This window comes from Candoia aspera, chromosome 3 (assembly GCF_035149785.1).
Source record: "Candoia aspera isolate rCanAsp1 chromosome 3, rCanAsp1.hap2, whole genome shotgun sequence".
In the NCBI taxonomy this organism is placed as follows: domain Eukaryota; kingdom Metazoa; phylum Chordata; class Lepidosauria; order Squamata; family Boidae; genus Candoia; species Candoia aspera.
Window position 1 is genome coordinate 1,325,272 of NC_086155.1, and position 60,948 is coordinate 1,386,219.

The following is a 60,948-nucleotide window of genomic DNA, read 5'->3' on the forward strand; positions in this document are numbered from 1 at the left end:
CATCCACACGAGGCCACGGCCTGGCAGTACAGCCAGGTTCTGCAGTGAAACCGATTTGTGGGGGATTTAGGGCAAATGCAAAGAAGACTTTCTTCACACAGGATACGGCTGACCCCTGGAACTCCATGCCACCAGGTCCATGGCGCACCACCTTGGAAGACTTTAAAGGAGACGGATTGGCTGGGGGCGGCTAGCAGGCCCAGCAATGGCTCAATTCCACCTCCGGATTCCTGCTTTTAAACCCCCACCCTAATTTGGCTGCAGGCTGAGCCGCGGCGCCAGCCCAGGGAGGAGAACCAGGGCCGGAGATGCCCCGCGTGCCTCGCCCCACGGCCGTGGGGGGTGGGGGCAGCCCTCTCAACGAGACCCCGCGAGCAGCGCCAGGGCCTCCTGTCCCGCGCAGCGTCCTGGGCTCTTCTCTGGTGGACCCTTTCTCCCCCGCCCCCGGGGGGGGCGGCGGGGCAAACACGGCGGGCAGGGCCGTCAGGGCCGGGGAAGCTCGGCAAGGGGCGCCCCCCCCCCCGCCTCGCCGGCTCCCAAGAGCAGCAGCCAAACGCGCAGCGCTTTGCGTCCCCCGCCCCGCCGTTGGAAACGTGCAGAACCCCGTCAGTAGCCGGACTGTCCTGTCACAAATGATACACGCGGCAGCACCGGGTTGGGAGCGGGGTCGTGGGGGCTGTTTAGCCAGAACCCGGAGCCCGCCGCCGCCTCCTGCGCATCTCCGCAGACGGACCGCCTCGCGGCTCCTGCCGGGCGTTCATCTTCGCCGGCGGAAGAGGGAGGGGAGGAAGCCGGCCGGCCCAGGGCTGGCTAAGGGCCAGGACGGATCAGCTGCGGCCGGTGCCCACCCCCATCCCTAGTGGGGGAGCCAGCCATTGCAAGAGGAGATCGATGGAGGGGCAGGGAAATAAAGCAGCCCCCCCCGCCCCCCAGTTCTGCTGGCTGGGCCTTTCCAAAGGGAGCCCCCGGGGGCAAAGGCTCTCAGATCCACGCATAAGGGGGGAGGAGGAGGAGCCATTTCAAACGATCAGACGGATTAATATTTCCACCTACGCGCCGGTGCATTAAAACAGGAGTCACTTCAGACTCCCCAACTACTGGCTATTCATTCCAAGGGACAGCAGCAATGGAGGAGAAAGGACACGGACCCAGAGTGTAGCTATGGGGTGTCTTTGTATGTGCCCCCCTCCCAACTCTCCTGAAGTCTCCCAGGGAGCCTTCTTACTGGAAAGGCTTAGAATTTTTCTTTCAGATGCTTGCAAAGACTGCAGGGAACCTGCATGCCCTGCAGCAGAGGGGGTGGCTGCCTATCTAAACCCATCACCTGGCAGCCCAGTGGCTCCCTGCTTTGCACAGCACAGAACCTGCTGGGGCTCCCTAAACTGAAGGCTGGCTTGGGCTGAGCTGGATCCCCCCCCCCCCCGGTTTAACTTTAAAGCAATGATAGTCGCCTGACCCATAAGGGGATTGATTCCCCCATTATGGCTACGGCCTTCCTTGTCCAGGAAGGAAGATGTTTCTCTAAGTTTATGGCTACACAGACGTTTCCTGGGAAGCCGCAGGCATGGCCCATGTTTCCTTTTTACCGTGGTGTGGGTGTGTGCTGGGGAGACAAAAGACTCAAGAGCTTCGTTATCACCTTGGCTTTATTACAGGCAGAGTAAATTGCTTTTGTCTGAAGCAACATAATGGTCAGAAACGGGAAATGGCATTTTCACGCTGCCTATTTATTCTGTGCTGGTGCTTTGCATATTGAGTTTTCTCTCTCTGCAATCAGCACAATCAAAGCTGGGGCTGCAAAAATCTGGGACACCTGCGGCGGAGGCGGAACTTGCCAGCGTCTGCGCCTCCCTGCTCAAATTTTGGCATGGGGCAAAAGAAGGCAGGAAGCTTTCAGTCCCACCCTCCACCTGCATCTTACTCAGCCAGAGCAACTGTAACATGCAGCAAACCAGGAAGAGGAGCCGCCCTGGGATCCGTGTCTCCGTGCTGGGCCCAGCCAGGGATAGTGCACGGTCACCGTCTGTGGCTCGCTGTCAGCTGACCAGAGAACCACGCAGCTCCAAAGGGGCGGAATGCAGCTGCCCAACTGCTCATGGGCAAAAGCCACTGCAGGAACAGTTCCGGCACTGCCTTCAAGCGCCCCTCAAGGTTCAGGTCCCAGACGCCGGAAAGCCTCTTTGCTCCAGGTGGAATCCACCAAACCTGCGTGGACAAGCCAGGAGGGTCTCCTGTGGATGCTTGGAAGTCTGGAAGCTGCCCTTCTCTGTGGTGGCCCCAGCCCTATGAAGCCATTGCCCCTGAAACCAGGACGGTAAAGCGATGAATTTTGCAAGAGCGTTTGGAGAGGAGCCGACAGGCCCCGAGCAGCTGCTTCCCTCTTAGAGCTGGCATGGATGCCCTGCATGAGTCCTCAGGGTCCATGACTGAGACAGCAGCTAAATGATAGAGAGAGAGAGAGAGGGAGGAAGGGAGGGAGGAGCGAAGGATGGATGGGTGGACTTGGGTTTGGGACATAAGCCCGTTTCTCCAACGTTCTTAAAAAGAGGCTTTCAGGGCCAGCCATCGCTCCTCTGATTGGTGGGGAACACCCTTCTCACGATCCGAATGTTACGTTTGTGCTAATAGTTTGAGGCTAGGTTGTTTATGAGCTGCATCCTCATCAGCTAGAACCCGAAGCCAAACCAAGTTCTCTGCTCACCACCCATGCAGACCCACAGGCACGTTTCCAAACCCAGAACTTGGGGCTGCTTTTGCCTCCCCAGAAGGAGCCGGGCTGTTCTCCAGCCCTAGCCTAAAAGGCGCTGGACCCCCTCACCTGCCAGGTGCAGAGGGGGAAGGAGTGCCTCGCCTTTAGACTGCCAAGCTGTCACCCAGGCACCTTTTCCAAAGAGCACACAGGCACTGTGCAAAGCAATCAGCTCCACCGCCAGAAAGTTCAGCTTCAGCTTGTGCTTTGGAGGGTGGGGGTGGGGAACAGTGGTTTTTTGGCACTCCCCCTTGGGCATATATCCCTCCCCATGCACCCTTCCACACGACCTCCCAGAAGCAGCCTCGTGGCATACAGGATCTCAGCATTATTTGCACCAACCTGTAGGCTAGACCAGCATTATCACCCACGCGTTGCAGCTGGAGAGGCCACCGGAAGGGACTGAAGGCTACGCACTAAGGTACAATTGTGTCTGAATACCTGAGTTGATTTAGGATACTGATCTGACCCAGGAACCATTCAGACAAAACCTCCCAAAGGGTTAGAGTCCCTGGATGCCGCGGGGATGATGCCACACCAGCCAAATCTTTGCTCCAAAAGCAAAAGAGTTTTGCAGGAGCCTGGAGGTAGAGATGTGGCTTAATTCTGCTTGCACCTAATGCCTGTCTCACAACCCCCACCGACCCCCAAAACCCAGCAGGCAAACCCTCTGGCAGAGGGAGACCAAGAGAGCAGAGATCCAGACTCATCAGAGCTGCAAAATTGCTTAGATGAAGTTCCACAGCAGGAAGTCCCAACGTCCTTCAGGCATGAATGCCCAGGATTTATGGTGCGGGAAGGGAGCGCTTCCCCAGCTGTTCTCTGCCAATTCACAGTGGCCCCCTGCCTGCCTTCCCTTTCAGTCCCCCCCAGAGCGGCCCTGGGCAAGCCTCCTACCTCCGCAGCTCAAGCTTGGCGCCAGGGTGCTGCTTCCTCCCCTCCACCGCACAGCTCTTCCAAGAGGTGCTGCACGTTGTCCGTGAACTCGTTCCGCGTCTTCTCGCTGCCCCCCAGTTTCACGGGGTGCAGGCTGGGGTGGGGGGCCTTGAAGTTCCAGGGGCACCAGACGTTGCAGAGAAAGAGCCAGACGGCATCTGGATCGACCTCCATCAGGTGGCGGAAAACGCTGCAAAGGCAGGAGGAAGGAGAAGATGCAGGCAAAAGGGCTGTGGCTTGCAAGCAGAACCAGGGCCCATTCCCAACACCTGGGGAATCCGCCTTTCTGGCCTCCTGGGCTCAGACTGTGGTCACAAAACATGCTAAGCTAGGCTAATTTTTGGTGTGGTTCCGTGTATTGTGCAAATCCAGTGCATGTCATTAAGTTTATGAGTCAGCGTATCATGTGAATCCCAAAAATGGCTTATTCATTCACCCACTTAAGTGTGTGTGTTTATAAACAACATCTGGTGGCTTAAGGAACATTTTTTAAAAATTTATATATTTATTCACTGCCCATCTCCCCCTCATGGGGTGACTCTGGACGGTTTACAATAAAACAAAGTTAAAATTTAAAACCATTCCAATACAATAATACAATAAAATAGAAATACAATAAAATCTGAATGGCAAGACATTTTAATCAGTCCGTGAGTGTAATAGGCCCTTCAAAATCACTTTAGGGTGCTAGCCATCCCCAGGTGTAACTATTCTCCCTCCCATTCCAAGCCTGCTGACAAAGCCAGGCCTTTAATCTTTTTCGGAAGTCCAGGAGCGAGGGGGCCGGTCTCACCTCTGGGGGGAGGATGTTCCAAAGGGCGGGAGCTACAGCAGAGCGCTTTAATTTTGGCTTCACTTCCTCACCTCTGACTTTTGTCCCTGATGTGCAAGATACTTTTGGGAGCAATGGGACACAGCAGCTGAGCCTACAAACCATCAGTGCTGGGTGTGTCTCCTGGGTGGGAGACTCTTTCCCAAATGGTCCTCCAGTCTCTGTTAAACCCATGATCCCCTGAGGCACCTCAACCCCTTGTGCTGCTTCACCAAATGCTTTGCTGAAATCTGTTTTCCCCGCAATCTCAATCTACGGGCTCCAGTTTGGAGCTACAGAGAAGCACTCTGCTCCACTGTTGCATAACCACCTCCAGGTATTTAAAGACTACACCACTATCACGTTCCCTGAATCTTCTCTTCACCGGGCTTAAAATACTACCCGTTTCAACTCCTTCCCTAGTACCCAATTCCCACTTCCTCAGCAGTCACTCCAATTGTCCAACGTCCATTTAAAGCAAAGACAAAATTCCCAAAGCAGCCTAACACGGAGCTACTATTTCTGTGACATACTCATTTCTGAATCTTATCTGTTTGCATCCTGCCCATCCTTGCTTTAGTTTTTTTTCCAACTGCATCATGGTCCTGGGTCCTATTGCCCTTGCCGTCCATGAAGACCCCTGAAATCTTTCCACATGCGCTGCTTCCCCCATCTTATACCGGCTGTCTTGGACTTCCTGTAACCAAAGACAAGACTTTGCGTGGACCTCTGGTTAATCTCCCCTTGCTGTGTTTCAATCACCTGCGGTGTCTGCTTTATCTCATCTCGAGATCTGATAGGCAGCCTGCATCTTCCATGAAAACTCTGAAGCACCCACGACAGCGATACACCCAAAAACTCCCTCATGCTCTCAAAGAGACTGGTATTGGTTCCTGATCCACCTAAGGGTGGTAGCGTCCAACCAACATTTTATCATCTGGCTAATCAAGATGTAATGAATGTCAAATGCTTTGCTGAAATCTAGGTATGTTTATGGCATTCCCATGACCACTAGGCACTCTATTAAAAAGGGAGATGAGGTTCGCTTGGCATGCCATAACTCTGACCCCATGGGTGTCATAGCAAATTGACACACTCCTGATTTCATAACTACCTGCTCTATAATCTTTATTGGTACCAACGCTAAACTGAACAATCCGTAGTTTCTTGGGCCCACCTTTCTCCCCTTCTGGAACTCTCTGCAGGGCACCCTCCCCCCGAGCATCTCTGTTTCTCTGGGGCCGTAACATGGTATTTGTCCCCTTATTTTGCATTCTCCCCCCACCCTCCGTACCGCACTGCATCACCCATCTTCATCCATACAGAATTCCCCATAAACACCACTGGCCCATCCAGACCAGGCTGCCACCCTCTGTGAACACAACTCCTCTCCAGCAACTGTCCTGGAAATCTGCTTGGCCCCGGGATTTGCAGGCCAAGGAACCTGGTAGGGACGGCTGAAACTGCCAAAGGTTTTCTGCTGCTGAACCTCCCCTCTGCCAGGCTTAAAGCAGGGCGCCCAAAGGTCCCCGCCATGGCTCCAAAGAATGAAGTTGCACCGCCCTGAGAATAAATGCCAAGCGGTGCCTTGGTCTTTCACAGTGTGCCCCGTGAGCTTTTCTCCATTTTCTCCCTGGGCTGTGTTTAATTCCAGGAAAGATGTCTTTATCGCTGAAGCCATTTCCCAGAAGAAGAGCCCTGCTTGACCGAAATGCTGACTTCCTAGCCATGACTGCCCCAAGGAAGGCCTCCCCACATTTCCTTTGCACCTCCAACTGGGCAGAAACAGGCCGCCCGGCCGTTTCTCCCCCGAAGTGTTGCAGAAGAATCCCCTGGAGGGCAAGCAAACCGTTCCTGCAGGACCCTTGACTCCTGCGGCGGTCTGGGGGAATATCCTGGAGGGACAGGGGAGGGAGGAGGATAAGCTGACTTCTCTGATCACAGAAGACACCTCTCTAGTTTCAGACTCAACCATAGTTTCAACTGGGAAACGGTGAGCATCCTAAACCAAGCCAAATCCAAAAACGCCAAAGAATTCTTGGAAGCCTGGCACTCAGACAAAGTGCCTCTACATACCATTCAGAAGAGACAAGAGAAAAGCCAGAAGACCAGGACACTCCCTTGCCAGCAATCAACACCCAGATATGCAAAAATCAACACCAGGATTTACACCAGATGAACCATCAAACAGCACAATACACCCTAGTCAAGGAACTTTTAACTCAGGCAATCAGCCCAGCAGCAAACAACAGCCCAATCAAGGAACTCCCAAGGACAGAACAACACCCCCACCAACACAAGCAGGGCCAGCCACAGTATATAAACTGAGAGCAAGGCCCACTCCCTCTTTGCACTGAAGAGGTTGCCTAGTCTGGCAATGAAACGTCGGCAAGAAAACAACAAGGCTCAGAGAGCACCGAGGACTCCACAGACACGATCTACATTTCTTGCTGACTGGAAACCCCTTATGGACTTTCTTATGTAAAAATGAAAGAAACGAACTTGTGATTTATGGCTTTGATGACTGACAGGATCAATTATAAAAGAATAGCGTTATGATGTTGCTTTAAGAGAGAGCGGTCAAAACACTGTATAATTGTGCTTATAAGTGCTGTGAAGAATATCAGAAGCCACTGCTTTCTATCTTTTTTCTTTCTTTTGTTTTCAACTTTTTTTTTCTTGCACTTTTTGCTCTTTCTTTTTCTTTGTTAAGAAAAAGAGAAAAATTTGTTAAGGCACCCACATCTTCAAGCTCCCCTGTGGCAGGCTGAGCTGCCCAGATGAACCTGGGGGTGTTGCAATTGCTCTCAAGATTTAAAGATGTTTGTCCATTTTGCTACCTCCACACAGAATCACGCAGAACTTGTGAGCAGGCACGTCCACCTTTTGGTGAAAATATATAAAAGGGCAGATCTGCTAGGCAACGGAGGACGCTGTTGGTGGGTTTGTGCTGTGTGGACTGCTGGATGGCAGCTGTTGGAAGGAGCAGGCAGGGAGTTGGGGAGAAGATGCTTGGAGGAAGGAGGAATCTGCCAACAAAGACCCAGCAGGAGCAAGCGGGGTCAGAATTGGCCCAGGGGGGTGGGGGGGGGGGGAAAGGACTGAAATGTTTGGAAAGAGCAGCCCAGGAAGAGCGAGCAAGGGTTTGACCAAGGGGCGGGATGTCAGAATCCACAATCAAATGACTGATGAGCCGTTTGGCTGTGTTCATCTGCCATGTTGCGTCAATGCGTGTCAAGAACCAGTGGTGAGGGGGAACCATCAAGGAGCGTGAAAGTGTGCTGTTTGGGCTAATTGGGGAAGTCAAGGTCATACCGTCAGAAGGCATCTGTGCTTGGCATGCATGGCTGGTGGAATTAGGTGGGAACAGTAGAAAGGCGGGGAGTGGGGTAACAGCCTGCTTTTAATTAGGAAGTTTAGGTGGGAATTTTCAGTCACAGCCTTTTCTCTTGATCTGTACACATTCTCAATAAATCTGAAATCTGCATATTTTACCTGTGCATGAGTCAGACTATTGTTGGGATTAAAAGCGTCAGCGGACACTGGACTTCTGAGAGGCTCAGGAAAGAGTTATTTATGCCTCTTCCCCTCCTCCTTTCTAGGGGGAAAGCAGCTTGAAAGGACTCTTAAGCTGCCATGAATGAGTGGGCATAGCAGTGTAGGGGAAAGTAACCCTTGTGTAAATTAGGGAAGGACTAAGGGAGACAGTTAAAGCCCTGTGTGCGTGTGCATGCATGTATTTTAATCTGTTCAATCCTGTCCGATTCTCGGAGACTGCCTGGACGAGTCCCTGCAGTTTCCTTGGCAAAGTTTTTCGGAAGTGGTTTGCCATTGCCTGCTTCCTAGGGCTGAGAGGGAGCGACTGGCCCAGGGTCACCCAGCTGGCTTTGTGCCTCAGGCAGGACTAGAACTCAGGGCCTCCTGGTTTCTAGCCCGGTGCCTTCACCATGACACCAAACTGGCTCTCTAGGTATATAAATGTATACAAATCTAAGGGTTTGCTAAGGCCACAATACAATAGCAATAAGCACAATGCACTAAGAAGCACTGTGACAATACACCACACTCAGGTTTAGAGAACAATCTCCCTCTTTGTATTCTTCAACAAGGCCCACTCCCTCTGGTGAAAACCCTCACCGCCTGGAAAAAGAGGCGGAGAAAAGCCGCTCTGGAAGGGAAGGGAAGCATTTTCAAACCGTGAACCACCTTATGGATTTCTTGCTTTAGCAGAAGGGTGTTTTGTAAAAAGGGATGCAGGGTGCTACCACCTAATGTCACCATGGCAGAACCAGCTGAGATTTGTATTGCCAACTTTTCTCTTGAATAGGACTGCCCCCAACCCCCAACACAGTTGGGAGATCTGAGAAACCAGGTTACAGGGACAGCTTGCCACAGAGAAAATCCATCTGTGTGGTCGCTGGGAGTCAAAAATGACGTGATGGCACATCATCAATCAATCAACCCGCAACCTCTGTATCGCAGGATGCCTGTTTTAAATCACGCTGCTTCGTGTGATCCTGCCAGATAGATTCCGTTCCTTTTTTAAAATTGATTGGACAACTGGGGACCACGAAAGATGTTTCCCTGTCAGGCTGCCACAGCCCAATCGATGCGGCTGTCAGATGCAGATTTGGCCGGGCTGCTTTGCAATCCAGGCACACGATGCTGAACGTGCAGCCTGCGACCCTGTCCTGCCCCCCTTCGGGCCCAACCTTACCCTCGCTGTTTTTCACACACACACACGCTATATACGTGTGGCTCCTCTTAGTGTACGCTTGGTAGGAAGCCCACGCTCGCGTTTGAAACAGGCCCAGTTATCATTCTACTCAACACGGGCTGACTTTTTTGCAAACCGCTTCCACTAAAACTGAAGTGACAGAGAGAGGGAATTAGCTGTGCTGCATTATCTTGGGGTCACCTGCCAAATGGTCCCACAATGCCAGCAGAGGTTCAGGACGCCTGTTCGTTGGGACTTGCCTCCTCCGTTTCATTCTCTCTTCCCCAGGCAACTCTGCAAAACTTTTCCTCACGCAGCCTAACTTCTCATTCATTTTTATTGGTTATTTCTGGAAGGTAAGACTCTGGTACAGACTATCCAGTCCTGCAATGCTGACCTGAGCTCAGGAAAGGAAAGGTCTGTGCCATCTTGACCACCTAGCGGGGAAGGGTGCCATTTCAGAGAGGTATCGACGTCTGATATTGGATGGGGCCCATGAGACCATGGAGTCTACCCTTCTGCTCAGGCAGGAATCGACCTGAAAGCATCCCTGAGAGGGGGCTGCCCAATCTCTGCTTGAACGCAGCCAGTGAAGGGGAGCCCACCTCCTCCTGGGGTCATGGCTTCCATTGCTGAACTGCTCTGGCTTTTTCTAACATTTGTTCCTGTAACTGAAATCCCTTATTCCACATTCTGCACTCCGATTACTCGGAACAGGCTTTGTTCTTTCCAGCTGGAGGTGCTCGTACCTGAGTTTCTGCAGGTAGAACCTCAGGAGAGCCCTGAGGCTGGATCAGGCCAAGAGCCCTCTAGCCCGCTTTCTGTGCTGCACAGGGGAGCTCACATCTACGGAGAGGCGCGTTCTCTCCCCCCTTCGCTGTTGTTCCCCATCAGCTGGTGTTCAAGATGCACCACCTGGGATTCTGGAGGCAGCAGAGCACCATCAAATCTAAAAGACACCTGGTCCTCCCTTGAAATTTGTCCTGCCCACCTTAAAGTTGCTCAGCTGATCAGCACCCTCATATTTGATGGAATCCAATTTTATGACTGAACTTCCTTTTCAGGACCCTGAATCTCCCTGCGCTGAATTCCAATGGCTCAAGCTTTAACCTGGATGGCAGGGGCCTTCTCCTTTGGCTTCTCCAGGAGATGCAAATATAAGCCGCAAAAAGCAGCAGCTGCTGAAGCAGCAGCCCAGTCAGCAAACAGATGCACCAGGAGCAGGAAAGCCTGTGGGTCCCTGAACTGCAAGAGCCAGGCTTCCACCTGCTTAGGGATCCGGGCTCTGACGCCGACTGGAGAGACTAGGATTCTGGGCGTAAAGGCAAGAACAGAAAGCATCTGCCTAGGAGAGCAGCAGACACCCCTTTCTCAAGGCTTCCAAACAGGCTGGTTGGCCACCTCTGAAGGATGGATGCTTACCAGCGATTCTTACTCAGTAGATAATATATTTTTTGTTTGAGATAATGCTGACCAGACGGGCCTTGCCTGAAGGGATATATGAGGTATAACAGATTTTAAAGGCTACTGATAGGATAAATCAGAAAGACCAAAGACTGGCTATGATTTTCTTTGATGCTGAAAAAGTCTTTGATAGACTGAAATGAGTTCTTTTATTTGCTGTTCTTAAAAAAACGGGCTGCAGCCCTAACTTTTTTACACGGACACACAGGACTCATAAAGAAAAAAAAATCTAAAATTATTCTGAACGGTTTTACTTCACAGCAATGCACTATGTTGAAAGGAACAAGATGCAAACATCCTCTCTCTCCTTTATTTTTGCTAAGACTGGAACCCCTGGCAATCCAAATATGCCAGGAAAACAGAATCCTAGGATTTAAACCAGCCATGCAAAAACATAAATTGAACTTATCTGATGATATGGTGTTAACAATTGCTCGACCTAGAGCCTCTTTAATAATACTGATGGGACATCTATAACAATAAGATTCGGTGTCAGATTATCAAATTAATAGAGAGAAAACTCAAATGTTGATATGGGCAGAAAATGAAAAGTAATTTGTATATTGACTTGTATTTTATTGCTTATTCTGTTCCATTTTTTTTTTAACTACAGGTAGTCCTCAACCATTACAACCATTCGGTTAGCAGCCGTTCAAAGTTACAACAGCGTTGGGAAAAGTGACTTGCGACCAGTCCTCACGCTTACAACTGCTGCAGCATCCCTATGGTCACGTGACCAAAATTCAGGCACTTGGCAACCGACATGTATTTACGATGGCTGCAGCATCCCAGGGTCACACAATCGCCACTTGCAACCTTCCCAACTGGCTTCTGACAAGCAAAGTCAATGGGGGAAGCCAGACTTGCTTAATGACACGATTCACTTAATGACTGCAGTAAAATTGGGCATGCCTCACTTAATGACTGCCTCACTTAGCAACAGATGTTCCAATTGTGGTTGTAAGTTGAGGACTGCCTGTATAGTCTCTATATTCTTTTAAATCTGTATTTGTATCAGCATTATTTCTTCTTTTTTCTTTGAAGAAATAAGGAAGGAAGAAGAGGGAGGGAGGCTGGATTCCTACTTTGAGCAGGAGCTGGAAGAGATGACCTCCAGGGCCTTTCCCATTCGCATATGCTGTGATTCAGCAACTGGCCAGCAGCTCTACAGACAGATCTTGCTGTCAGCAGCGGCGCAACATTCCTCTTCCCCAGGCAAGGCAAGGGGAGGCTGGGAGAGAAAAGCTCCACAGCAGAATGCACGCCGACTGGCCAGGGTGGAGCTACTAGAAGACGGCCATCCTTAGCTTGAGCCATTCCTAGATCAGATCCGGTCCCATCCATCTATCAAACTTATTCCCTGCCCATCTCACTCAGAGAGCGACTCTGGGCGGTTTTCCGCTTTGCCAACTATTTCCTGCTGACTGTAACTTTACAGGGGATCAAGCAAATGGGCTTCTCCAGCTGGTGGCTAGCCCAGCCTCTTCAGCTGGTTCACAGAGAGGGAAACTCAACGCTGGGCTGGCAAAACAAAGAAAACCGTCTGGGACGTGTGGAAGCAGCTGGCACTGAACAGCCCTCGAGGATGGCCTCGCTCTGCGTTTCAAATCCTGCCCCCCCCTTCTGGTCCAGCCCCAAGGAGGGGCTGACGGCTTGCTGGGATCAGAGACCAACTGTTCTTTCAATAGCTTGGAAGAGTTGGAGGCTTAAAGAGAACCTTGGCTTTGTTGTTTTGTTATTTTTTTAAAAATTGCTCTGGCAGTTTCCAAGCAACCTGTGTTTCCATGGCAAAAGATTCCAGGGTTAACCCAGAGTGCACTCCTGGCAGCATTTGCTTTGTTCAGTTAGGAGTTATCGATTTTGGCTTCTGCTTGCTTGGTGGCGTGCTGGGGCCCACTCACAACTGCTGAGACTGAAAGCGGCCCAGACCGAACAGGGAGGCAATTGGGGGCAGGCAAGTTGCTCAATCAGCGGCTGTACCCCAATGTTTCCCCAGCCCTGAGGGGATCAAGGCGATAGCTGTCACCTGGCGCAGTTCTCTCCTTCGGAAGATCCCGGGGCATACCCCTTCTTCCGTAAGAGCAGCAGTTTCACTGAGCCAGCCTCGGGCAGGAATGGAAACCAAGTCCAAACGTCTTGGAGAATTTACATTGCAGGCTGCTCTGGTGAGTGGCTTAACAGGAAAGCCATGAATGCAAGATAGGAGGGCCTTTTAAAATGTGTAGTGGAAACTGCAGGAAGCAAGGTGGCTTGATGAAATTTGTATCCTAAAAAAGCCCTAAAAGCTGAGTTACAAGGCCATCAGCACACTTTTGCACGATCAGAAGGAACAGGTGTGCATTGTCCTCGGTCTGCACCCAGCAAGACTCCTGTGGAAGCCCCCAGAAGTGCCTAAGAGATCACCAAAAAGCTGCAGCGCCCGGTAGCTCACCGGTCCCGCACGAGAAAAAAGTGGAAAACAAGCTCCAGCTGTAGGAATCAGGCAGCAATTGCCAGGGAAGGCCTTCTGCTAAGAGGACCCTTCCCTGGAGGATATGGGGATGGGTGGTCCCACCAAGCATTCACCCTGGGCATCAGCCAAGCACAGACTACCTCTGGCTATGAGGATTCCATTGTCAGTTGAACGCCTCCACCCTTCCACCGTCCCTAGCCAATACACTGATTTTGTGCGGTGGCACTGCTGTCCAACTCCCCTGAATCTACAGAATGTGTTTTTGTTTCTCCCTCGCCTAGCCTACACCTTGGATTACCTGCAATAGTGCCACATAACGCCTTTTGATCTAGAGGCAGACCTCTAAGGGCCTCCAGTGACCAGACAAGACCGGGACTCAAGGGGCTAGGGAGTGAACTGCAATCCAAGACCGACTGAAAACCAGCTCCTACAGCAGCCTGGAGGCTCTGCAGTCTTTGGGAACACCTGCCTTACCTGCAAGCAGCTTCTTGCAGTCTCCCAGGCTGCCTGGCGCTGAGGTAGAGCAGGCAGGCGTCCGCCACCGTATTCAAGTCATTCTCGCCTGCAGAAACAGCAAGATGGGGGGCTCGGAGGGGGATCACTCAGCCACAGCCCCCTTGCGCCTGCCCCTGCCCCCCAAGATAGCCTGCTTGAGTTGGGCACGCCAGGCCAGGCCTTGGCCAGCAGCAGAGAAGCAGGGAGGGTATGGCAGATGCCAGGCCCTCCTCCGAGTCAACTCGCAGCTCTGCCAGCATGGACTGGGTTCCCCAGGACTGGGCAGTATATGTGCTTGATAAAGGAGCAAAGAACGGGCTGGGTCAGCGCCAGTCCTATACATGATACAGCTGTATATTCAGCCCACCCATCCTGCCTCTGACAGCCCTTCTCTGGCAGAAAGGTAGCAGCAGAAGAGAAGCATTGCTAGGAAAGTCCAGCAGGAGGAATTGGGAGGGCAGAGTCTGTGGCACCTCAGCCAAGGTGACTGAACCTGTCAAAAAGTGGTATGCCAACCGTTTTGGCCTGCCCTCCTCTAAACCAACCGCGTGGACTAGTAGGCCAGAAACCTCACCGTGGAGCAACCTGAGGAGCAACGCGTCCCTCCCGGTACTCACCAAGATCCAGAGCCTGGCAGAGCGATCCGAGGCCCTGGAGCACAGCCAGCTGCAGTTTGAAGGCCAGGGTGTGGCTGTAGACGGGCCCAGCGTGGGCACTGCCCGGGGCCCGAGCGACAAGGGAGGCAGCCAGCTTCGGCAAGACGTCTTTGGAGAAACGGTGCCTCAGGAAATCCCCGCTACAGGCTCCTAAAGTGCACAGCACCTGCCAAGAAGCCCGCCAGTTGGTCACTCGTCTGCAGAGACAGGACCCGTGTGCTGAACCACAGGAACGCTCTCCTGGGTTCCAGCTCACCCTGCTTTTTTCCAGGGTTCTGTGATCCCCTTCCCTGCTCCCCGTGTTCCTTTCTCCTTGCAGATGGGGGGTCTTCCCCCACCCCAACACATTTTCTATTTCAGCAAAGCGTAGGGTCCCTCCAGCCCTGCAGGAGCCTCCCTCTGGCTTCTCAGAGGCCCCAGTTTACAGCCGAGTTGCAACGACACGAGACGAGGGGGATATCTGCTCTCCAGCAACCCTTCTTCTCATGTAGCGGCACCATGCCTTGGAAGTGCCTGGGGGACTCAGCCGCCATCACAATGCCAGCTATCCAGACTCAAAAGGGGGGAGTGGGCTCTACCCAAGAACAGAAAATGCTGCATCTTCCCATGGCCACATTCATGAGATGCTGAGCTTCTGAGCAGACAGCCCCTCCCAAGTACTTGGGCCAGAGATCATCTCTTAATTGAGGCTCAAAGCTGGGCAAGAGCTCCTCCCTCAGACTTGCTTCCAGGGGAAGATTAGCCCTGGCACCTTACAGTCCTTCAGCACCTTTCACATACAGGTAGTCCTCGACTTACGACCATTCGTTTAGCGACCATCTGAAGTTATGACAGCATTGGGAAAAGTGACTTATGACCGGTCCTCACACTTACGACCGTCACAGCGTCCCTGTGATCACCTGACCAAAATCCAGGCACGTGACAACCAGCATGTATTTATGATGGTTGCAGCATCCTGGGGTCACGTGATTGCCATTTGTGATCTTCCCAGCCAGTTTCTGACAAGCAAAGTCAATGGGGGAAGCTGGATTTGCTTAACAACCATGTGATTCACTTAACGACTGTGGTGATTGGCTTAATGACCACGGCAAAAAGGTCATAAAATTTAGTGTGACTCACTTAACGACTGCCATGCTTAGCAACAGCCGTTCTGGTCCCAATTGTGGTTGTAAGTCAAGGACTACTCGTCTTGGGGCTAAACTGAGCCCTGTTCCCTATTCTAATTCCATGAGGGTACAAGGCAACCTACAAACAAGCCCACCAAGTTCAGAGTGACCCTCTGCCTAGCAAGCAAGTGCAGCAGCTTCAGCCCGCCAGCCATCTGGGCTCCAGCCAACATCTGCTGCCTTCATGCAAGCCCAGGTCCTCGGCAAGGCCCAGAGCTCAAGACTTGCGCCCGTCAGCCGTTCTCCCCCACTTTCTGCTGTTCTGAAAAGGAAGCCACCTTCAAAGGGATTTGCATGTCTCTGCTGGCTTTGAAAGCTTCTCTCCCAATCCTTGAAGGTAACGGTTTCTCCACAATGAATTCTCTCCCCACCTGAAATCCTCTCTGGGCTGTTCAGTATGTGCACGAACCACCCGGGCATTAGGCTAAGAGGCTGAAGAGGCAACGCCAGCCGAGCTGCTCTCGCTTTCAGCTTAATCAGCAGACCCATGCACACTCCGAAGCTCCGTGGAGGAGAGGCCTGGGCCTGGGTCTCAGCACGAGAAACCCAGAAGCCCTCTCCCTCTGTCAATATGCTGCTGCTGGGGAAGCTGGGAGAACAGTTGCCCAGAACAAGGAGAGGTTTCTGCAGGGGGCTACCAAGCAAATGGGGAGAGGGAGCTGTGGCAACTCTTTAGCAGGCCACTCTACCTAAATTTCCTTTCGGTCAGAGAGCTGGCCATTGGCACACACTTCCCAGGGCGTACTTCTGTCTAGGACTGGGCTAACATTTACTTTATACTCTGTTTTGCCAGCCTGCTTTTTCCCTAAAAAAGTGGAAGACTGTTTCCAAAAGTAATAAGCAAAGATCCATCTGGTGGCCTCCAGATCTGTTGGGACTACAACTCAGACAGCTGGCTCCAGTTTGGGAAGGCTACCCTCCAACAGAGCCACCATACACCTGTGAAGGACAAGACTCTTGACGCAATCCCAGCTAGCTTTCAGGTGCTGGGGAAACATTTTTCCCTAGGACTTCCAAGACATTTAAACTGGTTTTTCATCTTGTTCTTACTTGGCTCGCACAGATTTACCATTAACGCCTTAGAGAGCCTTCTATACAGCAACGTGTTGCAGAAACGGTGGGATGCAAAGACAAAGTGACACACTGGGTTTTCAAGGCTGCTTACACACTACGGAACTAATCTCCAGCTGCACAGGATCTGTGGAACTTTGGTGCCTTTTTTAGACGTTTCACCTACGGCCTTGTCTGTTTGTGGCATTAGCAGTCCCAGGTGAACTTTGTGCGAAGCATCTGTTCTCTTCCTCTCCAGTATGAGAAGAATCCAGCCGATTAAGACTGGAAAACTGGTGGACACGGAGGAAGCAGGGGCACCAGCCAAGCACACCTAGGATCCCCAAGATGGCCCTTCAGCCCCACCACTCTGTCCCTGCCACCAGCCGAGAGGGCCGGCAGTCGGGCCTCAAGCAGGACGAAGGGGATGCCGGCTGCCCGGAGAGTGAGGTCGAGGAGCGGGGATGTAGGTGGGGAGGGACCTCCACCTGGATTACCTTGAAGGCCCTGAGAACAGCCAAGGGGTCATCACTGGTCAAGCGGCAGACGAGGGCAGGCCACGCCTGATGTGCCAATGGAAGGAGCACGTTTTCGTGGGGACCGAGCACCGTCACGCAGAGCTCAAGTACATCAAGGACCTATCAGGAGACGTCTCGGAGTCAGAGATAAACACGCTGGGCTTATCGGGGGGGATGCTGGGGAATCAGAGGACTGGGCCTCCGGTTTAAGATGTGCTCGGTCCTCTGGATTTAAGCGAAGACCAAGCAAGGAAGATGACGGAGAACCGTCTTGTGCCTCAGGGCGACTCAGGGAGCAGCCAACTCTCCTCCCCCTCCAGGCCCGGTTCCGCGAGAGCCTTTTGCAGCAGGGGGAGGCGAACAAAACTCATGGAGCAGCTTTGTCTCCCAAGGCCAGAAGAACGAGCCCAGGGTAAGGTAAGCGTCGGGGTTCTGCTCAGGACTCTCCCTCCTCCTTTCCAAGGTCAAGCTCTCCCGAGCCGAGCCTCACAAGAACGTGCCACGAGGGTCTGGCCTCTGGAGCCAGTCCTAGGAAGCCAGGACGGGTGGAGGAAGAGGCCACCTGGCACCAGCCAAAGCGAGGAGCGGCTGCTCCCCTGGGGGGCATGGCCCTTGGAAGCCTGGAGCGCCCGAGAATGGGTGGTCACGCTGTGGCACAGCCAGCTTACCTTCAGTCGCACCGCAAGGCTCTTGCTGGGGAGTAAGTGGGTGCCCCTCTCCATCACGTCTTTAGCCATCTTGGCCTGCAAGGGCAATGGGCCCTCTGTCTCTAGAGACCGCTCCGCTGCTTCAGGCTGCGCAGTGGGCTCCTCTGGGGAAGCAGGAGGCACAGCTGTGGGGGCCCAAGAGAAAATGCTTTGCCTGCTCTTCACAGCGCCACTAAGCCAGCCTGACAGCTGTGTGTGCCAAGACAAAGCCCTTATCCAGCCACTCCCTGAGTGACAATTGCCCATCCTCCTGTCCAACAAGAGACCAGGACATTTTAAGGCTGCACTAACCTTCCTCCTCCGCTTCCTCCTCCTCAAAATCCCCCTCTGCAATCCGCTTCTGCTTAACATATTCCAAACAGAACGCTTCCATTTCTGCTGCAGTGGACAGGCTGACAGGCCTCTGTGCCCGTGGGCAGGAAGGACCACCTTCTGGCTCCTTGGGGGTTTGCTGCTCCGGCCCAAACCAGGAAGCTGCCAAAAGGAGGAAAATGCAGTTGGGCCTCCTAGATCAAAGACGGAAGGGACAGCAGCCAGAATTCAAAACCAGCTGCTCGTGAAAACAGATCTGGTTTGGGAAGCTCTGCTTCTTCTTTTCTTCTGCAGCGAGGCAAGATACAGCTTGCCTTCCCTGCAGCTATGCGAGTAAAGCTGCAGACCGAAGGAAATTCACTCAGTTTGTCCAGCTCCTGTCTCAAAAGCTCAAGGTTGGCTCCTGCATGGACTGGTGATCAAAACCACCCTGAACATCTTCTTTGTGTGAGGGCTACCAGGACCAAAGTCACATATAAACAGGGTGAACAAAGACAGCTCCATCAGAACCACAATGCACAGATGTCCAGCTTTTCCCTGCTGAGAAACACCTGCTCTCAGGCCATCAGGACCCACAGGCTGGACAAAGAGATGAAAGGTTTGAGACCCACACACACACACACACACTCCCCCCAACATACATATAGCTTGAAGCCTGTAGTTAGCAGCTGCTTGTTTTCCACTCTACTGCAGATGATAACAACAACAATCTTATATGCCATCTGACTCCCAATTGTTAAAGACAAAATTGAATGGTGGAAACACCATCAGTGCCATCAGTGCCTGGGCCACACCTGTTATATGATACACTGCTGGAATTATTAACTGGACACAAGCTGAATTGGACAGTTCGGATCGAAAAACAACAAAACTCATGGCTGTTCACTATGCATCACATCCCCGTAGTGATATTGATAGATTGTACCTGCCCTGCAGAAATGCAGGCAAAGGTTTGCTTCAAGTCAAACTGTCAAAGAAGAAAAGAATGCATTGGCGGATTATGTAGAAGACAGCCAAGAACAAGCATTGATGCAAGTTAAAAATTGGAACTTACTGAATGTTCAGGAAACAAAACGTGAATATCGAAATAATGTAATAAAAACACGGACAGAACGTTGGCAAGGAAAAGCATTACATGGTCAATTTCTACAAAAGGTCAAGGGGAAAGTGGATAAAGACGAAACCTGGCAATGGCTGACAGCTGGAACTTAAAAAAAGAAACTGAAGGCTTGATTTTGGCTGCTCAAGAGCAAGCTATTCAGACTAATGCAATCAAGGCCAGAATAGAAAAATCATCAAAGAGTTCAAAGTGCAGATTGTGCAAAGAAGAAGAAACGGCAGATCGTATACTCAGCTCATGCAAGAAGATCGCACAAACTGACTATGAACAACGGCATAACACAGTCGCCAAAACGATTCGCTGGAACACCTGTAAAAATTATCATTTGCCAGTAATGAAAAACTGGCGGGAACATATAGTGGAAAAAGTAGTCAAAAATGAGCAGGTTAAAATACGGTGGGATTTCCAAATACAAGTCTTGGCAAACAATACACCAGATTTAACTGTGGTTGAAAAGAAGAAAGTGTGGATAATTGATGTGGCAATACCAGGGGATAGAAGAAGACAAAACAAAGAAGGTATCACCAGGTATCAAGATCTGAAAATCAAAGGTGAAGATTATGGCATAAACTGACTGAGGTGGTCCCAGGGGTTATCGGCACACTGGGTGCCACACCGAAAAGCCTTGGACGGGACTCAGAAAATCTGCACACTGACACAATTTCCATCTGCAGTCACAAAAGGCCACGCTGCCTGGATCCACACATGTACTATGTCGATATATTACAAGATCCTAGGTTCTTGGGACGAACTTGATGTGAAAGAAGGCCAACACCAGCTAAAGAACTGGCAGCTGTGATTTCATGTTGTTTTGTAAAATAATAATAATAATTTTACTGTATATGCCATCTGACTCCCAGTGTCTCTGGACAGTTTACAAATTGTTAAAACGTTTAAGAAAACTACACAAAAAAAGAACAAAGATGGGAGAGATAACAAACCCAGATGGGAACAAAGGGGGCTTCAATCATGCTGGCCAAAGCCTGGGCAAAGAGCCGGGTCTTCAGGGCCCTTCGAAACATCAGCAGGGTGGGGGCTGTTCGAATCTTGCGGGACCCTCATTCCAGAGGGAAGGTGCTTCTACAGAGAAGGTGCACTTTCGGGGTACCGATAGATGGCTTTGCTTAGCTGAAGGAACACAGAGAGCACCAACCCTGCAGGATCAAATCCGCCGGGAAGATACTACGGGGGCCAGGCCCTCTGCCGTGTAGGGCTTTATAGGTAGCGACCAGCACCTTGAATCACACCTGGAAGCAAACCAGCAATCAGTGCTGCTCACAAAGCAGAGATGTTACACAGGCACACTGAAGCATGCCTATCAGTGCCCATGCCACTGCATTCTGGACCAGCTGCAGCTTCTGGGTGGTCTTCAAGGACAGCCCATGTAGAGAGCATAGCAGTAGTCAAACCGTGAGGTGACCAGAGCACGAGTGATGGTCTGAAGGGCACAACTTGTGCACCAGATAAGCCATGCAAAGGCCTTCCTGGCCACAGCTGCCACCTGCTCATCAACCAGGAGCTGAGAGTCCAGAAGACTCACAAATTGCGCCCCACCCTTGCAATGGGGAAGTGCCATCCTATTCAAGGCCAAAGATGGAATATCCCCAGATCTACGCAGTCCAAACACCCACAGCCCCTCAGTCTTGGTAGGACTGACTTGGAGATGGGTCCTCCCCATCCAAACCCGCACAGCCTCCAGGCTCTGGGACAGAACCTCGACAGCCTCACTTGGCTGGCCTGGAGTCAAAAGATGTAATCGGCTATCCGCATCGTATTGTGGATTCCCAACCCTAAATCGGTGGATGACCTCACCCAGGTGAAGAGGGATGCTGTTGCTCCAGAGGGCCAGGGCCGCGGCAGAGACAGCCCGCTTCCTCACTCTCACAGGACATTTAATTGAGGGGACAGGAGCATACCCCACACACCCTGTCCAAACATACCAGAAAGGTAGAAACAATGGGAAGACAGGCAGTTCCTCAAGTAACCAGGCCCTGTACCATGTAGGTATGGCCAGCATCTTGAATTCTACCTGGAAGCCAACTGGTAACTGAGGCAGCTTGCACAGCAGCGATGACACCTCTCTCTCTTCACTGCCCAGTTTTTATTAGTTAAGACGGGCAGTCGTACAAATTTAACAGATGAACACACACAGTCTTCAGCCCAAGTTAATAACACACAATTGCTACGTTTGCACCACATGCGGTCCCCAAACCAATAAAACAAGTTCTGAGGTAAAGTGACAACCTGATTCCCAAGAAATGGTAAGAAAGTAAATGGGTTCCCTGAACCCATGCTGAGCCATAGACTAGCCAACCCCACCTTAGATTTGACTATGGCTCAGCATGGGTTACGGGAGCCTATTTATTCTCTTACAATTTCTTGGGAATCAGGTTATCACTTTACATCAGAACTTGTTTTATTGGGGTTTTTTTTGAGCCTTCAGGTCAGTTTTTGACTCCTGATGACTGCCTCGACTAGTGCCTGAAGTTTTCTTGGCAAGGTTTTTCGGAAGTGGTTTGCTATTGCCTCCTTCTCAGGTCTGAGAGAAAGTGGCTGGCCCAAGGTCACCCAGCTGGTTTCGTGCCTAAGGCGGGACTAGAATTCACCATCTCCCAGTTTCTGGCCTGATGCCTTAGCCACGACACCCAACTGGCTCTCCGAACCTGGCCTAGCCTCTTGTAAACCCAGCCAGACATAAAAGCAGGCTTAACTGCTCCCTTGGTTTACTGCTGCCCTCCCCAACACTCTCCAGAGGTGGTGGATTTCAGCACAGCCAAGAGTCTTATAGGCTGGGGAAACAGGGGAATTGAAGTCCAGTGCATCTGGAGGCTACCAGGGCTGGAGATGACTGGCATGTAAGTTTACCCTAAGGGCAAAACTGGTAGCCAAGCACAACCAGCAAGTTCTGAAGCACAGAAATTCAGAAAACGCTTCTCGACACTCCATTTGCTGCCTTTAGTTACCTAATGATGCCATCAGGGTCCGCAGAGCCCCCAGGAATGAAGATGCCCGTTCACTGTGACACTGATCCAGCTTGGCCAAAACGTCTTCCACCAGGTCCTCCACCAATGGTACCACCCTGGCATCCGAATGCCGGAGCATGGCTTCCAGGACCTGCAAGGCCCGGCGCTCATTGGCTGGCTGCCTCAGATGCAAGGAGATCCCATTCACCAAGTAATCAGCGTTCTGATTGATGAGCTCAGGGACAGAGGCATACCCACAGGCCTGGCAGATGTCAAACATGGTCTTCTTTGCCGTCTGGCTGACCAGCAGCGTGCTGTCCCCTGCCTTTTCCAGAACAGGGTACAAAGCTGAGATTAACAGCAAATGGAAGTCCTTCCCAAGGGCAGAGGCAAAGCTTCCAATCCCTTCCAGCTGGATGCAGATCTGCCAAATGTTGCTATTCATACAGCGGACCGTGGGGCTTGAATCGAAGGACAGCAGCAGCTGGTTAGGTGCTCCGTATGGAACAGCAAGAGATCTGGAATCCGTCACAGCCGACTCAGCCCTGGACTCCTGGGCCTCGAGGCTGGTGGCCAAATGCCAATTCCCTGAGTCCACATATTCTTCTAGTACAGAAGTTATGATCCCCACAAGATCCTCTGAGTTCAGGAAGGTTTCCTGTGCCTCTCGCCCTGAGGCTCCAGTGATCAGTTCATTGATAACCATTACAGCTTGCTTCCGGTACGTAGCTGATTCTCTGTACAGCTCCATGAAGTGATCCACAAGCAAATAGAGGTTCCCGTAATGACCCAGGGCCCGGCAAATCTGCCGCAGGAGGGAAAAAATCCGGTCATCGGTGAAGAACCGGAAGTACTTCCTCTGGACGCTGCCCAGCGAGGGCTGCTGAAAAGCTCCCGGGGCCCAGCACCTTTCCTCCACGATCTTCACGTCCTTCACATCCAGCTCCAGGACTTGCATCAATGCTTTGGACAGACGCTGAAGATGGGAGGTAGAGTTGAGAACCATGTTCACCTTTGGGGCCAAGAGCTGCAAGTACCCATGGACCAAGTTCAAGGTGGCAATCTTGCCCTGGTCATTCTGGGAGTTCATTAAACGGGGAAGGGCAGTAGCAAGAGAGTGGAGGTCCTCAGAGAGGACGTCAGCAAGGAGCTTGTTCCCAGCCACTCTCTCCTGTGCCACAATACCCTTCAGTACCCCCTCACTCTGATGCTGGACCTCAGGGCTCTCATCGTTTACAAAGCCAACTAAAGCTTTCAACAACTGGCCAGCGGAGTCCACCAAAGACCGCCCACATTTTGTCACGAGGAGATGAGCCATCTCCACCAGCTCCTGCCGCACCTTCCAGTGGGGATGAACAGACGCAGATCCAGCCACCTTCTCGATAAGGACGGAGAGTTTGGCCGCAGTGTTCCTTGTCCAGTCTGGGCCTCGATGGACCATGAGTTCCAGTATTTTACTCTGTTCCAAGGCTGGCTTCTTCCTCTCTGCTGGGATCTGTGCTAGCTGCTCATCTGCCATCACCAGACCGACAGCCCGAGAGAAGAGCTTGATGGCCGAGACAGTGACGGCCTGACCCTGCTTCACATCTCCCGTGATAATCTGGGAGAGAGCGATGGAGATCCCAGGGAGGAAGGATGCAAAGAGATCCCCACACTGCCTCATCTCCTCTTTATCCAGGGACGGGTGATGCTCTGGGCAGTCGCACTGCAAAACGAGGGCCTGCAGGCACCGCAAGGCGGTGATCTTGACCTGCGTGGCTCTCTCCTGTTGCGCCAGGGCCAAGAGCAAGGACACGGCGAAGCCCATCTGGGGGAGGGCGGAAGGCTGGTAGAGCGACAGAAGGGCGTCTCCGTAAGCGGAGTGCAGCAGAGCAAGCAGCGCCTCAGCCACGTCTTGCTTCAGCTCCTCCGACAGCGGGGCCAGCCGGGGCGGGCTGGAGGGGGACGCCAGGCACAGGCAGAGTTCGGAGAACAGCTCCAGGAGGAGGTCCGCCTTCCTCACGCAGGTCGCCGAGAGCACCCAGGCCACGCACCGCACCACGCTTCGGACCACGCGCTCCCGCTTGGGGCCGGGGGCCTTGAGGGCGAACCTCAGGGGGAAAAGGACGTACTCCTGCAGCTCCTGCAGGGCCGAGTCGCTGACCACCCGCAGCTGCGCGCGCAGCTCCTCCACGTTCTCCACGGTCTGGGCCTGGGTCAGCCGGACGCAGGCGGGGCGCAAGGCTCCGAAGGCCGCCCGGGGGGTGTCGAAAATGGCCATGCCTGCCGCCGCCGCCCTGCTCTGCCCTCAGGACCCCTCGGCGCCCGTCCTGCCAGGCCAGCAGGAGCAGGGAAACGTCGGAGCTGCTCGCCGAGGGCACGCCCGTCCCAGCGGAGCCCTGCAGGGCCGGCGGCCTCCCTGCACCTGGGCGGCGGCGGCGGCGGCAGGCTGCCCCAGCCGTGGAGCGCGCGGGGCCCTTCCAGAGCCGCGGGGACTCCCCAGAGCGGCCCCGGCCCGGCAGCGGCTTCCCGGCCACCCTCCGGGCCCCGAGCCAGGCAGGCCCTGAGCGGGGAACCGTCGCCGGCCGCTTCCGGAGAGGCCCGACCCCAAGGCCGCCGCCGCCGCAGCGCTGTCCCGCTCCGTCTAGGCCGGACGCCGGCGCGGGGAGAGAAGCGCCCCCTCGCCTTTCCCGACGCTCAACGCGCCTGCGCGGGCGGCCGCGCATGCCCGGAGGCGGAGGCGCCGAGTGCGCAAGCGCGGCCTCACCGAGCGGCATGCGCAGCCGGCCCCGGCGGCCCCGCAGCCCGCGCGGTCACTTCGTAATCCGAGCGCCGGCGCCCTCCTCCCCTCCCTTTCGGCCCCCTGCGGCGACCCGTAGCATGCTGCCCTGTGACCCTCGGCGGCGCCGGGGTGAAAGGGCGGGCGGCCATTTTGTGGCGGTTGGTAGCCCCTGAGGCTGGGGCCCGGTCCGGTCCGGTCCAGCCAGGCCGGGGCAGGCGAGCCGCGGAGCCGGGCGGGTCCGGGGCCCTCCGCGGGTCCCGCTGCGCCGCCGCCGCCGCCATGTCCTCCTTCTCGGAGTCGGCGCTGGAGCGAAAGCTGTCGGAGCTGAGCAACTCCCAGCAGAGCGTCCAGACGCTGAGCCTGTGGCTCATCCACCACCGCAAGCACGCCGGGCCCATCGTCTCCGTCTGGCACCGCGAGCTCCGGAAGGGTGAGGGGCGCGGGGCGTCTCCCCCGGACGCGGCCCGGGAGGCGGCCTGGCGGGGCGCGGGGGCGAAGCCGGGAGCGGGGAGGCCGCGGGGCCGCGTCGGCTTCGTTTCCAGCGGACCTTCGCGCGTCCCGGGGGCGAAGTTCAGGGAAGCCCGCCTTTCGGTTGCGCGGATGGGACGCCTGCGTGGAGGTGGCGCTTCCCCGGTGGCTTCGCTGCCCCGGGCCCGAGTCCCTCCTGCGTCCCGTAACGGCGAGGAGGCCCCGGGCGTTCCGCCGCTCCGAAGCGGAAGGTCCCGTCCAGGGTCGGCGGAGGCGCCGCGCGCTCCCACGAGCGCAAAGCCCGGCTGCTCCCCTCGGGCGTGAGCGAAGGGAGAGAAGAGCGGGGAGCCCGGCAGCCAGGGGAGGGACTCGGTCATGGTGCTGAGGGGGCACCGTGGGGAGACCCGAAGGACCAGGCCGGGGGCAGACCGTCGCGGGGAAGGGCCACCTGTGTGGCCGCTGAGAGCCAGCACTGGCCTGGTGGCGCCTGGTCGGTAGTGAGCGAAGGAGAGGGAGAAAGCGTGGCACGCCCCACACCCCCCCGCCGAAAGACCTAAAATAAGGAGAGGACACAAAAGCCAAGTCTGGTGTGTGCTGTGCCGTTCATTCCCCAGCCCTTTCTGTGCTTTTCCACCCTTGTAAATCCTCCTCGGTCCCCTCCTGTCCACCTGTCATTTTTCTGCATTGCCCTAAACTTCTCCCCTCTCTCGTGGGGGACCTTGCAAGCCCTCCTTTTCAACTCTCAGTTTTGATTTATTCTCTGCTTATGACCAGGCCACCTCAGTAGGCTACTTCTGTGTTCAGTCTTGTTCACTGGCTCCCATTTATTCTTGATCAGTCTCTTGTTCTCTTCACCAGGCCCTCAGAAAACGCCTTCCCAAGTAGCCTATTCCCGCTGCATTCAACTTTCCTATTTCTCCCGACTCTCTGGTTTGCTTGTAACAAAACAGAAGCACCCTATTTTTACTTTTTTCAACATTTGTTCATGAGCTTCAGTGATTGAGTTTTCCACTTTTTTAAATAATCTGTCATGGCATGCAGTTTTTCTCCATACATCTGTATAACATGCAGTCATTCATTATCCATGATAAACATACTAACCAAGGGGACATTAGACACCCTTGTTTTATTCTGTGCTAGAAGCTGAGCTGTTTGCAGACTTCTGTTTATTCTCCCACAGGCTCATTTAGCCCTCTTCTATCTAAACTATATTTTTTTATTTCCATCAAAACCTGTCTTGCTACAGTATCTGTCTCACCATCTCTTTTGAGCGGTCATTGCCTCATGTGCCTTTTTCTTGTTTTTACTTCTTTCCACCAGACATCTAAAATACTTAATCTGATTTTAAGGTAGAAACATTTATTTTAATAAGAAAATAATCAATTGTTATTCAGAAAGTCTAACTCCCTAACAACAACAACAAATTAAATGTGTGCGCCATTCAACTCCTAGCCACTCTGGGTGGCTGATCTTTAAAAACCCCAGTAGGCCATTTGGCCTCATCAACTGGGAGCATAAAGTTCTGAGGCGCAGTGGAAAGTCAAGGTCCTCAGTTTGAAGAAGACTGTTTTAAGCAAAAGAGCTTTCAGTTGTGCAAGCTGAAGCACCCCAGATTTCCCAGACGAAGTCCCCTGTGCCCCATCAAGGCTGTTGTGGAGAAGTCCCCAGTAATTAGAGAGAGCTTTGGAGGTCTAAGTGGGGGCAGTGAAGGGGGAAAAAAGTGCCACTGAAGTGAATCCAAGTTGTGTTGCGGAAGAAAAATATGCCAGAGACTCATGTTAATGTGCTATGATGGCTTTTATATTTGCTTTTTGAAAGTACATTAAGAATATTTATATGCATTTAGACCTCAAAGGAACTATCTTGTGAGGAAGTTTTCTTTTATATTGAGCAGAGGGTATCTTCCTCTTCGTTTTGCCTGTTTATTTTGTTCGTTTAAACACATTTGTATGCTGCCACAATGACCCTTGGTGGCTGACATTCCTATATATAAAACACCCCATAAGCACACCCAAACACAAAACAGCAACACTACAAGAATAGAAAGAGAATAAACAATGGCAACAACAATTCAAACTGGGGAAGGCTCTCTGAAAAAGCTTGCTTTTTAGAAGCTTGCAGAAAGCCAGCAGAGCTTCCCTGGCTCCCCCACCTCCATGGTGTGGACGCATGGAAGTATATCCTGTTTTCATTTAAAGAGACCCAGAAATGAAGGCAGCGCAAGCACCAGTTTCATTATTGGGGGTAGAGTGTGAGGTCCTTCAGGGCAGGTGCAGTCGGTACTCACGTAGGTGATCCAAGAAAGGTTTGAATGCCCGCTCACTCTCCACGATGATAGGTATGCGCACCCAGCGTGCACATTCTGTAGCTGTCTGTACCAGACCATGGTTTTGCTATCAGGTATGATTCTTCCACTGTGAGGCTGAGGTCAAGGCCAGACAGATACACATGAGCGTTGAAGAGGTTTGTTTCCTACGCTCTGTAATCCATTATGTGGCATCCTTCTTTTGCAGCTTTGCGGAGTTCTTAGGGAGTCTTTTGAGAGAAGGCTTTTTTCAGCTGCTGGGGATTCTACAGCTTTATTTATGTATTCCTTGGATTTATTGGGGCAGCCAACTCCAACACTGTGACTCTGGGTAGCGTACAGCAAAAAACACCTGATGCAGTAGAATTTCATGCATCAGTAAACAGTCGGTGACCTCCAAGGGTCCATCCGATCTCATGATCCTGTAGCTCAGACGGAGCACGCTTCTTGGGTTATGTCTGCCCAAGAAGCAACAGGCTGTCAAAGAGGTGGGCTGCTAATATTAAGCCCCTATTTATTAGTATGATTTGAACAACTGCAAAAAACGTAAATAAGCTGTCTGCTTTATTTTTTTAAATGCAGCTGGTGCTTGGCAGATATTTAGGCCAATGACATTAAGGGATATATTTCCTTTCTTTGTCAAGATACTCTTGGTGGTAACTTCTAACTCCTAATTATTTTAATAAGGCTTACTTTGTGAATTGGGTTTCAGGACTTGTTTTTGGCATGGAAGCCACTGTGGGGCCAGAGGATAATGCTGGCACATCAGTAATTACTGTTCAACTGTGTAATTCTGGTTGCTTTGCCAGACCTCTATATCTGAAGCCCCTGGAGGGTTTGTCGGAATGTTAGGTGAAGCCTTCTTAGTATTTCTCCCTCAGCTGAATGAGGAGAGGTGGTAGAAATGTTGATGCTGAAACAGGCAAGGGCCAAGGTTCTCCCTCCCAAGAGCCTCGATCGTACTTTTCAGTTGCGGCATAAAATGCTTTTTCTAGCTTAAGCTGTTATATTAGATACGTTTTCTTTTGACTAGTCATGACGTGACTGCAGCGCCCTGCATGCTGATAACTTTCCATCATGATCTGTTGCTTGGGGCACTCTCCTTGCAGTTGGCATAGAAATGGGAGATAGCAGAGCAGCCCAGTTCAGTGGGTGGTTCTGTGGCTCTGCGGGTGTTAAAGGACCACCTCAATTTGCCCGGATGTTGAGATTTTCCACTGAGATCTTTTTCACGATATTCTTACCCCATTGGAGACACTCTGCTAATACTGTGAATTAGTCCTTCGCAGTACCAGCTGTTCTGTGGTGTGGTGCTCAACTCAAGAGGTGACTGTTTTTTGATCTAGTCATGCTACTTCTAGATATAATGCAGTGAATTATCCTTGTCTGTTAGTAAGGGAAAGATTCCTGAGTTAATGAAGCTAGTAAAAGAAATTACGTTTCTACATTAAATAATAGTTTTGGATTTTGGTAGCTGGCATACTTCCAGGAATGTGGCATTCGGTTCTCATGCCTTAAAACCTCTGCTTAGTGCCCCATAGCTCTCGGTACCTGGTGTTTGTATCGAGTCAAATGCAGAAGGCTGGCAATGTTGACTGTCAGGTTCTTAAAGGTGCTGAGCTATGCCTAACGATTATCAGTCCGGTTCTTCTGAGCTGATTGAGCTGGAACAGTCAAGCCCGGAAAGTGAGCCGAAGGGAGCTGCTGCTCTGAGCTTCCCTCCTGCCCTGCCGTTCGTGTGGAATACATTATAGGAACCCTTCAGCAGGTTCCGCCGCTTCCCGCGAAGGGCTGTTGGGGTCAAGTAGAACCTGCTGGGTGTGTTGCATAGGGCAGAAGCAGCGCAAAGTGCTCTGGGATAAACACGAAAGGCGACAGGCTTTCTACACTTCACATGGAACTGCAAATACACCAGCCTCAGCTCTGTCCCTTCTCCGCTTGGCTCTCCTGTTGACAGGCTGTCCTGCTCGTGAACATGGTGTTTCAGCTGGTTTGATCGTGTGGCCTATCAGGCTTGAGCTGAGAAGATGTGCTTGAATGACGACCTTGTGGAATCGCAGTGCCATTCAGCACCAGCCGTGGCTCCCCTGCAGCTGCCTCTTTCCTTGAGCCTCCTTTATGCTACCCAAGAGCAGCCCCTTGTCTGTTAACCTGCTTTATTTGTTTTTAAGGGTTTTTAATACACACTCTAAATATGTTCGTATTACAAAGAACCACTGCTGTTGAAATAATGCGGTCCAGGTGTTGTAATTACCATGCTCCAGCTAGAAGCACATTAAAGGGCTATTTTGATAATTGCTGTATCTCCCTACCTGGAGCTCCACTATACCAAAATCAGGAAGAACCCAAGTCTTTTCTTCAAAAGGTGCAAATTTCTGAGAGTTCTAATTGTAGGGGATTTGGTATCAAGATTTGGCATCAGAATTTGGCATCAGGAGCTTGAGCACCTCAATGATGCCATGAGCTAAACCGTGAAGGGCCACCCAAGATGGGAAGGTCATGACAGAGAGGTCAGACTAAATGCGATCCCTGGGGAAGGTAATGGCAACCCACCCCAGTATTCTTGCCGTGAAAACTAAATGGATCAGTACAACCAGAGATATGTCGGTATACCTTCGGAAGATGAGACCCCCAGGTCGGAAGATGGTCAAAATGCTACTGGGGAGGAACAGAGGATGAGTTCAACTAGCCCCAGACGTGATGACGCAGCTAGCTCAAAGCCGAAAGGACGGCTAGCGGCCAACGGTGCTGGTGGTGAACGGCGAATCCGATGTTCTAAGGATCAACACACCATTGGAACCTGGAATGTAAGATCTATGAGCCAGGGCAAATTGGATGTGGTTATTGGTGAGATGTCCAGATTAAAGATAGACATTTTGGGCGTCAGTGAACTGAAATGGACTGGAATGGGCCACTTCACATCAAATGACCACCAGATCTACTACTGTGGACAAGAGGACCACAGAAGAAATGGAGTAGCCTTCATAATTAATAGTAAAGTGGCTAAAGCTGTGCTTGGATACAATCCAAAAAACGATAGAATGATCTCAATTTGAATTCAGGGCAAGCCATCTAACATCACAGTGATCCAAATATACGCCCCAACCACAAATGCTGAAGAAGCTGAAGTAGAGCAGTTCTATGAGGATCTGCAGCACCTACTGGACAACACGCCTAAAAGAGATGTTATTTTCATCACGGGAGACTGGAATGCTAAGGTGGGCAGTCAGATGACACCTGGAACGACAGGTAAGCATGGCCTGGGAGAACAAAACGAAGCAGGACATAGGCTGATAGAATTTTGCCAAGACAACTCACTCTGCATAACAAACACTCTCTTCCAACAACCTAAGAGATGGCTTTATGCATGGACTTCACCAGATGGACAACACTGAAATCAGATTGACTACATCCTTTCCAGCCAAAGGTGGCGGACATCCATTCAGTCGGTAAAAACAAGACCTGGAGCTGACTGTAGTTCAGATCACGAACTTCTTATTGCACAATTTAGGATCAGACTAAAGAGATTAGGGAAGACCCACAGATCAGCTAGATATGAGCTCACTCATATTCCTAAGGAATATGCAGTGGAGGTGAAGAATCGATTTAAGGGACTGGACTTAGTAGATAGGGTCCCGGAAGAACTATGGACAGAAGTTGGCAACATTGTCCAGGAGGCGGCAACAAAATACATCCCAAAGAAAGAGAAAACCAAGAAGGCAAAATGGCTGTCTGCTGAGACACTAGAAGCAGCCCAAGAAAGAAGGAAAGCAAAAGGCAACAGTGATAGGGGGAGATATGCCCAATTAAATGCAAAATTCCAGAGGTTAGCCAGAAGAGATAAGGAATTATTTTTAAACAAGCAATGCACGGAAGTGGAAGAAGACAATAGAATAGGAAGGACAAGAGACCTCTTCCAGAAAATTAGAAACATCAGAGGCAAATTCCAGGCCAAAATGGGTATGATCAAAAACAAAGATGGCAAGGACCTAACAGAAGAAGAGGAGATCAAGAAAAGGTGGCAAGAATATACAGAAGACCTGTATAGGAAGGATAACAATATCGGGGATAGTTTTGACGGTGTGGTCAGTGAGCTAGAACCAGACATCCTGAAGAGTGAGGTTGAGTGGGCCTTAAGAAGCATCGCTAATAACGCAGCAGGAGACGATGGCATCCCAGCTGAACTGTTCAAAATCTTGCGAGATGATGCTGTCAAGGTGATGCATGCCATATGCCAGCAAATTTGGAAAACACAAGAATGGCCATCAGATCGGAAAAAATCAACCTATATCCCCATACCAAAAAAGGGAAACACTAAGAATGTTCAAACTATCAAACAGTGGCACTCATCTCACATGCCAGTAAGGTAATGCTCAAGATCCTGCAAGGTAGACTTCAGCAGTTCATGGAGCGAGAATTGCCAGATGTACAAGCTGGGTTTAGAAAAGGCAGAGGAACTAGGGACCAAACTGCCAATATCCGCTGGATAATGGAAAAAGCCAGGGAGTTTCAGAAAAACATCTATTTCTGTTTTATTGACTATTCTAAAGCCTTTGACTGTGGACCGTAACAAATTGTGGCAAGTTCTTAGTGGTATGGGGATACCAAGTCATCTTGTCTGCCTCCTGAAGAATCTGTATAACGACCAAGTAGGAACAGTAAGAACAGACCACGGAACAACGGACTGGTTTAAGATTGGGAAAGGAGTACGGCAGGGCTGTATACTCTCACCCTACCTATTCAACTTGTACGCAGAACACATCATGCGACGTGCTGGGCTTGAGGAATCCAAGGCTGGAGTTAAAATCGCTGGAAGAAACATTAACAGTCTCAGATATGCAGATGATACCACTTTGATGGCTGAAAGCGAAGAGGAACTGAGGAGCCTTATGATGAAGGTGAAAGAAGAAAGTGCAAAAGCTGGCCTGCAGCTAAACCTCAAAAAAACCAAGATTATGGCAACCAGCTTGATTGATAACTGGCAAATAGAGGGAGAAAATGTAGAAGCAGTGAAAGACTTTGTATTCCTAGGTGCAAAGATTACTGCAGATGCTGACTGCAGTCAGGAAATCAGAAGACGCTTAATCCTTGGAAGAAGAGCAATGACAAATCTCGATAAAATAGTTAAGAGCAGAGACATCACACTGACAACAAAGGCCCGCATAGTTAAAGCAATGGTGTTCCCTGTAGTAACATACGGCTGCGAGAGCTGGACCATAAGGAAGGCTGAGAGAAGGAAGATCAATGCTTTTGAACTGTGGTGTTGGAGGAAAATTCTGAGAGTGCCTTGGACTGCAAGAAGATCAAACCAGTCCATCCTCCAGGAAATAAAGCCAGACTGCTCACTGGAGGGAACGATATTCAAGGCAAAACTGAAATACTTTGGCCACATAATGAGAAGACAGGACACCCTGGAGAAGATGCTGATGCTGGGGAGAGTGGAGGGCAAAAGGAAGAGGGGCTGACCAAGGGCAAGGTGGATGGATGATATTCTAGAGGTGACGGACTCGTCCCTGTGGGAGCTGGGGGTGTTGACAACTGACAGGAAGCTCTGGTGTGGGCTGGTCCGTGAAGTCACGAAGAGTCGGGAGCGACTAAATGAATAAACAACAAAGGGCTTGCAGTGGGCTCTTCAGGGATGTGTGGTAACGTTGTGCCTGTTTTTCTTTTTTCATTTATGGGGAGGGAAGTCGTTTTTGGGATTAGCTTCAGAGCTCTGGTGTAGATCTGTAAGACCCCTGGCAGCATGGGACTTTTAAGACTAGGAGGAGCATCTCTTTGCATTTGTTCCTGCCTGCCTCTTGAAACCTTCTGGATGTCCAGTGAGGTGTAGCGGACGCCTCCAAGTGAAAAGGACTTCTCAGAGCGATGTACCTGTACAGGCAGGGCAATTTATGGGTTGCTTAAGATATCGAGAGAAGGCCAGTTGAAAGTCATTCCCCCACCCCCATAAAAGATTTATGGGCCCAGACTGGATGACAAGCCCTCTCTATGGTAGCCCCCACCGCTTGAAATCTCCCCAGAGGTCTCCCTATCCTGCTTGAGTTCAGAAACAGAATCGGTCCCATTCCAGTGGCCCTTGGTTCATTACAAATGGTCATCAGAGGTCTTACGGCTTATATGATTGCTTGGTTTTTTTTCTTTTGTATACAATGGTTCTTATATTTATGGTTTAAATTCTTTCTTTTTAGCTACCTAGAGTCCTTGCGGATTTGGGCAGCTTATAAATATAATACATATGTACATACAGATATACATACATACATACCCTTATGACATCAGGTTAGCTTTTTCATTTTCCTAGGCGTTTTAAACTTTGCTGTTTTAAAGAAGGTTGTACGAAGTACCTGTCACTCTGTAACGGCAATCAAACTACAGACCCCATTCAGATGTAGACTTGCCATTCATTCCTTGTTTAAATAAAACAAAGTAGTTTCTTTATGAGATTTATCTGTCACCTCAATTTGGATGGATCCTAGGCGGTTGATAAATTGAATAAACCATGGTTTTAAAAACTCCTAGCTTAGTAAAGCATGTGAATATGAAGGTCTGAGATGTGATTTGAATGCCGTGCTATGTAGATATTTTTCCTTTTCTTTGGCAGCCAAATCAAGTAGGAAACTAACTTTCCTATACTTGGCAAACGATGTCATCCAGAACAGTAAAAAGAAGGGACCTGAGTTTACAAAGGAATTTGAATCTGTGCTTGTGGATGCTTTTTCACATGTTGCCAGGTAGGTATAACACCTTCCTTGTTTATATATACCTGTATATATTTCTCTTTCCGCAGACTGAAGGGATTTTTGGTTTAATTTGGGGGGCACAAGTTGTGCTGGCTGCCGGCAGCGAGGTCTGCATCAGTGCTTCTTTTCACAGAAATAACCGCTGTTGCTGTTTTGAAGGAAAGGACTTAAAAGGAAACCGGGTGGAGGTTGTGGGGTCTTCTCTTGCTGCTGAAAAGTTTGTGGCCCATTGTGTTTTCTAGAAAGCTTGTACCACATTTTCAGAAGTGCTGCCAATTTGAGCTTTCTCTGAAATATCCCATTCATTCATTCGTTCGTTTGTTCATTCATTCATTCTATATGGCTGCCTATCTCAAGCAAGTGACTCTGGGAGGCTGACAATCATAAAATCAAAATCATAAAATCATTTAAAACCAAATTACAATCACAGTACAAAAAGAAAAATATTTACAGCAGCTGAGAAAAATTATAATCCATAGATGTTAATATAACCAGGAAACAGGTTATAGGACCCCAGGCCTGGGCACATAGCCAGGTCTTCAAGGCCTTCCGAAAAGCCAAAAGGGCTGGGGCCATCCTAATCTCAGGAGGGAGAATGTTCCAGAGGACAGGTGCTATGGCAGAGAAGGCACTCCTGGTCCCTGCCAGCTGACGTTCCTTGGCTGACAGGGCCTGGAGTGTGCCCATCCTGCCGGACCGGATTGGATGGGAGAAACAACTGGGAGAAGAAGGTCCCCCAGGTCCCAAGCCATGAAGGGCTTTAAAGGTGACAGCCAGAACCTTGAATTGCACCTGGAAGCACACTGGCAACCAGTGTAGCCCACAGAACAGTGGTGTTACATGTGCTGAGTACCCAGCACCATTTACTACCTGTGCAGCCACATTCTGCACCAGCTGAGGCTTCTGAATGCTCTTCATGGGCAGCCCCACGTAGAGTGGGTCGCACTAGTCCAAACAGGAGGTCACAAGGGCTTGAGTGACAGTGAGTAGTGCCTCCTGGTCCAGGAATGGGCACAACTGACGCACAACCCAAAGGTGTGCAAAGGCCCTTTTGGCCACAGCTGCCACCTGCTCCTCCAGCAGGAGCCATGAGTCCAAGAGGACCCCCAGATTGTGCACTGAGTCCGTCTGAAACGGTGCCACCCCATCCAGGACCAAAGGTAGAAAAACTTCGGTACTCAAGGCCCAAGTACCCCATCTTGCTTGGGTTGAGCCGGTCCATTGCGCCCCATCCAGGCCCCTGCATCCTCCGGGCACTGGGACAGGACATCCACCACATCGCTTAGGCAGCCCAGGGTGGAGATATGAAGCTCGGTATCATCAGCATCCCGATGATACCTCGCCCCAACTGTCGGATCACCTCACCCAGCACAGACCCCGGAGGAAGGAGGAGAACCAGCACAACACTGTGCCGCCCCCCCCAACTCCCGAAGCCCGTTCAGAAGGACACCACGATCTATGATACCAAAGGCTGCTGAGAGGTCAAGAAGGGCAAGGATGGATGCACTTCCCCATCCCGCTCCCGCCAGAGGCCGTCCAAGAGCGCGATCCATGCCGTCTCAGTCCCGTACCCTGGCCTGAATCCTGAGAGGGGAAGGTTGGAGACTGGACAAAAACTGTCCAGATGAGTTGGGTTGAGTGACGGCTCCTCGAGGGGGGGGGCACCACTGCCTCCTTAAGGGAGAATTAACCCCTTAATCCAGGCCCGGTCACGTTTCCTCTCCCAGGCAGCCATGACCAGCCCGGAGGGGCATGGATGGAACACCCAGCTGCGAGGACCTCGGGTCTGCTTCCTCAGGTTCATCGGGGTCGGGCTGCCCCCAGATAACTGGGCAGCACTCAGCCCCCACAACCCCAGTAGGCCTTGTCAGTGCTACAGCAGAAATGGGGGGGGGGCTTGCTGAGCGTGTGTGGCTGTGTGTGCGTGTGCTCTTGCTCCTGCTGCATTTGCCAGACTCTGGCAAATTGTGCTCACGCTGTAAGGTGCAGGTTTTGGGGGGGGGGGCGCATCTCTGTCCAGGGCCACAAGGCGCACTTGACTAGAGCCAGGGCCTTCAGGTTGTAGATTAAATCTTTTCCTTCCTCCCCTCAGTTATTTGTATGTATTGGCATTTGTTTGTTTGCTTGGTATATCTATATAGCCTCCCACCTCACATATGTGACTCTGAGCGGCACGCAGAGTTAAAAACACGGAACAGTACAGGTAGTCCTCGACTCACGACCACTATTGGGACTGGAATTTCCATTGTTAAGTCATTGCGGTCGTAAGTAAGGTGAGTCACCACGTGACTGGACCCGATTTTACGACCATTTGTATGGTGGTCATTAAGTGCATTGCGGGGTGTTAAGCGAATCGCCGTGATTGTTAAGTGAATCCAGCTTCCCCAATGGGCATTTTTTGCTGGAAAGTGGTAAAATACGTCGCAAAAGGCAATCACGTGACCACAGGACACTGCAACTGGCTGTAAATATGAGCTGGTTGCCAAGCACCCGAAATACGATCATGTGACCGAGGGGGGGTGTAATGTTTTGTGATGCTCGGAACTGCTTTACAGGCCATAAAGCTCCCATTCTGAGGCCGTCATAACTTCGGGCCGTCATTAAACAAATGGCATAAGTAGAGGACTACCTGTACAACAGCCAGGGAGTGTCGGTTGGCGGGAACTAGAAGGTGCGCCTTCTCTTCCGTAGCGCCTGCCCTCTGGAACATCCTCCCTCCGGAAATTAAGATGTCCCCGACCCTGCTGGCCTTTCGTAAGGCCGTGAAGACCCGGCTTTGTGCCTGGGCCTGGGGCCTCGAGCGTGTGGATGGTCCCGCCTCTTGGCTGTATTAACATTCATGCATTGCTCGCTTGGCAGCCATGTATATCTATCTTGTATTTATTTTATATTTTAATTGTTTTAACTGTAATTGTTTTGACTGTTTTATAGTTTTATTGCTGTAAGCCGCCCAGAGTCACTTGCTGAGATGGGCGGCTATAGAAATCAAATAAATAAATATTAGTAAAATAACCAAAAATAATCACAGGAATCAACCATGTAAATTTGCTCTTGTTTGCCATAAAAGCACAGATACGTTTCTGGGAGCAATCCCTAATTCCCTTAGTGGTTTCATTTCTTCTTTGACACCCAGTCAGTCTTCCCTTTGGCAAAAGCACAAGTGTGCCCCAGTTGCAGTTCTTTTCCAGGGAGGGGAGCAGTGGACCACTGCACGTTCGGCTGATGTAATGAAGGATCTGTAGCTGCATTCTTCGTGATGGAGAGAAATCCATATGAGAAATTGCGGAAGAATGGGGGAGAAACATGCATTTGACACAGGGAAAGGGGGATCCACTGGAACAGACCAATCGACACACCGCTGTTAAATCTCTTATTTTTACACAAATGCTACGAGCCACAAAACAGCTTGCTTTATACAACCTTATTTTTGCTTCCTGGAAATTTACCTTTCTATACACCATAAAATGTTTTCTGATTTCAGCAAGTTTACCTCCCCCTTGATAGGTCTGGAGAGTTCTAACGGGGCAAACAGATTGCCGATACAAGTATTCCCTTCGGAAATATCTGTATGCTTCCTGCTGGCAGTTTTGTGCAGTTGTTAGTTATTCCACATGCCTTGGCTCTATCTGAACACGATTTTAAGTGAGGTCAGCGTCTCAAGTGCCGGGGATTTATCAGATTTTTTTCCCCCTTTCCAGATTGCCTTTCTGCTTGGCTTGTTCCATCTGTCATTGGGTGACTGTTCTCTCGCTGTGGGGCAAGCCATAAATGAGCGGCTCCGTGTCATTTCCTGGCATCTAATATGTTACTGGCTAGTTAAAGGCTGTGAAATTACTTAGAGAAGACCTTATGCTTGCCAAGGGATTCTATCTAGCACACGGAGGGAAAAGAATAGGAAAGCATGTTCTGGGGAGCTCTTTCCCAAGCTGGTGCCCTCCAGATGTGTTTGACTATCAGGCCACTCGGGAATGACAGATGCTGTTCAGTGCATCAGGAAGGTTCTGGGTTGGGGAAGATCGCTGTGTATTTAATTTCTTTTTCAGTTGATTAGATACGCTTGTAACTCTGAAAGCACCTTAAAAAAAAGGCAGATGTCCGTCAATCATAGCAGGGGTGCAGGTGGCTGTTTCTCTTGGCTGGTTCCGGTTTTGTGGTTACTGTGCCTCTCACAACTTTGTGGAAGACGAGGAGCAGGGTAGTGCCCATTGCCATGGACGTCCCAGGGCTTGTTCCTTGCCCTGCCTTTAACCTGCTTCTGACCTTTCTAAACCTTTGACCTTCAAGGGAGGCAGATGAGGGCTGCAAGAAGCCCTTGGAGCGATTGCTGAACATCTGGCAGGAGAGGAGTGTGTATGGCAGCGAATTCATACAGCAGTTGAAACTGTCCATGGAGGACTCCAGCAGCCCCCAAACGAAAGGTAAATTACGTCCTCACTTTTCGGAACTGTTTTGATCACCAGGCTGAACTATCATGAAATAAGAGCTTGCTCCTTAACACAGTATCGTCTTTGAACACCTTAATGGGTTTCTGTGAACCGGCAGTGTTATTGAGCGCACAGCTTAAGCAGTTCAGTTTTGCATCCTCTCTGCTTAGGTTCCAGAGAACTGCACAGTGGTGCTGGATGTGGAGCCTGGTCTCCTTCTGGAGAGGGTATGTCAGCCTGGGTGGATTTCTAGGTCCTGACAGGCAGCCGCGAAGACTGTCGTGGCCAAGAAGTAAACTAGAGATCAACTGGCAATTGATTCCAAGGGTTAAACTCTGAATTGTTGAACAAGGCAACAGAATGCGTTTTTCTGCCAAATTTAGGTGGAAATAAAGAATGGGAAAACCTACAATAATTTTCACGTGCAAGGAACTGTGAGTTTAGTTGCATCCTGGGCTGGAATGTGCTCAGGGGTGCTGGCCCCTCATGAGAAGGTATGATTCTAGGAAAACCCACTCTGGTTGGTTGAGAAAAGAACAAACCTGGTTTCCTGTTTGCACAAAGAACCTTGGAAGCTTTCTGTGGTTAGTTTAAGGGTTATACCAAATTTAGGAGAATCTTGTATGCTTTGTTTAGCTGTTCCCACTGCCAGAAGAGTGAAAGTGACTGAGGCACGTGGAACCCATCACGCTCATCCATGGTTCCATAACTCGCAACTACTCTGCTATACGTCTTCGTCGTTCACTGATGGTTCTTGAGATACTAAAATGAAAACACAAATCCCAAACACACCTCTAAGCCAGGTAGAATTCTAAGAGCAGAGGAAGTTGCTATAGAACAAACAGGAATTCTGGGCACTCTGAATGAGCATTGCAGGCCGAATTTTTCATACGACCTTCTACTCATTAGCTGCAAGTTGACCCAGGACTTTAAATTAGACACCAGAACAGCTGGCTCCTGCTGTCACCTGCCTAAACAACTTTCAGTATTGTGGAGTCCTTGGTGCTCTCTGAACTTGGTTGTTTGCTGGCAGATGTTTGGTTGCAGTGCACCGTCTGCCAGCCAGCAGCCAAGCTCAGAGAGCACCAAGGACTCCACAGTTCAGCCCTGAGCTGCAGAGATCCTCTTCTACGGGTATCAACTTTCAGTATGTTTGGGGGTGTAATGAAATCCCTGATGGTCCTCAATTGCATTTGCCTGCATTCAACATCATTTCAACTAGAGATGGGAACCAAATCTTTGCAGATAATGAAGAGCTGATAGCGGCTTTTGGGATGTGAATAGATGGGTGATGGACACTTGGCAGGTGATGAGTTACAGGGTGTCATTTGGCCTTCACTGAGTCTGCATCCTAGGACAGGAGCAGGAGGTAGGGAAGTTAAAACCTGGATTAGGATTGCCTTTGCCTCCTAGTGCGGCTTTGGAGCTATTGGGACACCAGGTTGGGAAAGGTTGGTCTAGAAGGGTCTCTGCTGTGGTTCAGAGGGTCTGTTTCCAAAAAGTGAGATGCGAGAGAGCCACTTTGCAGATGTATTATCCTCTACGGAACAGTACACTGATGCCTGAGAGAGAATGGAGTTAGAACATCTGGCTTTCCCTGTTTTGTTGGTGAGCAGTGAAGCAGCCTGCTTCAAGGCCATTTGTTTGTGCTCTGGAAGCCAGCCAGGAACACCGAACCTTTCTGTAGATGATGGCAGCAGATGCTCCCTGGCCAGCTTGTGCTTCGTTTTCCCCTGGCACTGCCGGCTGCTGCTTCCCTTCCAGGCATGGTTTCTGATGTCCCTTGTCCTACAGCTGTTAGCCATCTACGTCCACATTTACACCTGCAAAAGCATCCAAATTCTCATGCAATTTGGGGGGGGGGGGTTGTGTCCTTAAAATAATGGCGGGAAGACTCACCTACTCATTTCTCTGGAATTGCCAGCTCCCTCTGTGTCTCTTTGCATTTTCCCCCACTGCGGGAAACACAGGCAGCTGAAATCTCTACCTCTAGATAGATAGATAATTCAATTAATTTCTGTAGTCGCCCATCTCAACAAGTAACTCCACAAAACGGTTGAAATAATTAAAAACAGGAACAGTACAAAATAGATATATAGGGTTGCCAAGTAAACACTGTAAACAAACATAGATGTTAGTATAGCCAAGAAACGGGGCCCTTGACACAGTGGGGCCCCAGGCCCAGGCACATAAACAGGACCTCATGGCCTTGCAGAAGGCCAACAGGGTTGGGGACATCCTGATCTCTGGAGGGAGAATATCCCAGAGGGCAGGCTCTCCGGCAGAGAAGGCCCGCCTCCTAGTCCCCGCCAACCGACACTCCTTGGCTGATGGGACTTGGAGCGTGGGAGGAGACGGTCCCTCAGGTAACATTCTGAGGCCGTCATAACATGATCACCACAAGTGTGGTTGTGTAGCGGTTTCAGGGTGTAATGGTTGCCCTAGCCCCAAATACTCAGACTCACAAGAGGCTGCTAAATGAAATCTGATTTATTTAGAGTACTGAAGACAGATACAAAGAAAGCTGAGAATGAGCAAAAGCGCGCCAAATACAAACTTAAACCCTTGGTGCAAACGTATCCCGCCTCCCTCGTAACAGCCCCGCCCGACACAGGTGCTAGCAATCGTCAGAGTTGCTAGCCTGGGAAAGTAACCTTGAGCGCAGTAGATAATACAAATACATTCCAAAGCAAAGCCAAAAGATAACCGTTCCCATCCTCCCGAGAAAGATGAAACACGCATCCAATTAATGACATGCGAAACGTTACGATGCATCAAAGACATTGAAACGGCGAACATGACATACCGCCCTCCTAAAAATACACTTAGGGACCCGGTTTTGTGGGGTAAGCAGAGTGGAAGCGGGCCACCAAAACAGGGGAAGCTACATCTGGTGCAGCGACCCACTCAGGATGAGGGAAATGTTTCCAACGAACTAAGTATTGCAAAGAATTGCGAAGGCGTCTAGAGTCCAGAATTTCTTTAACTTCGAAGTGTTGCTGACCATCAATCATGATGGGGGTGGGAGGTGGAGGTTGACGATGCCAGCGGTCAGAAGGAATAGTCGGTTTGAGTAAGCTGCAATGAACAACAGGGTGTAAGCGTTTAAGGTTATGAGGCAAGTCAAGTTTAAAAGTCACAGGGTTAATCTGAGCGATAATCGGGAAAGGACCCACAAACTTAGGCGCAAGTTTCTTTGAAGGTTGGGATGACTTGATAAACTTCGTTGAAAGGTACACAGAGTCCCCCACTTGGAATGCCGGCTGGGGGGCCCGCTTCCGATCAGCATACAGTTTATAGTCTGCTTGTGCATCTGTCAATGCCTTTTGAATCATTGGCCAGGAGTCAGCCAGTTGTGTTGTCCAATCATCTGGAGTGACTACACCAGCCGGAGGTTGTGGTAGATCAGAGATAGGTACAAAGTCCTTACCCAGGGCTACCCGAAATGGGGTTTGGCCAGTGCTTTGATGCACTGCATTGTTGTAAGCCACTTCAGCAAATGGTAGGAGGTCTACCCAATTGTCCTGCTGGTAATTCACAAAAGCTCGAAGGTACTGTTCTAGAGTCGAGTTAAGCGCCTCAGTGGCCCCGTCCGTCTGAGGATGCCAAGCCGTGGACAGGGCTTGTTTCGTGCCTAACAGCTTGAGAAACGCCCGCCAAAATTGCGAGGTAAATTGTGTACCTCTGTCCGAAATCAAGCGGGAGGGACATCCGTGCAATCTGTACACGTGTACAAGGAATAGGCGAGCCAATTGACGGGCCGACGGAATGGACACGCAAGGGATGAAGTGAGCCTGTTTGGAGAAATAGTCTTTGACCACCCAAATGACCGTTTTGCGTTGGCTGGGCGGGAGGTCGACAATAAAGTCCATGGAGATTTCCTCCCAAGGGGAAGAAGGGGCTGCCACCGGTTGCAGCAGTCCTTGGGGCTTGCCCACCTTGCGCTTGGACATTGCACAAACAGTGCAAGAGGCAATGTAGTCTTTGACATCTTTACGCAATGTGGGCCACCAGAATTGCCGCCGAACGAGGTGCAAGGTTTTTACAAACCCGAAGTGACCTGCAAGTTTGTCATCGTGTGAACGTAGTAACACATCTTTTCTGAGGCTTTCAGGGACGTAGAGGCGGTCGGATTTCCAAGCAAAACCTCTGTCAAAAGTAACATTGTCTTTATTTGCAAGCAACCAAGTATCCGTTTTTAGTTCTTTTAGAAACTTTTGTTGCAACTGGGAGGGAATTGACAAAGGACTTGGCTGAACAGCGCTTGGCTGAACAGCGCTTGTAGTGGGCGGCTGCTGCGCGCGCGTTTGGCTTCGCGTCACAGCCTGCATGCCCAATTGGGGCGCCGTCCATAGGGTGCTTACCACATCTGGCGCTGCCCCAGAGTCCTGAGGTTGCCTTGACAAGGCATCAGCCAAGAAGTTCTTTTTCCCTGGAATAAATTTAAACTGAAAATTGAATCGGTTGAAAAATTGAGCCCAACGAACTTGTTTGGGGCTCAGTTTTCGAGGGGTACTAAGAGCCTCTAAGTTTTTATGGTCAGTCCATACTTCAAAGGGATGATTTGCCCCTTCCAACAGATGCCGCCAAGCTTCTAATGCAGCTTTTACTGCAAATGCCTCCTTCTCCCAAACATGCCAACGCCTTTCAGTCTCCGAGAATTTGCGGGATAAGTAGGCACAGGGCTTGAGGCATCCTGCCTCATCCTTCTGCATTAACAATGCCCCAATAGAATAATCGGAAGCATCTGCCTGTACAACAAACGGCTTGGAGGGATCAGGATGTTGTAAAATTGGCTCTTGGACAAAAGCTGCTTTCAGGCGCTCAAACGCCGTTTGACAAGCCGGCGTCCACCTCAACAGCGCTCCGGGATTCTTGACTCTCCTAGTATCTCCCACCCCTTTGGTTCGCAGCAGCTCAGTTAGGGGCAAGGCAATCTCAGCGAATCCCCTTATGAACAATCTGTAATAGTTGCTGAACCCCAAGAAACTTTGAAGTTGCCTGCGGGTGCGGGGACTCTCCCAGTCCATGATAGCCTGCACCTTGGCAGGGTCCATTTCTATGCCTTTATCCGAAATTCTATACCCCAAGTAGTCAATTTGGGTCTGATGAAAGGCACATTTCGACAGCTTAGCATACAATTCAGCCGACCTGAGTTTACACAATACCTGCTTTACCAGAGCTACATGCTCTTTCATGGTTTCAGTATAAATCAATACATCATCCAAATACACAAGTACACCTTTGAACAGATGGTCATGCAAAACCTCATTGATTAATTGCATAAATACCCCAGGGGCCCCAGCCAACCCAAACGGCAACACCTTATACTGGAAAGCTCCCAACGGGCAATTGAATGCGGTTTTCCACTCATCCCCCTCCTTGATCCGTACACGATAGTAGGCTTCTCTTAAATCAAGTTTAGAGAAGATCTTGCCCTTAGCCAGATGTGACAACATGTCCTTTATCAATGGCAAGGGATATTTGTTGGAAATTGAGACGGCATTTAATCCGCGGAAATCCGTACAAAGTCTCAATGTCCCGTCCTTTTTTGGGCGAAAAAGAACCGGCGCCCCCACGGGTGAATTTGCCGGCTCAATAAATCCGCGCGCCAGATTTTTGTCCACAAATTCCCTCAACAGAGTCAGTTCCTTCTGCGTCATGGAATAAATTTTTGGTTTAGGCAATTGGGTGTTGGGCAACAGTTCTATGGCACAGTCCGTCTTTCGATGGGGGGGCAACTGATCGGCTTCCTTTTCACCGAATACATCAGCAAACATCCAGTACTCGGCCGGCAAGCCTTCCAGAGGAGAGGCCGGGTAAGGCGGAGTCGCAGCTGCCGCAACCCCCACCATCTCCTCTGGGGCACCTTTACCCTCGGCCGCTTGATAAAACCCATCCCTAAACGTGATAGTGCGGTAGACCCAGTTTATGTGGGGGTTTTGCTGCACCAACCAGGGTACCCCCAACACCACCAATGGCCCCCCAACCGGAGCCACCACAAAAGACAGCCCTTCCTGGTGACTGCCCAGTTGCAAGGCTACACGCCCTGTAAAATGGGTGACCGGTTGGCCCCCTGCCACGGACCCATCCAGCTGAGTAAAAGCGATGGGTCGCTGTAAAGGGAACGTGGGGAGCTCCAAAGCCGCCACCACGTCGGGGTGCATAAGACAGCGGGAACACCCCGAATCAATCATGGCCCATACTTCCACCGTCTTGGATTGGGAGCCCAATTTCAATTTCACCATGAGTATGCGGTAAGTGCCACTCACCGATGGAGGCTCGCGCCCATCCTCTACCACCTGCCCAGCGGCGCCCTTTAGAGCAGGTGGCTGGCGTTTCCCGCCGGCTGCGGGATTTCGGTCTCCCCCTCAATTTCGAAGAACATTACATCGTCTCCCTCGGTTTCAGCCACCGCAGCTTTTTGCTTCCTCGGCAATGCAGGGGACTTTGCTGGCGGTTTTCCGGGCCGTTCCTCCACCTTTGCCTTCGGGCATGCTGCCACTCTATGCCCCTCCTTACCACATCTCAGGCACAAGCCTTTGGCGTACCGCTTCTCCCGCTCCTCGTCCCAGGGTCGTTGTCCCGGTTTCCCCCCGGTGGTCGATGGGCGGCTGGGCTTCACCTCCCGCCCCGACTTGGCGGTCCTCCGCTGGGCAAAGATCTCCTGTGCATGTTCAGCTCTCCCCGCCAGCAGGATCCACTCATACAGCGTGTATGGGTCGTCCCTCCCCAGGGACCAGCGCAGCACCTCTGTATTCAAGCCATCCTTGAAGAGCTCGATAATGGTGGCTTGGGACCAGTCATCCACCTTCCCAGCTAGCGCTTTAAACTCCAAAGCATAATCGGCCACTGATCTGAACCCCTGCTTGAGTTCCTTCAGGGCTCGCTTTGCTCTCTCCTTTGCTAAGGGGTCCTCGAAGTGTTGCTTCAACGCCCAGAGGAACTCCTCGAGACTTTCCAGTTCGGGCGCCTCCGACTGGCACATCTGGACATACCAGTCTGCCGCCCTCCCCTTCAGTTTGGTGGCAATGGTGATGATCCTTGCCTTTTCCGATTGGAAAAACGCCCCCCATTCTTCCATATAGGCTTTCGCGTTCGTCAGGAAGAACGAGAGTTTGGTCGGGTCCCCATCAAACTTGACAGGGAAGTCTCGCATGCCGCCTCCCGCCGCGCTGCGCCCCACCACCGGTGCTGCCGCGGCTTGTGTTCCCCTGGCTTGGGGCGGCACGGGGCCCCGGGGCGATCGCCCTGGCGATGCTGCGATTTCCATCCGGACCGACTGGTCCCCTTCGCGCCTCCGCACCACCCGTCGCCGTTCCGGGGACAGCCCCTGGGAAGAGGGGGTTGAATGCCTTTGGCTTGATTCTTCCCGGACCTCTCGCAACGAGGTCACATCCAAGCTCAGCTGTTTCAATATAGCCTCCAACGAATCCATTTTGGACTCCAACACTCGGATCCGATCCGGAGTGGGTGAGCCCTCCGTTGGCTGCACCTGCACCACGTTGGGGGACAATGGGTATCTCTGCCTCCAGGAGGGACCCCCCGCTGCCGTGGCATCTCCTTGGGTCGTATCCCAGGTGAGCAGCTCGCCCGGAGAATTTACGGTGGTCTCTGGGGCCGTTTTCAGCCCCCCGGCTTCACTCTCCGACTCGGAGCTCGCCTCCTCTCGGGTGGCTGACAGTTCCCCACCTTGGGACGGTCGGCCGGACTGCCTCACGGTCGAGTCCGGTTCCCCTTCCTCCATCATCATGATGTCGGGTTCAGTCATCGCGGGCTCTCTCCCTCACAGGGTTAGACGCTTGTCTTTCCTGGACAGGGGCCAGCGGAGTTAGGAACTTAGATTCTCAGCTTTATGTAATGGTTGCCCTAGCCCCAAATACTCAGACTCACAAGAGGCTGCTAAATGAAATCTGATTTATTTAGAGTACTGAAGACAGATACAGAGAAAGCTGAGAATGAGCAAAAGCGCGCCAAATACAAACTTAAACCCTTGGTGCAAACGTATCCCGCCTCCCTCGTAACAGCCCCGCCCGACACAGGTGCTAGCAATCGTCAGAGTTGCTAGCCTGGGAAAGTAACCTTGAGCGCAGTAGATAAGACAAATACATTCCAAAGCAAAGCGAAAAGATAACCGTTCCCATCCTCCCGAGAAAGATGAAACACGCATCCAATTAATGACATGCGAAACGTTACGATGCATCAAAGACATTGAAACGGCGAACATGACACAGGGGGAGGAATCAAGAGGTCCTTCAGCCCTTTCCTTCTAGGGTTGGGACTGGGCTGGAAGGAGGGGTTAAAGAGGCAGCAATTCCTTCCTCCTCCTCTCTCCCCCTCTCCCCACCGCCCGTACTTTCCTACTGGCTTATGGAAGTGAACCCGACACTTGATTTGGTGTCGTTGTGCTGAGATCTCTTTGCTCTTACTTGATCTTGGCCATGGGAACTTTGTGATCTTTTGTTGCCAGATTTACACAGCCCTAATAAGGTTTGGTTTTGGCTGGGGACGATGTATAAACCCAGCCAGTTGTGGCTTACTGAAACCGTGGTTTGAAAATCAAGTTGTGCAGTGCATGGCTGCTCTCAAGCTGTCTGCTTTTCAAGTAGAGCGCTGTGGGTACCTCCTCCTGATTGATTGATTGATTGATTGGTTTTTGTTTGTTTATCCTATTTATATGGCTGCCCATCTCACACACAGCGACCCTGGGCAGCGTACAACAACCCAATCCTTGATTTCTCTTTCAAGTGCTCTCGTGAGAGCAATAAATACCAGCCTTGAGCATATTAGGCCTGGAATCTGCTCAAATCACGGGCAAGGCACCAGTGCCAGGCCTGCATTGGAAAGTTCCATGGCACAAAACTGTTTGGTGAGTTTCTGATGTTGCTGGATAAGGAGAGAGCGTGCTCTTTGCAGCTGAATGTTTGCTGTGTGTGTTTTTTTTTAATGCAGTCTTGAAGTGAGCAAGAGAAACAGAAACAGCTTATTTTTCCCCCCTTTCTTAAGAAAGGAACCTTGCAACCCCATCAGATCCATGGTCACTGAACTGTGTGAGGTTGACTTGGCATACATTGTACGTTGCGGGCTAACAATATTTTGCTTCATTTTCAAATCTGCGTGTTTTCATTTTCCAAAGAAAATGTCAGAGCCCCCCTCCGCTCTGGGGCTGCCGAGCACTCTGGGGCTTCTGGGCGTGAAAGGCACGTTTTGTTCTCAGTTACAGAGGAGAAGAAGTCCTTGAAGCGGACGTTTCAGCAGATGCAAGAAGAGGAAGATGACGATTATCCTGGAAGTTACTCCCCACAGGACCCCAATGCTGGGCCCCTTCTGGTATGCTGGGAAGGCGGGAGGCTGGAGCAGTGCATGAGCCCCTCTCGGAGAAACAGCCACGAGGTGGCGCCATTAACAAGTGCACTCGGACCGATAATGTTGCCACCCTCCTTTCTTTCCGCCACCTCCTCCAGATGGCCAGACTTCAGTGCCCATAATTCTCAGCCAGCTTTGGGTCTTGAAGCTGATGGGGAGTAACGGGAGTTGACCGAAGACAACTGGAGGGCGGTGGAATGAGGAGAAAGAGCTTTATTTGCTTACAACAGTTGGCCCTTAATTGAAGTGCTGTTTCGTGACATTGCTCCACTCCATGCTCCAAGTTAATAACTAAAGAAATTGCCCAGTGTAGACCTCTGTTAGAACCAGCAGGGGGTGATTTGATTTGGACGGGAAGAACGGATTCGGGAAAGCAGGCCGCTTTCTCCTCCTGCTGAGCGCCTGGGCCGCCTGCTCTATGGTCCTTCAGGCCTTCGGCAGCTGCAGTTGGCTTTCAGAGGCATTTGACCGAGTAGGTAACTCTGTGTGCGGGTTGGCCCCGTTAGCCCTGTGCAGGGGAGAGGGGGTGTTTCGCAGGGGCCGAACACATTGTGGAAGGTGGGCTGTGGAAAGCCGCAGCCTGGGGAAGGAGGGAGGGCAGCAGAGCCCTGTCCTGGAATCGCTCAGAAACCCCGAAGGCCAGAGTCTCAGGAACGGGCAGGATAAGCCCGGTCATCTACCAGCTGCTTGTCTCTCTGGCTGCTCTGCGTCTCCTGGTGCGTCCGCATCTTGCTGTAGCAGAGCCTTTAGCCCACAGCGGTCTTGTGGCACCGTTGCCCCTGTAAAAGGGCAAAGCGCTTGAAAGGCAGCAGGTGCTTCTTTTACGTAGAAGGGCAGTTTCATTACGCTCCAAGCTTTGCTGCAGGGGGCTCTTAAGCTTCCTTGGATTCTCTTCTCCGTTCTTCGTGGAGGGGGACTCTTTTTGCAGATTTTGGACTTCAGATTAGGGATCTGTTTGTAGGAGAGGATCCTGAGAAGCGCAAGTCCTTCCTTGAACTTTCAGCACATGCATCTGGCACTTCCCAGCCTGGTGCCCTCAGAAGTGCTGGCTTTCCACCTGTAGAAACCCAGCCTTTGAATCTTTGGAGAGGGAGCCAGCGCCCCTGAACAGCCGGCCGGGGAGGGCCCTGTTACTGCTCGCAAAACGTTGGATGTTTAGACCTTTGGGCAGAGAGTTGAGCTGGCCAACCGGATCTTTGATCTCCCTCTCTTGCTTAAATGTTAGAATGGTGCTTTTCTTTTCTCCCAGTCTTCCTGATGTATTCTGATAAGCAAGCTGTCAGTGGAGCGAAAGTTCACCGAATTCAGAACGAGCATCTGGTTTGATCTCTGCTTTGTTTCAGCGGGACTTGTGCAGAACTGTCTGGATGGAGGGCACGTTCTACCCAGGGCCCTGCCAGCCTGGGACAGTCCAGCTCGGCACTCTCCCTGATCTGCCGCGTGTTTCTAGGAAGGCAGCATCTGCCCCCGGGTTGGCTTGAAAATGGCCAGCTGGCCCTGGCGGGCCCTGTTTCTGCTGCCCGAGGTGGTGGCCGGTGCTGCCTCGTGCAGTGGCTCGTTCTCATGGTCTGACTATGAGATGTGAAATCACTTCTCAAGATTCCTGAGCACATGCTTAGCACGACTAGTGCTGTATGCACTGATGGTAGCAAAATTATAAGCCCCAGACAGCTGATCAAGAAAACCTGGACTGAATTTTTAAACGCAGCTGCTTCCCCGGTTCCTTGGATGAAGGTTTTAGCAAGCGTTGAGTCGGCGCCTGTTCCAGTTCTAAGCACATGCAGCTTGGCTGCGTGTCGCCTGGGCTGCTGTTCTGTGCAGTCAGAGAGAGTTGCTGGCACAGGGTGTGTCTGCACAGGCAGCCGGGGGACTCTTGGGGATGCAGCAAAGCAGTCTGCCATCTGAGGCCTTGGTACCTTTCTCCCCCGACAGCACCATCCTAGCGGGACGTGACACCCACGGGCACCCGCAGGTTGGGAGTCCAAAAAGGTTGGGATCCGAAGTCGGGTGGTGGTGCGGCTCTGGGAAACAAGGATGACCGTCTTTCTCTCTCTCAACCGGGCAGGCAGAGGACTTGATCAAAGCCCTGCAAGACTTGGAAAACGCAGCATCGGGAGATGCCACTGTGCGGCAGAAAATCGCCTCTCTTCCCCAGGAGGTTCAGGACGTGTCGCTGTTGGAGAAGATTACAGGTGAGCCTCTGAAGGGCCAAACCTGGTCGGCTGAGAAGCCCAAACCTGCTTGGAGGGCACAAAGGGAAAGCAGGCTGGGCCGACGGATTCTGAGCGTAAGATTTTTAGCTGGAAGATGGACAGTGATGTGTGTGTTCCTAGAGTTTTCTTTTGGTTTTGTTCAGGATAATTTGGTTGCTGCCAGCTGTACCTTCACTCCTTCCTGTTCCGTGTGCCTTGCTTCCCCCTTTGGGGAGAACCCCCTGTGCACCGAGAGCTGGTTTCCCTCCCCTCAGTCACAAGCAGCTACCCCATAAGGGAGCCCCACAAGGGGTATTGAGCTGCTGTGTCAGGTGAACATACCCGGGGCCCTGGGTGTCATCTGGGGGCTTCCCTGACCTCCAGAGCCCTGTTCCCTGCTGCTTGGTCTTTATAAGTGGGAGGAGGACCATGGCGCTTGCATCAGTACCAAGGCAGAGGAAGCTGCGAGAAGTCTGTGGAAACCTCTCCCCGCCCCGCTTTCTCTGGAGCCACTTTAGCACTTGAGTCCATTCCGATAGCACTCCAGGAGGCTCTTCTGCCAGGCTACGGATCGTTGTTCTTTGGCGGTGTTTCTGTGTGCAGCACTCCGCGAGTAGCTCAGTCCGGGCCAGGGGGTCCAGTGGGCTCCCCCAGGCTGCGCCCAGTCCTGGCTCCCCATTCCTGACCCTGACCGAGCTGCCCTTGGGCCAGCCACCCCAGCCTATCTGTCCTCAGGCATTGGACCACTTGGCTTTGTGTGGCAAGGAAACCACCCCACCCTCAACTTTCCATTTCTGTTGGGAGTTGCCCATGGGCTTATTTCTCAGGTTTTGCTTCAGGTAGAGAATCAGTGGCCAGGACTGCAAAATCCCCTCTTGTTTGGAATCATTCGCCCCTGAAGAACAGCTGCTAATGGATAGCCGCTGTTTGTCAGCAACACAAAAGGTGTTGTGTGGCCTCAGTGTAAATTGTTTACCAATCCTCTGCGCAGACAAAGAGGCGGCAGAGTGCCTTTCGAAGACGGTGGACGAGGCGTGTTTGCTACTCGCGGAGTACAATGGGCGACTAGCAGCGGAGCTGGAAGACCGGCGCCAGCTGGCACGCATGCTGATTGAATACACGCAGAACCAGAAGGATGTGCTGACGGAAAAGGAGAAGAAGCTGGAGGTGAGTGTGGCTCAGTGCCCACCCTTCTTGCCTCCTCAAGGCTCAGGGCTAGGGTGGCCTCAGTGCGGGGCGAGTTACCCAGTCCTGCCTAGTGCAGGGTGTCCCCACTCCTCTTAGGAGCACATGAGTGTGGTGAACCTCTGGCAGCTGGGCAGTGAGTGAAGCACCTCTAGTCTCTAAGCCCCACCATCTCACAGGGAAGCACTGGAGTCAGAGAATCCCAGCAGCCTGAATAAGGCCAAAATCCAGCAATCCATGGGGCTGCTTCTGTGTGGGTGGTGCCAACTTAATGTTAAAAGGCTCTTCGTTTGGCAAGAAGGAAGTCCTAAAAGTTGTCTCTTGGGCCCCTTGGCTTATGGTCAGGAAAAGCATTTATGAGCTTCTAGATAAGATGGCTTGCTCCCCTTTGTGGGTTGATGGGTTGCCCACAAGATTGAAGCCCTGGTTGTGCTCGACTGACGGGACCCTGTCCATGTACGGCTGCCTTTTCTAGAAGCAGCTTAAACTGGAAGAAGTAGCTATAAATAGATGGCTGGGGAACGGAATTCTGCCGTGGGCGGAAGGTGGAGGCAAGCAGCATAGGGCATCACCGAGTCCTTTCTCTGAAACGGGCCACTTCTAGTCAGGCAGCCTGCTCTGCATTGCACATTAGGGCTGATACAGGAAAGTAATTAACGATTCTGCTTGCCTGTCCCTCTGCCATCCATTGTGTTGTCCCTTGGCAGAGTAGTCCGAACTGCCCCTTGCTGTCAGGCGTTGACTGTTTGGAGCAGATGTTCTTGAGGGATGTGGCATGGCGACAGATGGAAGAGTTGACCAGGAGGAGATGGAAATGCTTCCTAGAAGCTGCCATGTGCGCTTGTTGTTCAGTCCTCTTTCCTCCTTCCTCACCCAGGCCTTGCACAGATGGACAGGCGTGTTCATTTTGGCTCTGGTCAGGGGTTGGAAAATTATATTGCCCAAGGAAATCTGTGGCCGCAATTCCAGCGGGCTTGTTTTTCCACAGTTGGCTAGTCCAGACTGGGCAAAGTGATTCCCTGGTGTGGAAGGTCACAGCTCCTGCAGAGTCATGGAACAGATGCTCCGTGTCGGAGGGCGAACCTTGGTCTTTCCTGGGGCACCTGGGGGCTCTAGGCGAGGCCTGAGGGCCAACTTGCCCTCCTAACCCTTGTGGTCCTCAGCCTATAGAACCTGTGAGTGCCTGAAGGCACCAAGTCGCATCTGTTGTGGGATGGGTCTACTGCAGGCATTAGCAGACCAGGGTTTATTTGTCAAGCTGGTTAAGACCTGACCAAATAAGGTAAGCGGCTGGATATCTTGTGACCATTCAAGATCTTCCAAGTGACTTTGCAGCTGTCCAGTTATTAAAATAGCTAATTCTTGTCTCTGGGACCAGAGCTGGCGATCTAAACATTAAAATTCAAATTGAGAGGCTGCTGGCATGATTGTCCATTGGCCTCGGCAGATTGCGAATCTGTGTTATCCCCACGATGTGCCTGTGTTGACTCCTCATGTCTTACTGACCAAGGAGGCCTGAAATAGCACTGCGCCTGAACTCTGAGCCCTCTGGCTGGGATCTCTTCCAAGGCATCAGTCATGCCTGAGCCCTCTCCCAGCTTGGTGGTGGGCTGCCAGCCTTTTTCACTGTTGTGAAAGGGAGTGTCCTGCGATAAACTGCAGAGAGAGTGAAGGGGCACATTTTGATCTTTTGAGTGGTTTTGGGTTGAAAAGGGCATGTTTAGGACATGCTGGAAAAACTAAGCACTAGATTGCTGTTTGTGCAACCAGATCAGGAAAAATAATGGAATTCACACCCTACTGCAGGCTCTCAGCAGGAGTACTCGACTTACAACCATTTGTTTAGTGACCGTTTGAAGTTACAACAGCGCTGGAAAAAGTGACTTGCAACTGGTCCTCGCACTTACGACCGTCTCAGCGTCTCTGCGGTCACGTGATCAAAATTCAGGCACTTGGCAACTGGCTCATACTTTGGGGTCACGTGGCCGCCATTTGCAGCCTTCCCAGCCGGCTTCCGACAAGCAAAGTCAGTGGGGGGAGCTGGATTTGCTTAGCGACTGCATTAATTCACTTAATGGCCACAGCAAAAAAGGTCATAAAATCAGGTGCAACTCATTTAACAACCATCTCGCTTTGCAATGGAAGTTCTAGTCCCAATTGTGGTCGTAAGTCGAGGACTTCCTGTAAGAGCATAATGTCAGTTGGTTGATTCGTTTATGTGCCATGTGACTCCCCTTCTAGCATGAACATGTTTGCTTCCTAGGGCAGGATGCAAGACAACCCAAAGTACCTCTCTTAGTCTGCATCTTCAAAGACGGGTTTAAAGTAGTAGGCCTGGCCAGTCTGCTGTGAAACTGCAAAACTTGACCGGGGCGCTTTATTTTCTGCAGGGGTTGGGCGAGGCGGGTGCCTGGAGGATGGAGAATACTGAACGAGGAGGGGGCTGGGGCACTGCGCCAGAGCGGGAATGGGGGACAGAGGTGACGGGGGGGCAGTTGGGGCAAAAAGGGAAGAAAAGGCTCGTATTCTAGAGGAAGGGGCTTTGGGTGACTGAAAACACAGTCCCCTGCCCCGCCGACAGCCGCCCCACCCGTTAGTCTGAGAAAGGCGACAGCCCCGAGCGGAGTGGCGAATCCACCAGGTGGTCTGATGGTTTAAAGGAGTCGGTTATATTTCTAGCTGGGTCTTTGAAAGGTCGAAATTCCCTTTTCAGTTACATTGGGATGGAGCCTGAGTGCAGCGCCTGTGTCCGCAGTGTTTGTCAGCCACCCTGCGCCTGTTGCCTTTATTAGCCGTGCTAATTTCTTGGTTCAGCTGAATCGTCCCTTTAAGTTGCTTCCTTTTAAGGGAATTGTGCGTCCGTTGTGGATGGAGACCAACTATTTCAGCGGTCTGGGAGTCAGGGCAAGGAATCAGCCATTGGTGGATTGATGCCATTTTGGTTTCCAGTGATCTGTAGTTGGAAATTTTGCTAATACACATGAGACAAGATCACATGGCTGATAAAAGGGAAAGACTTGGGTCTGCCAACTGTTTTTCCTATATATTGCTAGCTATCAACCGAATCTGGGGGAAGAGAGGCCCTAAGGATATGGCTGTGTACTTAACACAAGTCTCCCCTGTAGTTGAAGGACTACACAAAACCACTAACACGTTTTTCTTGAGGGTAAATACTTCATGTCATTTTGCTATGAAATACAGGTAGTCCTCGAGTTACGACCATTCGTTCAGCAACTGTTCGAAGTTACAGCAGTGCTGAGCAAAGGGACTTACGACCGGTACTTGAAGTTCCGGCCGTTGCAGTACCCCCACAGTCACGTGAACAAAATTCAGGTGCCTGGCAACCAGCCCACACTTAGAACCAGTTGCAGCATCCTGCAGTCGCCTGATCGCCATTTGTGACCTTCCCCGGTGGCTTCCCCCAAGCAAAGTCAATGGGAAGCCAGCAGGGAAGGTCACAAGTCGCTGGGTTAAGTCTCCCCCCTCAGGCCTTTCTTCTCTTTCACGCGCTTGGCCCTCCTTCCCTTTTTGCTCACACACATCCCACGCCCTCTTTCCCCAGCCTCTCTGCGCTTGCACACACACGTGCACCCCGCACCCTCTTTCCATGGCCTCCCTGTGATCGCATGTACCCCGCGCCCTCTTTCCCTGGCCTTTCGGAGCTTGCGCTGCACCCAGCCAGCACCTGGTCCCCCAACTTGCATGTGGCCTGTGCCGGCCCCCCTGCGACACCCCTGCAGTCCTTACCTGGGACTCCCTCCGCTTCCTGCTTAACAACCTGCACGTCTTGGGTTACAACGGCAACGGGGACTACCGGGATTGCTCTCGCTAAGTAATGCGGTCATGTGACGTTGCACTTTACTACCGTATCGCTTAGTGATGGCAATCCCGGTCCCAATTGCAGTCATAACTCAAGGACGACCTGTAACATCCGTGATGTCTGGATGCACCTTAAATTTCTTCTTTTCCCCTTCATTCTCTTACAATGGCATGGATTTACTGTGGCAGCAATCAAACTCTTGAGGGGAAATTTATATATTATTTATTTTATTTTATTTTTATTTTTTTAACCCTTAATTGTTTTTTATAAATTACTCAAGGCAGCGATGGTGACGTGCTTTAGTATGACTCTCCGCGCCCACCAGTGCCTCGGTCAAAAGGGAGCGATGCTGGTCTGCCCCGGCCTCATCAGGGCCTCTTGGCTGAGGCTGGCCCAGAGAAGCCTTCCCTGGTCCTCCATCTGGCCCTGCTTCTGGAGCCCTCCTGAAGAATAGTGTAGAGTCAAGGCGGATCTTGAGGTCCTCGGCTTGGGAGAGGAGAGTCGTAACTTGGATAGGGCGGTCCAGCCTCTGCTGAGATATCCAGGGTAACGCCGAGCCCACCACCCCAGCGGAGGCTGGCCCACTCCCCGCCCTTTGGAAGGTCCCTGTATGGTTTAGCTGAAACCCCCTCTCCAACCTTGGAATGAGGTGCTTGTTTCAAGCAATGGGCCAAAACCCTGCAAGTCCTTGAAATGTTCAGGTGGAGGGGAGTTGGGCCCTTGCTTAAGCCAGTGTTGCTCAACCCCAGCAACTTTAAGATGAGTGGACTTCAACTCCCAGAATTCCCCAGCCAGCCATCTCAAAGTGGCTGAGGTTGAAATGCGGCTTAAGCCAAAAGGCCAGGAAAAGCTGCCTCTGGTTTTCCGAGTGGGGCTGGGCTTTTAAAGTGTCCTCCCCTGGGAGGACTATTAGTCTGGAAAGAGTTCCTCTGACTGAGGGGTGGGCAGAGCGGAGCTTAAAACAAGACTTTCCTGACCTGCCTTGACTCAGCCCTCAACTCCCGCCCAGCCCTCGCTGACCATTTGCCCTCTACCTACCGGACGAGAAGGAAGAGGCCGTCCCGTTCAGGCCCAACATTAGCCCTGGATGCTCTCGGGGTGACTCGCAGCCGATTGGCCTTTCTCACCCTGGGTGAAATCACCGCAGGGTGGCTATTGTGGGGGAAGCAGGGGAGGGGAGCACCTGGAGAGAAGGCAGAATACAAAGGTAGCCAGCACATAAAATTAAAATCCTTGCTATTGTTTTCGATCCGTTAGAGCCATTCTTCTCCTTCTGTCTGACTTTTTCCTCATCCTCTCTTAATCTCTGGATTTTGGGCAAGGAAGAACAAGAAGCTGTTTCTTTTTTTGTCTCTCTCTCTTTCCTGCCCACCCAGGGGCATCATCCATCATCTTCTTGGGACTCCTGTCATGCCTCGATAGCCAATTCCTGACAGAGAGTTATCTGCAAACTCAGCTGCATTGTCCTCCTTTCACAAGGGTGTTCCTCTCCCCAAGACAAACTCCTGATTCAGCTGTTCACTCATTCCTGCTCTGTCCGTGCGTAAGCCGTTCTGTGCCGGGAGCAGCTGATTGTGGCCCACCCTCAATCGGAGGCATATAGAAACAGAAGTGCAGGATAATGGAAGGGGATTCGAAGCAGGGCTATGTGGGGTTGTTGTTTTTTTTTAAAATATTGACCCTGAACGTTTTCTTTACATTCTCCCTCTACCTTTCCTTCAAGCCTCCTTGCAGTAGCCAAAATAGAACTTGGCAAATTACTTGGGAACTGTTCCTGTTGCAAAGGGTATAAATAGTTTAAGAGCTGCCGTTAAAATACTTATTTTGGCCCACAGGAAACCTTTGTATGTCTGAAGGATAAATACTTCTTAGAGAGTAGTTCCTTAACAAAACCAATCTTCAGCTACTTTAAACTCCCCAATTTAATTGGCAGTTTATTTGTATATTACGCTGCTAATTTTAAGAAACAGATGAGTTTCTTCCACCCGTATCGCTAGTCCTAAACAGCAAACAAAGGTTTCCCCTCCTTCAGTGAGTGGAAACACCCCAGACCCTCTCCCTTCCTTTCCAGGCCTGTGCGAATGGCTTTGTGTTGCTCTTCGGACTCTTCTCTAGCGCACCCGTCGCTGTGCCAGGAGTGCAGATCTTAGCTTTCTGGAGCGCCAGTCCCTTGTGGCCGGTGTGAGGCCTGCCTTCAGAAAGTTGGGGAGAACTTCAGTGCTCTTCTGAGCGGTGGTCACATCCTTGGCGTAGCCGGATTGTGCTGTGTTTGGGATGCGCTTTGCAGCTCGACTCCAGCCACTTGCTCTTTCTCCATTGGCCCTCCAGGCCTGTGATCTGAGGGGCCTTTAGTCCACAGAAAGGACACGGTGTGCGGCTTGAAGGTGTGACCGTTCATTTTCTCCTCCTCCTCCCCTCACAATCTGGTCACGATCTCTGTCAGTGGAGATGGAGAGCGGAGCACCCTGAAGGCAAATGAGCAGCGGCCCATGTCACTGGATCTGAAATAGCACCAACTCTTGCTGGCAAAGGAGGGAGACTTGTGTTTCTTCCCACAGGCCCTGCGTGCAGTTCACCCTAGGGGTTTGCAGCTTTCATCATTCAGCCCAAACTGGATGCTGTGTAGGAAGTGCAGCAGGGTCTTGGCACAGTCAGTAGGTGGGTTGGAAAACCGCAAGGTGACACTCCTGGGTTGGTCCTCTGTAGCCCCCTTCAAGGCTGCTTTATGTGTGAAACCAGCAGGAAGCTTTTTCTACAGCGACCGTATCCATTGGTGGCTGCATGGTTTTTCGTGGATCTTGGTAAAAGGCTAGCTTGCTGCTTTCCTCTGTCCTGCCAAGCAGCCTAGACTGGAAACCGGATGTTAAAGGAAATCTCCATTTGTGCGTCAGCTGGAGTTGGTGAATCCACTGTGGGGTGTGGCAGCCCGATCCGGGGTGTTTGAAGGATTCCCATAGGATGCAAAAGAAAAGCAGAGCCCAGGGCTTCTGCCTGATGGAGGATTTGGCTCTGCTTGGCAGTGCCCTCTGCAGAGGAGGCACTGCCCCGGGAAGTCTTTAAAATCGAAAGTGGCTCAGTGCCGCTTATTTTCCTTGGGATGAAGCAAGGAGCAGTTGGGAGGGGAGAGGCATTTAAGAGCCCTGAAGTGACTCGGTGTCTGGGCCCTGTGGTCCCTGCAAGAGGGCACGTGGTTGGGGAAATACATATTGTGGCCCCGGGGAGCGGAATTCCCTCTGCAAAGTTGGTCTTCGCCCTGCAGGGATCGCTCTGTGTTGGGGTGGGAAGTTCCGCTTCCTGTGGGCCTCCCCCTGTCCTTGGGGGTGGCAGTCTGCCAACTGGCACCCGGTTCCTCCGAGGAGGAGACAGTGATGGGGAAGAGGTAGCCACACCTTCCAATTCCTCTCTCTCTCTCTCCCTCTCTCCGGTTGTTCCTCCAGGAATACAAGCAGAAACTCGCTCGAGTAACTCAGGTCCGCAAAGAGCTCAAGTCGCACATCCAGAGCCTGCCGGATTTGTCACTGCTGCCCAACGTCACTGGGGGGCTGGCGCCTCTCCCGTCTGCTGGGGACCTTTTCTCAACTGACTAGGACGCAAGGGGGTCTGTGTTCCCACCTCCCCTGGTTCCAGCAACAGCAGCAGACCCCTTCGTAACGTTGGGCGATTCTCGCGGGAAGCCGGCCTTGGAAGGGATGGGCAGAGACCCGCCATGGGCCATCTCCACTGGGCCTGCTGCCCGCTCTGGTGACTGGGGGTTAGGATGGGCGTGGAAGGGCACCGCCTCTGTTTTGGAGGAAGGCAGAAGGCATCTTCCTTTCTTGATGAAAGTTCACACTGACTTCGCTTCCTGGGTGGCACTTCCAGCTGATGCAGATCATGTGTGCCGAGAGCCGTCAAAGAATTTTGATTTCTGTGTTGCTTTTTTTCTCTCCTGTGTTAAAAAAAGAAGACGAACTGGATTGCTTGGGGGTTCCACTCGGGCCACGTCAGTGTTGATTTGGGGGGCCTGCTAGTCCGTGTGTCAGGAATGGCAGAGGCATCTGCTCAGTGGATCGCCACAGGGAAGATTCCCCCTCTTCACATATGACCAAAATCAGCTTGGGTGACCGAAACCCCAATTCCCCTCCTTTCAGCTCTGTGGCCTGGGGTCAGTGGAAGCCATTCCCGCCGCCCCCCGCCCCCCCGTCCCATTCGCATGGGCTGCTCGTTCTACAGCAGTAAAATGGAAACCACCAAAGGTTCAGATCAGTGGGTTTTAGTAAGGGTTTGCCCCCCATCTTTCTCTTGGTCAGCTAATTTTCTTTTTAGCCTCGAGTCAGTGGGAGGGACAGGGATTGTAAACAGGCCTGCTCTCTGAAGGGCAGCACAATTGCCCCCTTCAAACGGAGCCCTGCCTGAGGAGATGCCCGTAGAGCCATGCCCAGGCTGGACTAAGCCCTGCTTGTTGGTGCTTTCCCCCTCGTACGCGGCACAGCAGGCTGATTCTTGGAAGTGCGAGCGTTTATTTTGCCCTGATCGCTGCTGATGGCGTGGGCTTTCCTGCTGTTTTTCAAAAGAAACCACAAATTACCAAACCCATTGCTGCTGCATTTTTGGTAGCCATATGAGGCATCACCCCCCTGCCCCCTTTCTAGGGGAGTTGCCCTTCCCTTTGCTCCCCCCCCCCCCAAGTCTTGAAATTCCTTTGCTTTCCTTACGTGGAAGGGTTTCGCTTTCTGCTTCGTGCCCAGATCCAGCCACAAGAATCCCCTTCTCAGGCTGGCCTCTCGCAGATGGTCACGACATCCCCCGTCCGCTCAGCCCAGGCTGGCAGACGTGACCCCGGACGTCTGGCGGTGCCGGGTGGAGAAGGCAGCTTCCCGTGGTCTTTGAGTCTCTGCGCAGCAGCCTTTTCGCCTTCGCAGACCATGGGGCAGTGAGGAACCCCCCCTTGCGCATGTGGGTGTGAGACAGAGTGTGCGTTCAGGTCGCAGCAGCACAACTTTGGCAGCCCATGTATTCTGTTTTTTGTTTAACGTCATTGAAATCTGCTTTCAGAGGTCAGGTTGAGGCAGGACCTGTGATGAGTGCACTGTGTGGTCTTTTCGCTACGATCCAATCCATCTCTTCCCCTGAGGCATTTTCTTAAATCTGTATATGAATCAATCTAGAAATTTAGAGGTATAGGCTGTCATTTTAACAGCAGTATATTCTGAAATGTCTCATAAATATATTTTTGAATAAAGAGGGTGTCATTCTGTGGGCGAGTAGCTTCTTATTTGTGTCGCAGAGGACCATTTTCTCCTCAAGCAAAGCAGAGCCTGGAGGTGAAATAATACCGGTTCAAAATCTAAACTGTGTTTTGTGTTTGAAGTTCAACCTTTGTATGTCTGGGAGCCTTTACTCCAGTGTTTTTGAAACTTGGTAACTTTAAGATGCTGGCTGGAAAATTCTGGGAGTTGAAGTCCACACATCTTAAATTTGCCGAGATTGAGAAACCCCATCCTAGGGGGTTGACTGATGCTAGACGTTGCCCGTCTTTCCTCAGCCTCAAAGCCCTGTGCTGCCTGTGGTCTGGGGGTCTGCTTTGTC

The 60,948-nt window shown here is 51.5% G+C and overlaps 2 protein-coding genes across 2 annotated transcripts; one reads left to right on the forward strand and one right to left on the reverse strand.

Moving 5' to 3' along the window:
• Positions 1 to 13,599: 13,599 nt before the first annotated feature.
• Positions 13,600 to 24,403, reverse strand: TTI1 (TELO2 interacting protein 1). The gene is made up of 7 exons (XM_063296795.1): positions 22,649 to 24,403; positions 22,117 to 22,600; positions 18,013 to 18,195; positions 17,683 to 17,846; positions 16,994 to 17,134; positions 14,242 to 14,446; positions 13,600 to 13,691 (listed from the first exon to the last, which is right to left on the reverse strand). Exons 1-7 carry the CDS (start codon positions 24,374 to 24,376, stop codon positions 13,600 to 13,602), a joined length of 2,997 nt encoding a protein of 998 aa, XP_063152865.1. The 5' UTR covers positions 24,377 to 24,403.
• A 544-nt stretch (positions 24,404 to 24,947) lies between these two features.
• Positions 24,948 to 60,614, forward strand: RPRD1B (regulation of nuclear pre-mRNA domain containing 1B). The gene is made up of 7 exons (XM_063296849.1): positions 24,948 to 25,307; positions 34,255 to 34,384; positions 38,678 to 38,811; positions 48,035 to 48,147; positions 50,249 to 50,375; positions 51,367 to 51,542; positions 58,818 to 60,614. The coding sequence occupies exons 1-7, from the start codon at positions 25,157 to 25,159 to the stop codon at positions 58,965 to 58,967; spliced, it is 981 nt and encodes a 326-aa protein (XP_063152919.1). The 5' UTR covers positions 24,948 to 25,156; the 3' UTR covers positions 58,968 to 60,614.
• Positions 60,615 to 60,948: the final 334 nt, after the last annotated feature.

Excerpts from the sequence above, each read along its gene's own strand:
- RPRD1B (XM_063296849.1), top strand. The coding sequence starts at position 25,157 with ATGTCCTCCTTCTCGGAGTCGGCGCTGGAGCGAAAGCTGTCGGAGCTG. Across the intron at positions 48,148-50,248 it reads CCAATGCTGGGCCCCTTCTG|GCAGAGGACTTGATCAAAGC; the intron begins GTATGCTGGGAA and ends TCAACCGGGCAG. Across the intron at positions 51,543-58,817 it reads AAAAGGAGAAGAAGCTGGAG|GAATACAAGCAGAAACTCGC; the intron begins GTGAGTGTGGCT and ends TTGTTCCTCCAG.
- TTI1 (XM_063296795.1), bottom strand. The coding sequence starts at position 24,376 with ATGGCCATTTTCGACACCCCCCGGGCGGCCTTCGGAGCCTTGCGCCCC. Across the intron at positions 18,196-22,116 it reads GACCCTGATGGCATCATTAG|CTTCCTGGTTTGGGCCGGAG; the intron begins GTAACTAAAGGC and ends TCCTTTTGGCAG. Across the intron at positions 17,847-18,012 it reads GGAGGAAGCGGAGGAGGAAG|CTGTGCCTCCTGCTTCCCCA; the intron begins GTTAGTGCAGCC and ends GGGCCCCCACAG.